The sequence below is a fragment of the Panthera pardus genome, unplaced genomic scaffold (assembly GCF_024362965.1).
Source record: "Panthera pardus isolate Hobbes unplaced genomic scaffold, ASM2436296v1 HiC_scaffold_3, whole genome shotgun sequence".
In the NCBI taxonomy this organism is placed as follows: Eukaryota; Metazoa; Chordata; class Mammalia; order Carnivora; family Felidae; genus Panthera; species Panthera pardus.
The window spans coordinates 19,343,481-19,413,643 of record NW_026526876.1 but is presented as its reverse complement, the minus strand read 5'-3'; the positions used below and the strand labels follow the sequence as shown (position 1 = coordinate 19,413,643).

At 46.4% G+C, this 70,163-nt stretch overlaps 4 protein-coding genes across 5 annotated transcripts; 3 read left to right on the top strand and 1 right to left on the bottom strand.

The window, feature by feature from the left end:
• Positions 1 to 2,498: 2,498 nt before the first annotated feature.
• Positions 2,499 to 9,675, top strand: LOC109276983 (CMRF35-like molecule 5). Of its 2 annotated transcripts, none has more exons than XM_019466335.2 (4): positions 2,499 to 2,822; positions 4,245 to 4,574; positions 6,029 to 6,140; positions 8,572 to 9,675. In XM_019466335.2, exons 1-4 carry the CDS (start codon positions 2,783 to 2,785, stop codon positions 8,723 to 8,725), a joined length of 636 nt encoding a protein of 211 aa, XP_019321880.1. In that variant the 5' UTR covers positions 2,499 to 2,782; the 3' UTR covers positions 8,726 to 9,675. The 2 variants fall into 2 exon arrangements, with proteins under 2 accessions (XP_019321880.1, XP_019321879.2); XM_019466334.2 differs by having other exon boundaries at positions 2,505 to 2,822; positions 6,014 to 6,140.
• Positions 9,676 to 35,569: 25,894 nt separating this feature from the next.
• On the top strand, positions 35,570 to 40,249 carry LOC109276984 (CMRF35-like molecule 5). Its single transcript, XM_019466338.2, has 3 exons — positions 35,570 to 35,886; positions 37,382 to 37,493; positions 39,850 to 40,249. The coding sequence occupies exons 1-3, from the start codon at positions 35,583 to 35,585 to the stop codon at positions 39,950 to 39,952; spliced, it is 519 nt and encodes a 172-aa protein (XP_019321883.2). The 5' UTR covers positions 35,570 to 35,582; the 3' UTR covers positions 39,953 to 40,249.
• A 3,719-nt stretch (positions 40,250 to 43,968) lies between these two features.
• Positions 43,969 to 50,505, bottom strand: LOC109276986 (CMRF35-like molecule 5). Its single transcript, XM_019466341.2, has 3 exons — positions 50,374 to 50,505; positions 45,965 to 46,297; positions 43,969 to 44,476 (listed from the first exon to the last, which is right to left on the bottom strand). The coding sequence occupies exons 1-3, from the start codon at positions 50,411 to 50,413 to the stop codon at positions 44,298 to 44,300; spliced, it is 552 nt and encodes a 183-aa protein (XP_019321886.2). The 5' UTR covers positions 50,414 to 50,505; the 3' UTR covers positions 43,969 to 44,297.
• Positions 50,506 to 61,277: 10,772 nt separating this feature from the next.
• LOC109277148 (CMRF35-like molecule 5) lies at positions 61,278 to 67,314 on the top strand. Its single transcript, XM_019466667.2, has 4 exons — positions 61,278 to 61,317; positions 62,669 to 62,998; positions 64,480 to 64,603; positions 66,976 to 67,314. Exons 1-4 carry the CDS (start codon positions 61,278 to 61,280, stop codon positions 67,076 to 67,078), a joined length of 597 nt encoding a protein of 198 aa, XP_019322212.2. The 3' UTR covers positions 67,079 to 67,314.
• Positions 67,315 to 70,163: the final 2,849 nt, after the last annotated feature.

Here is a 70,163-nt window from a genome sequence, read left to right as displayed (position 1 = left end):
TGTATTATCGGCCTTTGACCCTGTTTCCAGCATTTTACTCTTGAAAATCTATGCAGTAACCTTCCAGCTCAGGTAAAATGAAGTCAACAACACTCCATAGACCTCGTGCCCTGACTACAGCTAAGAACCCAGGCAGAATATGTGCAGCGACTGAGTATTCTGAAAAATGAGCCCTAGTTAAGAGATTGAGGAAGGAAACCAGACCAAGTATAAGACCAATCCAGCTGTGAGTTTTTCTGATTATTTTCTGATTATATTTCCTTTTATATCCTCCTACCTGAGCGGGAACCCTGCACTCTCAGCAGGACCTCAAGAGCTCCAGAGGAACAGAAAAACGAAGCACTAATGGAAGGGGGCGGGAGGAGTCCCATGTTTTCTTGGTGTTCGTGTTTTCTTTCGCTCCTACCAAGTCCCCAGCAAGCAAACCTCAGGACAGAAGCTGCAATTCCACCTGCAGCCGCTGGGGGCCGACAGCTGGAACTCTGAAGGGGGAAGGTCTTTGCTGCCCAGAAGAGCTTGGGCCCCAAGAGGGGGGAGAGAGGGAGGAATACCAGTGCATCTTCTCTCTCTTTGTTCTTCTGCTGCTTGGCCCTGGATGCAAACCCAATCACAGGAAGTACACAGCAGACTGGGGAGAGTAAAGCTTCAGCTCTCCAAGCTTCCTAGCCAAAGGACCAGGAAAGGAGGAGGTGGCGGTTCTGAAAGCTGGGAGGGAATGGGGGAGGATGGAGAAGAGAAAGCAGCTGAAGAAAGGGACGTTTGATCTCCCGGCATCGCGCCCCAGTGGGCTCCTGATCAGACCCTGGGGAGAATACTGGAGTTTGAGACTTGGTGAAGGCCATCGCCAGTCACAGACTGGCCACTAGATGGCGCACATGGGGCATCTGGGAGCGCCTGCAAGGCTCCAGAAGGCTGAACCAGCGCACGCAGGAACCACAGTCCACAGAAGCCACATCAGCACTTGAAGTCCTAATCTCACCAGCTGGACTGCCTGCCATTAAAGAAACGGAAGTCAGAGTGAAAGACCTGTCCCGCGAGGTGATAGCATTGCTTTGCATGTCTGTGGTGGTGGTTCTGTGAAATGATCCGTGTGTTAAACACATAGATCCGAACAGCACGACAAAGTTGTACTGTATGTAAGATTCGAGAAGTAGCAAAAAGAACAAGAAAAACGTTTGAGTCTTTTCACTCTAAGCGTATGTGGTTTATTTTATCCCAATTACACCTCAGTCGACCTTGAGAAAGGAAGGGAGGGAGGGAAAATTTGAGGAGAGGCCAATGTTCCCACTCACCACCCCTGCATAAATTCAGGGCTCACTGGGGTCCCAATCCCAGAAGAAGGCTCAGCCTCACACATGGACACAAACAGAAGTATAGGAACTTAAGGCAGGCCCCCAGGTAGGCCACCTTGATGTGAAGATTATTCGGAGGTAAAGGCAGTCAAGACCCTGTGGGCTCCAGAGAAACTTTTGCCCCTAACGACATAAAGAATCTCAATTAGAGGATCTTTGCAGAATAAGGGTTATTATGAAGGACAAGTGTTATCTGAGTAATGCAGCTGCATGGCAGGGCCAACATCTGTGTACCAAACACTTACTTACTGGTTTCATCTTCCTGTGAATTGTGTTTCTTCCCTTAGAAATCTCAGACTCCTACCCCCTTCTCCTTCATTCAGCATGACATTTTTACCTCTTTTTGCCTGACTGCCATGTCTGTGTGGACTCCCTGCACGTATGCTATTAGATGCGATTTTCTCTTGTTAATCTGTCTCATGTCAATTTGATTCTTAGTCCAACCAGAAGGACCTTGAAGGGGACAGGAATTCTTCTTTTTTTTATTTTCATTTTTTATGTTTATTTTTGAGAGAGAGAGAGAGAGACAGAGGTGAGTGGGAGAGGGGCAGAGAGAGACGGAGACACAGAATCCGAAGCAGGTTCCAGGCTCTGAGCTGTCAGCAGAGAGCCTGACGCGGGGCTCGAACCCACAAACTGTGAGATCATGACGTGAGCCAAAGTCGGGCGCCCAACCAACTGAGTCACCCAGGCGCCCCAGGGACAAGAATTCTTGTTCTGCATCCCCCCCACCCCCGCCCTGGGCTGGCCAGCCACACCCTCTCCTACTCCTCTGGCAAAGCCCTGGGCTGCACCAGAGCCCCCCAACCCCCGCCAAGCCCCCGACCCCTGCAAGGCAATCTGAGGGTGGCAGGTGGCAGGGAGAAGACCCCATCCTCTTTGTCTACGGAAGACTAGTGTGGTGGGGGCAGGTGGAGAGGAAGCCCCAGGCCCACGGACCACATGTTGGGACAGATTGACTTTAGGAGTGCAGATGACAAGAAATGGCATTTGGAGCACATCTGAGCTGCTAACAGGGTGGACAGCTGTACAAAGGGGGCAATAACCAATGGAGGTGGGGAGCGGGGCTGGGAGATGGGGTACAGGAAGTAGGTGTGCACAGACAGGAGGTGGTGCTAGGGAGGGGAGGGGCAGAGCTCTCCCCAGAGAGAAGGTCTTCAGGGTCACCCTCCAGGGGGTGCCGAGTTAAGCAGCCAGAGCAAGGAGAGGGGACACCACATCACTTCAGCCATAAGCTCCCAACGGACAGCACTACTTTGCAATTGATGAATGAAATTAGGAAGTAACTGAAGAAAAATTAAGAAAAGTAGATGAGAGAAACAAAAACGAATATTTTAGAGAAATAGAAGGCAGTTTGACTCTGAGCTCTGTTCCAGTCCCCAGAGGGCAGCTGGCGTTTGCTGAGCACCAGGGAGACAACCAAGCAGGACATGTGGCTGCTCCCGGTTCTGTTCCTTCTTGTCATCCAGGGTGAGTGAGGCGGGGCTCTAGGATCGAGCACCTGCAGGGTGAAGGAGGGGAACACAGACAGGGTCTGCATGGGAGGAAGTGGCAGAGCCTTTCATTCATCCAGACACTTATTCATTAAAATTTTTTTTTTAATGTTTTGTTACCTGACAGGTACTAAGTTAGGTGTTGGGGAAGGAAATAAAAATAAATAGCACAAATGGTGTCCGTTTTCTAGGGCACAGTTTGTCAACTTGTGGTAGATAGATCCTAAGACAGATGATGGATGGGTGGATGGATGGATGGATGGACAGATGGATAGATGATAGATAGTTGCACACACACACACATATATGCACACACACATAAATGCATGAATTCCTGAGGAACTCTGAAGAAGCCAGATGCTCGGGCTCCAGCAGAAAGCCACTCAGTTAAGGTGGAGATCGGGCATCTGGATCATTTAAGCCTGTACATTTGGTCTTGAACTATAGCTTGAGCCAGGATCCTTTTTTCCGAAGACCTCAGACAACAGAGAGGAAGGCAAGCAGCAAAACCAGGGTGACAGGCTCTCTGGAGAGTTGCTCATCCCCACACTCCAGCCTGCCTGGGTCTCTGCTCTGGATGATCTAAAGACAGATCATCATCTAGTGTCCTTAGCATGATACCTGAGACAGGGACTAAGTGGTCTGGTGGCGCCAGCAGCGACCAAGTTGGCTACAGAAAGGGAGAAACTGTTTGAGCTGAGCCTGGAAGGATGAATATAAGAGTTTGATTCCTTCAAGCAAAGAAGAAAGCACATTCCTGGTAGAGGGAGGAGCTTGTACAAAGGTATGAAGACACAGAAGAACAAGGTGTATACGTAAAAAAAAAAAAAGGAAAACAACAACAACAACAACAAAACAAGCAATCACCTGTTGTGTGTGTGTGTGTGTGAGAGAGAGAGAGAGAGAGAGAGAGAGAGAGAGTGTGTGTGTGTGTGTGTGTGTGTGTGTGTGTATTTAGTTCCATGCCAGTTCCGTGTGATTCAGAGGCTGAGGTTTTGTTGAGGGGCGCAGGTAGAGTATCAGAGGCATAGATGGGGAGGGGGCCACACTGTCTCACCAGCTCTGGGATTCAGAAATACACCTGTGGCTGCAGTGTGTGCTCTGTGCTGCTGGGAGAGGTGCTGCTTGAGGTCGGGCAGGGGACGGTGGTCAGTAGGATGGTGAGCGTGCAGAGAGCCCTGTATTGGTTAGGAGAGTTAGGAGCCTCAAGGGGGATTCACAAGAGGGGTGACAGAAAAGAAATCCTGCAGGGGATGAAGGGACAGACGGGATGTGGCAATTAGACAGAGGGCAGAGGCTCCTGGCTGGTCTTCAGGGCAGGGCCAGAAGCCCAAGTGTCACCCGGGTCAGCCCTGGGCTCACGGAAGGATAAGATGCATGTTGGGTTTCTGTTTTCTAGGCCACTTCTGCACCCGTGAGGGAAAAAAGGTGAGAGGCACATTGGGGGGCACACTGACTGTGCGCTGTGCATACGGTCCGGGATGGGAATCCTACAAGAAGTGGTTGTGTCGCGGGAATGACTGGGATTCCTGCAAAATCCTTGTGAAAACCACTGGGTCCGAGCAACTGGTGAAGAAGGGCCAAGTGTCCATCCAGGACAATCACAGCCGACGCACATTCACCATGACCTTGGAGGATCTCCAGCAGGACGACGCAGACACTTACTGGTGTGGGATCGAGCAATTTGGCACTGACGTGGGGATCGAATTTTCCGTGATTGTCAATCCAGGTAAGAACCACCCATCCTGTGCTCTGGGGTCCTGGGACCCACCCCAAGAGGAGTCAGGACTATTTCTCTGCCTTCCCCAATGGAGGGAGAGGAGTCTCGAAACTTGCCTGAGACTACACGTGTGCATGTGTTTGTGTGGGTGGGGGGCACCAAGATTCTGGGAAACACTGGAAGAAAGTGCGAGCCCCCACAACTCCGCATGTCTCCATCTGGTCTCCCCAGAGGGAGCAGAGAAGGGCAGACTCAGCCAGGACAGGCTTGCAGCTCCTCTTTTCCTGGTCACGTTCACGTCAGCACATCCCAGCCTGCATGGGGTGATGTCAGGCATACAGGGAGGGGTGGGGTGCTAGAAAGCCATGATCCTGATGGTCTCAGCTACAGAACAAGTGACCTTCTCCATGCCCCCTCCCTGCTCCCCTCTCTCCTCTGGCAACATCAGCACAAGGGAGCAGGTGAGGAACCGTGAGCCCATATTTAGAATGAAAAGCAGGTTCCACTATGGTGCAGACACCTTCTCTTCTGCCTCTATCCTTGGAGAGGCCCTGGGCTCCCCTGCAGCTGCCCCAGAAGCACTAGGCCCTCCCTGGAGACAAGCCTGGAAGGAGAGTCAGGCTGTAGCCCCCGTCCCACAGCTCTGCCTCTGGACCCCTAAGTCTTGTCTCCAACACACAGACACACAGACACTAAGGAGGTTTACATTTGCTACTGATTGCTCCATTTCTAAAGCAGAGAAAAATCTCTTCAAACTTAGAATATGCAAATATGGTGTGCAAATATGTGCAGTGGGGACGGATGCTGGTCTTAGAATGTTCTAGAAATTAACTGAAAAGAAATTAACACCACAAAGGTGGTGGATGTGTGCAAGGGTGGAGGAGGAGTTGGTGCCAGAGAATTGGAGTCTGGACCCTTGACCCAGACGACCTTCCCCGGGCAGGCCTGGAGAAGTAAGAAAGCAAGCCCTGGGGAGGCAGGAAGGACCGCAGGGGGAAGCAGGGGCTGTGGGCACTCGGCAGTCCCAGGAGACAGGGGACCCTGGGCCTGCCAGCTCGTGGGTCACATCGCTTCAGGGCAGCTGGCACAGAGCCTGCTTCAGGCCAGGCTGAGACTCAGAAAGGAGCCTGCCTGGCTGATTTAAGGCTCCAGGGATTGGGAACATGGTTCTGACATGCTCAGCTGTGCCCAGCAGGACACTGAGATGAAACTGAATGGGAATTGCCCACATAACCAGCAACCCCAATATCTCACATGGTGGTAAACTGGTGATTCTCTGCAAATCAGTAATTGTTTGTTTGGAACAATGCCAAAAAGATGCAAGAGAAAACCAACGTGGCTGAGCAGTGGCACTAAGACAGAAAGGTTCTGCACCCCTGGGGGTGGGGTGTGGAGACCATGGGAGCCACCTGTGACACTCACAACCATGCTCTGCTCTGTGTGTTTAGTCCCTAATCCAACAGACTCTCCCAAGCCTGTAGCGAGAACAACGCTGCCCAGTTGGACTTCCTCTCGTCCATTTCCCCAGGGCATCAACAGCAGCCAGCCCATGGATTTGAATAGCCCGCTAACCAGGTGAGCAGAGCTGGACCCACAGACCTTTCCCACTGTTGCCTTGGGACAGCTCTCCTCGGGACACTCTCACAGGGACCCCCATTGGCCCCCCTGATGTTTCCTCTACTGGGGAGAAACAGCGAGGTCTGCGCTGGGCCCCCTCTTTGTACCTCTGAGTCCTTAAAGAGCTCCCCCTCCCCACAAGAAACCTAGGCAAAGTTGTTCAGCTGGGCTGCAGGAGAGAAGCTTCTGGTCTCCTTCTGACCTGGCTCCCGACCCCCAAGCAGCCAAAACAGGTGCAGGTGCTTTCAGCCTCAAGTTGCCAGAAGGGAAGGGCTCTGGATTAGCTCCCTGTGGCTGCTGGAGCAAATCACCACCACCCTGGTGGCTGAAGGCAAAACGATGTTATGATCTTAAAGTTCTGGAGACAAGGTCTGGGATGAGGCTCACTGGGCTAAATTCAAGGTGCTGGCAGGGCTGGCTCTTCCTGGAGGCTCTAAGGGAGAAGTGCTTCCTTGTCTTTTCCAGCTTCTGGAGGATGCTGCACCCCTGGCTCATGGTCCCTCCATCTGCACAGCCAGCAGGGGTGGTCAAGTCTTTCTCACCCTCATTACTCTGACACTGGCTCTCCCGTGTGCTTTCATTTATAAAGACACTGGTGATTCTATAGGATCCACCCAGATATCCCAGGATCACCTCCCCATCTCAAGGTCAGCTGCTGGCAAACTTAAATCCATCTGTATCATTAATTCCCCCATGCCATGTAACATAACACATTCACAGGTCTGGGGATTAGGACATTTTTGAGGGGGGGCATTATTCTGCCCACAGACAGTCAAGCAGGTACCTGTTCCATGGATCCAGCCCTCCCCTCCCCAAGTGCTAGGGAAATGCTGGGAAGGAATGGGAAGCTGACATTTCTGCTTTCTCACATTCCCAACATGGTCAGTCGACAGGCTGGGCCATCAGTCTGAAACCCACCCCCTCCACAGGCATCCAAAGAACAATCAATTAACTCTTTCTTCAAAGGGCAAACACCCTGCCCCAGTTTCACCCCATCCGAGTTCAGGGTGAAGGTGCGTTTCCTCCCAGAAGCCCCCTTCACCGCCTCCCTTCTGGTACAGTCTCTCTTCCTTCCCTTCTCAAGGATCCTATTCCTTGGAGCTGCCCTGCTGGACGGTGTGTTCGGTTATGTGTGCAGCCAGGCACTTGGTTCATGCTTCACGATCGGCCTCTGTCCTGCTCGTGACTATTTAAAGACCAGTTGTTCTGTGGAGTCAGGAGGGGAGGATGTGGAACTTTTAGGGGACTGAGGGGCACAGGAGGAAGCCTGCAGGTGGAGAGATGGGGCGGCAGCTCCACAGGAAGTGGAGAGTGGGAAAAGAACGTAGTGGGTTCAAGGATAATCTAGGAAGTACAAAGCATTGTGTCTTCTCTCTCAAGAGAACCCCCTGTGAAATGAACATGACAAATCTTGCTCAAGCCAGGTAGAAGGAGAGAAAAAGGCCAGACTGCAGGAGGGTCCTGGCACTGCTTGTAGGGGAGGGGATGAGGCAGAGGTTGAGGGGGACAGATTCTGGATACTGATGGGGACTCCTAGGGGGACATATATGAGCAAGGGCCCAATGGTCCACTAGACCACGTGTCCACTGTCCAGGGTGTATCCGATAGTGCACCTGCTATGTGCTACCAGATGGGGTTCAGAGCCAGGAGAGACCCCTCCCAGGGGAAGCTAGAACGTAAATTGCCAGATTACCAGGAAGAGGTATCTTCCTCTGCTTCAAAGAGGTGATATGAGGTCTGAGCTGGAAGTACAGGCAGAATTTATACAAGGTGGGACAGACGTAGATTGAAATAGGCAAAGGCAAATCTTTGGTCCTGGCTGGCCTGCTGGTGAGGCAGAGGGGATTTGGGGGAGGCGGCAGACAAGCAGGATGAAATCAGGGTGCAGAGGTGCTGGAGCCCAGGCTAAGGCTGCTGGGAGGCCCCTGAATGCTTTGCCTTGGGCAGCATGGCCGTGCCCTCAGAGGGGCTTTTGGGCAGGGACCGGGGCTGGCCTGTCCTCCAGGTCTGGGGGCGGGAGTGAGGGTGGACAGGAAGGGCCTGGAGCGGCCCCTGAAGAGGGACCCCACTCCTGTCAGCACGATCCCTGCTCAGGGCCCTGCTACACAACCTTCACTTTGTGCTTTTGACCTTTGTGAAGTTGCCCCTGCTTGGGTCCTGCTGTGACTGTGATGTGGGGAGTCCGGGGGACTCCAGGGGAAGATACGTCAGTCTGAGCAGGAAAAACACAGCCCCCCCCCCCACCATGGACACCCCCACACCCTCTGAGCTCTGGTCAGGGAAAGGGCAATGATTACATTTCCGAGACAGATGGAGGTCCCTGTTAGGTGAGGACTCCCTGCATCCTGCCGTCAGGAATAAACTCTGGCTCCCTCCCTGCTCTGCACAGGTCGGGGACCATTGCCTCCACTGTGGAAGCAGAGAAAAGAAAGGGTGTACTCTCATTCCACCATCAGTCCTCAGCCGCACCTGTAATCTCTCCTGTGTGGATCCTCCTGGTACCTCCTTTCCTTGCCACCCTCGAGTTGCTCCGCCAAGGATAAATGACCCTTTCATCATTCAGGACTCTGGCCAACGATGGGTTTCCAATTCCAGTAAGCATAAAACCTGGGTTAAACCAAAAAGTTCCAGAGTGTGTCCACAGGGACAAAGACCCCCTGATGGGCCAGCTGCACAGAGTTCCGCCAATTCCACCTTCTGCTGCATCGGCGCCTCCAAGAAAGAATTCCTTGAATGTAAAAGATGGAAAGCAGGGTTGGACCTTCGCCCGACCCACATCTGACCTGTTTGCCTTTTACATTTCCTATGAAATCTGTGGCTTTCTTTGCTCTTTTGAGATTATTTGGGGGGACACCATTTCAATGTTTTATATGTGAGAGGACAACCCTTCCATTCTAGAGGGAGGGAAATGACTCTAAATCCAACGCTAGAATCCGAATGTGTCCGGGAAATGGGCAGTTGTGTGTGCAAATTTGTCCATAGTGGTTGAAGCTACTCTTTCCCCCTTTGTAAATAGTAAGTGTTTTGCAGCAGGGCTTTGTAACCATGTAAATATCCACCTGTCCCTGCATCTACATCGGTGGCCTCTAAGCACAGGGGACTCATGCAGTCATCACCAGAACAGCTCATTTCTGTCCCTCCAGTTGTCTCTTGGCCTCACTGGTCCTTAGGTGCAGGGGTTCCAGGGACCGTTTGGACTCTTCCATCAAGATGGAACAGATCTGCCCCCTCCTCACCCATGACACTGTCCATCCCCCAGACAGCTCAGACCCACCATCACCCACTCCTGGATTTGGCCTGACCTTTGGCCTTTATGTCCCGTCCCCATGAACACTCTCACCCCCACGCCCAGCTGAGCAACACAGCCCAGGATGCCCAGCCCTTCCTTTTTAACTTCCTCTACTCAGTCATCAAAAACTAATAACACAAGCCTTTTTCTTTTTTAATTTTCAAAGTTATACATGTTTCCTCTCAATAATGATTTGGGTTTTGGGTTTGTTTGTTTTTTTTTTTCTCTTCCACTTACATTCTTCCTGGGCTCTGTCTGCTCTTTTTTTGTGTCCTTATTTTATTTTATTTTATTTTGTTTTATTTTATTTTATTTTATTTTATTTTTAATCCCACAAATGCAAGGTCGGTTTTTTATTAACTTTTTATTTTTTTAATACGAAATTTATTGTCAAATTGGTTTCCATACAATACCTAGTGCTCAGATATTTTATTTTGAACGATTTTGGGGACCTCTATCTCTTTTCTGAGCTCCTTCTTTAGAGAGGTCATGTTGTCCATAATTTCTCCGAGACTGAGCTGAACTGGCCAGCTGGACTCTTCCTCTGTGTCCTGGGGCCCTGACGCTCACTAAGCAAGTTCTACAGCTGCATTTTGCTGGCACTGTGTTCCTCTCCTTGAGTCCATCAGTTAGGAAAGGTGCTGGTTCATTTTCGAGTAGAAGCTTCCTTTGAATGTGGTCGGGGCACTGCAGAGAGGGTGTGGGTGGGCAGCAGGGTGTTCTGCAGAGGCGGGTGGCTTCTTGTGGGGAACACCTCCCACCAGTGCTGACAGCTCCAGCCCACATGGTTCTGGTTCGCGCCTCTGAAAAGGGCAAGACCTCCAGGCCCAGCAGCCCGTGCACGTTACCGCATGAGGAGTCCGGCCCCAGGTTTCCGCCGCAGGGCTGAGTCTCCCAGGGGCCTCCCCCCAGCCCTCTGTGCATCCGGCAGAGGCAGCATGTTCCTTGAACCATCCTGCCTGGGGCTGGGACATCAAGTTCTCTCTGCTTAGATCTTCCGTGGGGCACAAAACAGCGATATTTCTGTCATGTCATAGATTCTGTGGTCAAGAATTCGGACGGAGTGCAGCAGGGATGGCCTGTCTCTGCTCTAAAAAGTCTGGGCCTTAGCTGGGAAGACATAATGGCGGTGGTGGGGGAGGGATCTAAATGGCTGGGTGCTGCTGTCATCTGGAAGCTTCTTTTCTGCGTGTCTAGAGCATGTGCCAGGTTGATCTCAATCTTGATAGCTGACCTGAGATCCTACAGGAGGCCTCTCTGTGTGGAGCTGTGTTCTGAGAAGGAGAGTCTCCAGAGCAAGTGTTTCAAGAGACGGAGGACAGAGTTACAGGGTTCCTTTGGGCCTGGCCTCAGAAGTCACACAGGGTCACCATACTCTATCCATGCATTGTGACAAGACAAGTATTGGTTCTTGGAAGGGAAAAAATGCTACTCTTTAATATACAAAACATAGATGATCAATTGACAGATGGATCGATTGATCGATATATAGAACATAGGCATATATAGGCATATATCTTTGGTATTAAAATTTCATACCCATGGTGGGGATTCTAGTAAAAGTATGTCTAAACAGGCTCCTTAGGAAGATACTTATAGGGAAAAGTTGGGAATCTGCTCTAGGCTACTGACCTCACAGCCCCAGCCCACCCAGACTCAAGGGGAGGAGACACACCCCCAACTCTAATAACAGGAGTGTCAAGAAATTTACAGTCCCTGTTTAGAGCTGCCACCTGGAAGAATCTTTTTTTTTTAATGTTTATTTATTATTTTTGAGGGACAGAGAGACACCATGAGCAGGGGAGGGGAGGAGCAGAGAGAGAGAGGGAGACACAGAATCTGAAGCAGGCTCCAGGCTCTAAGCTGTCAGCACAGAGCCTGACACGGGGCTCGAACTCACAAACCATGAGATCATGACCCAAGCCAAAGTCGGATGCTTAACCAACTGAGCCCCCCAGGAGTCCCAATTGCTTTTGGAAGACTCTTAACATAGTGCCTTCACATCACATTAAAGAATGAGGAGCCCAGAAGGGCTGAGGCCCCGGACCCCCAGTCGTAATGCCAGGGAGCAGACTTGGACCTGCCCCAAGGAGGTCCACACAGCAATCCTGCGAGTCCATCTGTGCACTGGACAGATCAGTTCCCAAGCCTGCTGGGGGCACCATGTGGCCCCAGTGTAAGTACTAGGCAGACACAACAATGCTCTGCACTTTCTCTGCTTTACTCACTGGTCACAGACCGCATCTGAGACTTGCATGAACTTACGAATAGGTTTTGCTTGGATCACAATATTTATTTAAGTGGAGGTTGTTGCCTACATGTAAACATGAGCCATTTCACTTCTGACTTCTTTTTTAAAAGCAGAAATGCCGGAACACAGTGGGTCCACGATGCTACATGCTCCACAGGGTCATCAGAGTGTTTAAGACCTTCCAGGGGCTCCAAGGGTTCCGGGACACCACTAAAGCACACAGATTAGGAAGGAAAAAATAAAACTGTGCCTTTGTACAGGCAACATGATTGTGTAGAAAATCCTAAGGAATCTATCAAAAAAAATTTACCAAACTGCTAGAACTGGTAAATTAATTTAACAAGTCACAGGAATAAAGATCGATACACACGCACATACACACATATACACGCATACATACACACACACACACATACACACACACACTTACACACATGCACACGGAGACACATGCATACACATGGACACTGACACACGCAGAGACACACACATGCATGCACACACATACACACATACATACACTCACACATACACACATACACTAACACATATACATACATACATAAACACATACACATAAACACACACATATACACACCTACACACACAATCTTACTTGTAAACTAGCAATGAGCATGTAGAAAATGAAACGAAAAGCACCGTGTTGTTCATGAGTGCTCAAAAAGAAGACAAAATACCCAGGTATAAATCTAACAGAACACATGCAACATCCAGATACTTAAATTTACAAAACACTGGTGATAGAAGCCAAGGAATATTTAACTAAATTGCAAGAGGTACCATGTTTATGGACTGGAAGACTCAACATAGTAAAGATGTCAATGTTCCCAGTATTGATCTATAAGTTTAATACGATTCCGATCAAAATACCAGGAAGATTGTTTTGGTAGATACACATAAACTTACCTGAAAATTTATCTGGAAAGGCAAAGAAACGAGAATGCTTGAAATAATTTTGAAATAGAATAGAGTGCATCATAAGCTTCTTTCTTGCCCGTCATTGTGTTTCCTATACCACCCCATCTGTGTTTTATTAATAAGGTCTGGATGTGCCTCCTTGGTTGAATTTCTCCTTCAGCCAAGTCCTGAGCCAGTCCCAGCTCTCCTTGAGGTGTCACAAATGGCCCTGCCCTTGTGGGAGCCATGCCAGCATTCAGGTTCTGAGTGTGGTGGCCCTGCCTGCAAACTCAGTGCTCCGGAGTTTGGAGTGTTTTCTGGAAACTGGCATCACTAGCCCAGGGAAGGCTTGGGCTTGGTGGAGACGAGAGGGCTGCTCCACACACAAGGAGTTGAGTGAAGATGGTGACACGTGCTTATAACAGACTGCGCGCCTCGCTGCAAACTTCAGGGAGGGAGCCGTTGACAAGCATTCAAACCCAACAGAGCCTTCTCCGGGTGTGGGGGTGGGGGTATGTGTTAGCACCTGGGACACTTAGACGGTTATATACAAGGAGGCTTATGTCATAAGTGATCATTGTATTATGAAAAAATTGATGAGCTTGGAAATAAGTCTTATAAGTAGAGCAATGACTTGGATATAGAAATATTTCTCTTTGAATCTTGGCTGACTTTTATGAACTGGTCTGGAGTAAAATATATGCATCTTTGCGTGTCTCGTTTCATAGGATTGCGGTAAGAATTGGGTTAGATTGTGTGGAAAACCATGTAATGCAGTGATTAGCCCAATTAGTATTATTTCTCTGCTCCCCTCCCCTTCACTGGACATAAAACAATATTCCTGATTTTCAGAATGTGGTCATCAGGATTAAAGTAGCCGATTTCTTTAGGGCTCGGTACGTGCTCACCTGTGGGAAGCATCTTACCATCAACTCCTCCTCTTCTTCAGCTGGGTGAGGTTTTTCCGAGCTCACCCCCTCCTCTCTTTGTTTGTGTCCTCATCTCTTCCCTTCCCCATCACCAGCCGTGCCCCACACCATTGTCACCCAGACCTGCCCAGTCCCACTCACCTGGGACAGAGAGCAGCAGCAGAGCCGATGGCAGCCATATGGCCCCGTCCCTCTGGTGTCTCTCCTGTTGCAGCTGGAACCCCTCACCCAGGGGCCGCTCACCCTGTCCCCCCTCTTCTGCAATTCTTGGCACTTCTCTGCTTCCTTCTTCAGCCTCTTGGTTCTGTTCTCAGGGCTGGTCAGAAAATGGGGGAAGCGAGAGGCTCAGAGCATCATGTGGCCAGTCGATTACTTGCTAAAGTTCATCCTCAGAAACATTTGAATGCACCGTTCTGCTTTCTGTTCCTGTGAAGATCATGCCCTTACTATGACTGCACCCGCAGCAGCCGACACACCCTCCTATCACACAGTAGGGTGGTCCCAGCTGACTTCCATCTAGATTTTCCCACCCCATCCTCCTATCTAGGAATAGCAAATGTCTTGTGGCTGGCATGTTTGAGAAATCACGTGGAGGCATGTGAAGCTGCTGAGGAGCATATGGAGGTCAGAGAACTGGAAGGCTGCTTAGTCTGCAAATGTTCAGTGCATCAATGGTGACAGGCATTCAGTTAAGAACAGTGGGCAGAACAGTGGGCAGGTGGAGGCATGGTTAGATTCTGGACATTGATATTTTGAAGAAAGAGCAGCAGGATAGCTTAAAACTTTTTTGATGTTTATGTTTTGAGAGAGAGAGAGAGAGAGGGACAGGGTGAGAGCAGGGGAGGGGCAGAGAGAGAAGGAGACACAGACCTGAAGCAGGCTCCAGGCTCCCAGCTGTCAGCACACAGACCAACGCGGGGCTCAAACTCAGGCAACATGAGATCATGACCTGAGCCAAAGTGAGATGCCCAACCAACTGAGCCATCCAGGCGCCCCAGAGCAGCAGGATATCTTAACAGATTAGATATGAGCAAGAGAGGAATCAGGGGCCACTCCTAAGTTCAAGGCTGAGCACCTGGGGGTTTGGGAACGCAGTGAACCAAAATGGGCAAAGCTGGGCTTGCAGGAAGAACAGATTCTGGTTTGGAATTGAAGGTGTCTGTTAGTCACCTGCCATGGACTGCGTGTCTGTGTCCTCCCCCAAATTCATATGTTGAAGCCCTAATCAGGGGTAATGCCAAGGACCCACCCATTGAGAAGTCTTTCCAAGTGTCTAGAATAACAGTGGAGGAGATTTTGGGGGGTCCTTACCTGCATGCCACAGATCAGAGAGTGCTGAGATGAAAAGCTGAGCCTAGCATGGTGTCTGACCCCGCCTCCACACCCATGTCCGCCCCCACCCCCACCACTCTGCCCCAGCTTCGCCCCATGTGGGATTTGAAATCCTACACCCAGCCACCACCCATGGAGATGCTCTTCTCACCCCTTTTGGGTTCTGCCACCCCAGCCTGGGCTGACCCTCAGTGGGGAGGGCTTCCTCAGCCGGCTTGGACCCTGACACCCACGCCGAGATGCCTCTCACTTGGATGCCCTCCGCACTTGCCCGGACTCCCAGCCCCCACAATACCATCTGATTTGGAACAACACATTAAAACTATCTCTGGACTCTGTGCCCTAAAAGACGAAGACTTCTGCATCTCACCCATGGCCCACCATCCTCTTCCCAGTGCTGATTTTCTCAGAATGGTGTTCTTTGCATCTAGGACACTTATACTCTCTTCTGTAATCATTCCCACCATTGCTTAGGGATTTTATGCTTAGGGTAAAACATTCATTGCTGACCACAGCTTCTCTTTTTTCACTATTTAACTTCACCCTTTGTTGGCAGACTTTGATCATGATGTATATTTTCTATTTTGAAAGGGCTCATGGGTGCTATATTTCATAAGGTCTTGCATTCAAAAGACAGTTGTCAGAGCATTCCGGAATATTCTGTCATTTGCTCAGAACATATAGATTCTCCTTCACTGTGTGTTGGGATGCAGTGTTGTTATGAAACAAGAGTATTTCTGTCACACACCATGTGATCCTTCTGGTACGACCTTCTGATGTGATCATCGTTTCTGATACCAGCCCAGATGATTCTGTTTATTTTATTTTATTATTTTTTATTTTTTTAATGTTTATTTTTGAAGGAGAGAGAGACAGTGTGAGTGGGGGAGGGGGCAGAGAGAGAGGGAGACACAGAATCGGAAGCAGGCTCTGGGCTCTGAGCTGTCAGCACAGAGCCGGACGTGGGGCTTGAACCCACAAACTGTGAGATCATGACCTGAGCCGAAGTCGAACGCTCAACCGACTGAGCTACCCAGTCGCCCCAGATGATTCTGTTTATCCACAAGGTTCGGTAACTTCATACCATTCTGGTTGTGGATCATCTGTATCAGTTCCTTTCCTGGGTCCCCGGGTGGGCTTTCAATGACAGCCTGAAAGATCTCTTTGTTTCCACATAGTTTTTAATTCAATTCAATTATGTTTACTTTTGGCTTCTCATTTCTCCTCCAAGGGAATAGCTGGGGTACATTTGTGGCATGACCTCTCTGTCTCCTGTACCAATGTCTGCCTCTCCACATGTTATACTATGTTCACGTAACTGTCACTTCAGGAAATGTCTACAAGGTACCACGTCTGTGCATTTTCAGGCACGTTTATCATTGGGTTTTGTGGTTGTTTCATTCTTTCTTTTGGGCAATATTGTCTTTCTTTTCTGCTCCTTTTCATTTTTTTAATGTTTATTTACTCTGATTGAGAGAGAGAGAGAGAGAGAGAGAGAGAGAATCCCAAGCCTGCTTGGCACAGAGCCTGATGTGGGACTCGATCCCACAAACCGCAAGATTGTGACCTGAGGTGAAATCAAGAGTTGGATGCTTAACCAATTGAACCACCCAAGCACCCCATTGTCTCTTTCTCTTCTGCTCCTTATCTTTCCTGAGATCTGCTGTCTCACTTTCCATCACTCTATCTTGCACTCCACTCTCTTTATGTTCTAGATTCATCCTGTTGTCTATCATTTCCTTTAGACTAAATACAGCTACTTATAGGTACTGATTTTCCTATGCTTCTTTGGACATTTCCTCTCATGAAGTCTGCTTTTTATTTGCTTTGTGCAAAAAAATGTTTGTTTTATTGTTTTTCACCTATCAGCTTTTGAAAGTGTTATTCCCCTTTTGAATTAAAGTTGGTGTTTGCCTAAGTCTAGTGTGGGGAGGGAGGTGGCTGGGAGGGTCTGCAAGCTAGAGCAGATGGTGGCCTGGAACCTTCCACTCATGCTGAAGGCAGGTGTCCTGTTGGTTCTCAGCTCACCCAGCATCACCCATCTGGTGGCTGTGTGCTTGGCTGCCTAGAACTACTCCTTCTCCCTTGTCTCATTCACCCCCCACCCCCCACATCATTCTCCACTGCCTGGGGGCCCAGGTCATGTGTAATCAATATGCCAAATCTGCCAATCAGAGTGTAAAGATAAAAAATTGACAACACCCAATGTTGGGGATGGGGGCTGGCCATTTATTAACAAATTCAGACAAGGGTAGAAATATTTACAACTTCTTTGGTTGTATCCATCAAATTTGGAAAAATGCACAGACCTGTGGCAGAGCTATATTTTCATAGGAATGTACTCTGCAGGTATATCCATAAATGTGTATCAATCCACATATGCAAGGAGTTTCATGGTACAATTGCATGTAGTTGCAAAAACTCAAACAACTGAAATGTCCATCATGAGAGAAAAAAAATTAAACAAGTCATGATATGTAGATATCATGGAATACTGTGAAGCCATTACAAACAAAAATCTACACATACTAGTATGGAATGATTTTTAAAATACACCCAGTGAAGAAGACAAGGTGTAGAACAAGACGTGCGATTTTTCTATGAGGGAGGGAAAGAATATATGCTGATAAATATGTTTTAGATGCATAGGATTTCTCCAACCCACACACATACACTGGCTATAGTCTTTATACCTTTGGGTAGGGGACTAGGGTAGAAGTCAGAACACACTTTTTTTTTATTCTTCACTTTTGTACTTTAAAAACATTTCTCTTCCTAAATATTCACAAATAAATATAAAAGTTGGCGTATCTGCCCAGTGTTTCACTAGCTCCCTCCTGCTAAAGAGATGCCACATGGTGCACAAAGGAAGAGTTCTCCTCTGGGTCAATGGCCATGTTAACTTTGACCCATAGTCATGATCCCAGGGTTGTGGGATTGAGCCCTGAGTCAGACTCCATGCTGGGCGTGGAACCTCCTTAAGATTCTCTCTCTTTGTCCCTCTGCCCTCTTCCTCCTCCTCCTCCTCTTTCTCCTCCTCCTCCTTCTTCTTCTTTTTCTTCTTCTCCTTCTCCTTCTTCTCCTTCTCCTTCTTCTCCTTCTCCTCCTCCTCTTCCTCCTCCTTCTCCCCCTCTTTCTTCTTCTTCTTCTTCTTCTTCTTCTTCTTCTTCTTCTTCTTCTTTCTCCTCCTTCTTCTTCCCCTCCCCTCCTCCTCTTCCTCCTCTTCCTCCTCCTTCTTCTTCTTTCTTCTTCTTCTTCTTCTTCTTCTTCTTGTTCTTCTTGTTCTTGTTCTTCTTCTTCTTCTTCTTCTTCTTCTTCTTCTTCTTCTTCTCTCTGTCTTTCTTGCCTCTTTCTCTTAAAAAAACAAAAGAATATGCAGATCACGACAAGCTAGATGAGGAGTCACAGTCACCCACATGGGTGGGCAGGTAGGTAGCTCCCTCAATAGCCACACTCCCACTTTGGGGACACGAATCACCCAGGACATTTTAATGAAATGCCCAGTTTCAATACACCCACACAGTGGAAGCAGAGTCACAAAATGTATTGCTTACAGATCCAAGGGAGAGGCATTCAGTGAGCCTGGGGAAAGGCAGTCCCACATCCCGACCACAGAGAGCAGGGGACTGACAGTGGGGTGATGGCCCCTGTGACTTACAAGGGGATTGAGGAAGAGGTCACTGATTTTCCACAGAATCAACTCCAAGTGGTTAATTTAAAGGATTCCCCAGGAAAAGTAAAACAGGAACTTATGGAGGAATTCTAAGCTTGGGTCCTGATCTAAATTTCCAGATTTTGGGTGTGAACAGGGTTGCCATTCTGTAAGATGCCTGGGAACAACTCAGAAAAACAACAGCTCATTTTTCTCAAAAGTTGTTTTACTCCCCACTTATGGCCATGGAGAATGTGCCCTTTCTCTGATTGATGGACACAAGGTGCTTCTTCAGCTCTGATCCAGCAGTCTGAACAACGATGGTGCAGCTACTCAAATCAGCATCTGGACACCAGGACCTCACATAGGTCTCCCACCCCGGGCCATAGTGACACTGCATGGTCACTTGCAGACGAAAGTAGAAGGAAGGAAATAATGAAGAAAAGAAAAATATTAATGAAATAGATAGGAAATATAAAATAGAGACCAAAAAGCCAACCGTTGTTTTCTTAAAGAAACAAAACCCTTAGCAAGATATTAGTGATAAAAGGAGAGGTCTGAATAATTGACACCAGGAATGAAAACAGGTACTTCACACAATATCCTGTGCATATTAAAAACAAGGTAAGATAATAAGGGATAAGATAATAAAGGAAATCTAAACAAGTTTATGCCAATAAGTTTGAAAATTTAGATGGAATAAACAAATTTCTAGCAAAAATAATGTGATATACTAAAATAGGTACAAAAACCAATAGAAAATCTGAATCATCTTACAACTATTTAAATGAATCAAATCCATTGTTATTAAAGACCACTCACAGGGAGCACCCTCCAGCTCAGTGGGTACAGCATGTGACCCTTGATCTCTGGTATGTAAATTCAAGCCCTATGTTGGGTGTAGAGCTTACTTAAAACCAACCACCACAACAAAAACATACCTTTCCTAAAGAAGCCTCCAGACCCATACAGCTTCAATGGAGATATCCCTTAAACATTTAAGGAAGAACGAATGCCTATCTTACGTGAAAAATTCCAGACCATATGGGTACCTGGGTGGCTCAGTTGGTTGAGCGTCCGACTTCAGCTCAGGTCATGATCTCGCGGTCTGTGAGTTTGAGCCCCACGTCGGGCTCACTTCTGTCAGCCTGTCAGTCAACGCAGAGCCCACTTCAGATTCTCCGTCCCCTTCTCTCTGCCCTTTTCCCGCTTGCACTCTCTCAAAAATAAATATTTTTTTTAAATTCCAGAACATAGAAAAAGAGGATGAAATACCAAATCCATTTATGAGACTAGCATACTCTTCATGGCAAAACCTGACAAGGACAGTGCAAAAAAGAAATATAGGCAAAAATCACTCATGAACACAAATACCAAAGTCTGCAATGAAAAAAGTCAGCAAGCTGAATCCAGGGGTATATAAGCCAGGAACACATCATGACCAAGTTGGGTTTATCCCAAGAATGCAAAATTGTTTAAACGTGAGGAAATCAGTAAGTATAATATGCCACATTGACAGACTAAAGGAGAAAATCATATGATCATCTCGTAGATATGGACAAAAGTATTTGATAGATTTAAGCAGCACTTTGACCATGGAGGCCATTCTGGACCTCAGGAATCCTCACAGCACCCCGACTGTGCTGGGCTCCTTCCCTCTGATACTCGATATGGAACAGAGGGTGGGAACAGCCGCTATGAAGTCCTGGCCCCAAACTCCAGAAAGAGCAGGACACAAGGTACCAGAGGTCCAGGAAAACATTGGAAGGAATTGGGGTCTCTGGTCCCATGGAAGGAGGTCCCTTTGGCCTATGTGCTGAAACTGGGACCATCACCTTGATCTCTGTGGGCAATAGACTCAGACAATGAGCTGTGCAGAGAAACACGTGCCCAGACAAGCTTGATCCCATCCTGGAGGAGAAGCCGGGAGCCATGAGAGCATCTAAGAGATGGAGAATCTTGGCTTTCTAGCACCCCACTCTCTCTCCACGCCCAACAGACCCCACTCAGGCTGGGATGTGCTGACGGTGGAGGTGACCGGGAAAAGAGGAGTTGCCTTCCCTGAACAAGCCTGTCTTGGCCGAGTCTATCCTTCTCTGCTCCCTCTGGGGAGAGCAGATGGAGACATGTGAAGCTGTGGGCGCTCACTCTTTCTTCTAGTCCTTTCTAGAATCTTGGTGCCCCCCATCCACGCTTGCACGTGCCATTCTGTAAAACACTCATATGTGCACACACACGCTCAAACAAGCACATGTATATGTGTAGTCTCAGGCAAGTTTCCAGACTCCTCTCCATCCATCAGGGAAGGTAGAGAAACAGTGCTGTCTCCTCTGGGGGTGGGTCCCAGGGGCCCAGAACACAGAAGGGGTAGTGCCTATCTGTGTCAACAATCACAGCAAATTCCAACCCCAGGTCAGTGCCAAATCGCTCAATCCCACACTAGTAGATGTCTGAGTCGTCCCACTGGAGATTCTCCAAGGTCATGGTGAATGTGCGTTGGCTGTGATTATCCTGGACAGACGCTCAGCCCTTCTTCACCAGTTGCTCCGACCCAGTGGGTTTAACAAGGGGATTTTGCAGGAACTCCTGTCATTCCCGCGACACCACCACTTCCTGTAGGATTCCCATCCCCGATCATATGTATAGTGTGCAGTCAGTGTGCCCCCCAGTGTGCCTCTCACCATTCTCTCCAGGCAGGTGGAGAAGTGGCCTAGAAAACAGAAACCCAACATGCAGCTCATCCTTCCTTGAGCCCAGAGCTGACCCCCGTGCTGCTGGGGCTTCTGGCCCTTCCCTGAAGACCAGCCAGGAGCCCCTGCCCTCTGTCTAATCTCCACATCCCGCCTGTCCCTTCAACCCCCCCAGAATCTTTTGTTGTCACCTCTCTCATGAAGTTCTCCTTGGGTCTCCTAACTGCCCAATACAGGGGCCCTCTGCTCACTCCATCCTACTGACCACCGTCCCCTGCCTGCCCTCAAGCAGCACCTCTTCCCAGCAGCACAGAGCACACACAGCAGCCACCGGTGTATTTCTGAATCCCAGAGCTGGTGAGACAGCATGGTCCCCTCCCCATCCCAGCTCCTGACATTCTAACCTCCACACACCTACAAACTCTCAGCCTCTGAATTAACACATGGCACAGAACTAAACACACACACACACACACACACACACACACACACACACACACAACAAATACACTCACTCGCACAGGTGATTGCTTGTTTTTGTTGTTGTTGTTGTTATTTTCTTTCTTTCTTTTTTTTTTTTTTACCTATACACCTTGTTCTTCTGTGTCTTCATACCTTTGTACAAGCTCTTCCCTCTACCAGAATGTGCTTTCTTCTCTCCTTGGTGGAATCAAACCCTGATATCCATTCCTCAAGGCTCAGCTCCAACATTGTGTTTTCTGGGGGATTCGCCGGTTCTGCAGCCAACTCGGTCACCCCCGAGCCACCAGAGCACTTTGTCCTTGACTCCATTACTGAGCTTCCAACACTGGATGGAGGTCTGGTCTGTGGCTCATCCAGAGCAGAGACTCAGGCAGCCTGATGAGGGTGGGGCGGGGGAGGGGGCGGTGAGCAACTCAGGGCAGAGAGCCTGTCACACCCTGGTTTTGCTGCCTGCCTTCCTCCCTGTTGTCTGAGCTCTTCAGAAGAGAGGATTCTGGCTCAAGCTTCAAATCAAGACCAGTTGTGCCGGCTTGAAAATGATGCTGATATCTGAACCCCAGCTGAACTGAGTGGGTCTCAGCTGGGGTTTAAGCTCCTTAAAAATCCCTCAGGAATTCATGCATTTATGTGTGTGTGTATACATGTGTGCATGTTTGCGTTTATCCATCAGCTATCTATTCATCCATCCAACCATCCATCCATCCATCTGTCCGTCCACCCACTTGTCCATCTACCATCTATTTACCGATCTATCTGCTGGGGTGACAAACAATGCCTGAAAACAGACACTGTTTGTGCAATTTTTGTTTTCTTTCCCTGACACCTAACTTAGTACCTGCCAGGCAACATAACTTTAAAAAAAATTCTTTTTTGACTGAAACAGTGTCCTGATGAATGAAAGACCCTGACATTTCCCTCGGGACGGACCCAGTCTGAGTCTCACCCAGGTCCTACAGGTACTCTGTCCAGAAGCCCCTGCCCATGCACTCATTTTGGAGGGCAGGGAGGAACAGAACCGGGAGCAGCCACATGTCCTGCCCACCTGGCTTGTCTCCTGATCCTCAGCTGATTGTAGCCGCCCTCTGGGGACTTGAGCTGAGCTCAGAGTCAAACTGCCTTCTATTGTTCTAAATCATTCTTTTTTAGTTTCTCTCATCTACTTCCGTTAATTTATTTTTTCTTCACTGACTTCCTAATTTTATTAATTAGAAGAAAATCAGTGCCTTCTTTGGGAGCATATGGCTGACGTCATCATGTGTCTTCCGTGATTTGTGGAAGCAAAGCATCCCACTGTCCAGGGTGCTATTGCAATTGTGTGTGAGGACTTGGGGAGCCAGCTGCCAGCAAACCAGGTGACCCAGTGCAGGAGGGAAGGGACACCAGAGCCTCAGAGTTGGGTCCAAGGGGAGGATGGGCACACGTTGGGTTTGCACGTGGGGAAGAATCAGTGCTCAGGGCTCACACCCAGCCTCGCTGGCCATACAGCTCCATCCTGAACCTCCTTCCAGGCAGCCCACCTCAGTGCACCCCAGACCACCCTCCCCCTCCCTTGGTCCTGGTCCAGCCCAGATCCTGACCCGCTGCCACTCTCTCTCAGGGTCCCCCTGAGGTCCTGAGTCCTTCTGAGGCAGAGGTACTATGGGGAGATTATACTTTCCTTTCAGCCCTATTGTGTCCTAGATGTTTCTTCCATCACTCTTGGGTGTATTTCCCCTGGGTGTGGGCTGTGGGCCACATCCCAGCCCCAAGCTGCTTATGCTAATGATTCCTACGTGATGTTCCCACAGGTGTCCCCTCCTCTGACTGTCCCCTGCTCCCTTTCCCTCTCCTCTCTGAATCAATTCTTTTGTCTCCTGTTTTTCTTTTACGTTTTCTGTGTTTGTGAGTTTGATTCTACTTCTTGGGAGTGTTTGGTTTGCTTTCGTGTGTTTACTTTCTCTTCCAATCTTTGCATGAAATATTTAGTTTAGAAATTTTATTCCCTGCTTGTGGATGTGTTCAAAACTCTCATTTGTGGTCATGTTTTGGTTTGGTCTGGTCCAGTTTGGTCCTTCCCTTTCATATTACACACCTGCCTCAAGTGTCTGATCATTATTGTTTGTTATCTGATTGTAAGTGAGATTGAGCCAAAACGTAGTTGATTGGGGTTCTTAGTATGTAGGTGCAAAACAGCATGTGAAACAGGTGTGTGGTATTGTGCCAAGGTCTTTGAGCCTTCCAACCCTTCTTGATATACAGGCTATGCTTTCACATGAGAGGCTGAGGGATCTTCTAAATCCAGAATGAAGATCTCTAGCTGCCTTAGTTTCCCCAAATATTTTATGCAGTTAAAGAGCATCCTGGGGGATGGGACTGTTTGTTTCTGGATTGGGGTACCGGTTGCATGGGTGTGTTTTATTTGTGCAAGCGTATTGATCTTTGCACTTCTGTTGTGTGCACTCTCTGTGTGGATTTTATACTCCAATAAAAAGCTTTTAAATTTTGCTGCGGAAATCTTTCCAAGCCATTACATCTGTACTTATGTAATCCTTAAATAGTTGCTTTAATGTTCCATTGTGATTGTAACATAATTACCTAGTCATGTAGGGATGGTGGCTGAGCCCATTTCCAGCTTTTTGTTCTTGAACATCTATGCTGCAGGCTTCCAGCTCAGGTAAGATGACGTCAACACACTCCACAGACCTCTCCCTAGACTACAGTAAAAGCCCAGACAGAATATGTAGAGCCACTATCTGAGAATTCCGCAGAATGAACCGTAACAGGAATTGGGGAAGGAAACCAGACCAAGTATAGGACCAATCCAGCAGTGAGTTTTCTGATTATATTTCCCACTATATCCTCCTGCCTGAGCGGGAACCTTGCAGCCCACATCCTGAAAGTGCATGCTCAGCAGGGACCCTAAGAGCCCAGGATGAGCAGAAAAATGAAACCCTAAGGGAAGAGGGGGTCAAATTGCCAGAGTTTTCTTGGTGTTCGTGTTTTCTTTCCCTCCCACGATGTCCCCAGGGAGCAAGCCTCAGGACAGAAGCTGCAATTCCACCTTCAGCCGCTAGGGGTCGACTGCTGGAACTCTGAAGGGGGAAGGTCTTTGCTGCCCAGAAGAGCTTGGGCCCCAAGAGTGGGGAGAGAGAGAGGAATACCAGTGCATCTTCTCTCTTTGTTCTTCTGCTGCTTGGCCCTGGATGCAAACCCAATCACAGGAAGTACACAGCAGACTGGGGAGAGAAAATCTTCAGCTCTCTAAGTTTCCTAGCCAAAGGACCAGGAAAGGAGGATGTGGCGGTTCTGAAAGCTGGGAGGGAATGGGGGGGGGGTGGATGGAGAAGAGAAAGCAGCTGAAGAAAGGGACGTTTGATCTCCCAGGATCGCGCCCCAGTGTGGGCTCCCGATCAGACCCTGGGGAGAATACTGGAGTTTGAGACTTGGTGAAGGCCATCGCCAGTCACAGACTGGCCACTAGATGGCGCACATGGGGCATCTGGGAGCGCCTGCAAGGCTCCAGAAAACACCTGCAAGGCTCCAGAAAGCTGAACCAGCGCACGCAGGAACCACAGTCCACAGAAGCCACATCAGCACTTGAAGTCCTAATCTCACCAGCTGGACTGCCTGCCATTAAAGAAACGGAAGTCAGAGTGAAAGACCTGTCCCGCGAGGTGATAGCATTGCTTTGCATGTTTGTGGTGGTGGTTCTGTGAAATGATCCGTGTGTTAAACACATAGAACCGAACAGCACCACAAAGTTGTACCGTATGTAAGATTTGAGAAGTAGCAAAAACAGCAAGAAAAACGTTTGAAACTCTTCACTTTAAGTGTATGTGGTTTATTTTATCTTAATTACACCTCAGTCGACCTTGAGAAAGGAAGGGAGGGAGGGAAAAGTTTGAGGAGAGGCCAATGTTCCCGCTCACCACCCCCACATAAATTCAGGGCTCACTGGGGCCCCAATCCCAGGAGAAGGCTCAGCCCAGCCCTCACACGTGAACACAAACAGAGCTACACAGGCTGAAGGCAGGCCGCCCCAAGATGGGCCACTTGGAGCATGAAGATTGTTCATAGGTAATGGCAGTCAAGACCCTGCTGTCTGCAGAAAAACTCTGCCCCTCCCTTTACTATATAGAAGAACCTAAATTGAGAGTCTTTGCAGAATAAGAGTTATTACCAGGAATAAATCTTATCTGAGTAACCCAACTACATAACAGGGCAAGCATTTGTGTAGCAAACACTTACTGGTTTTCATTTTCCCATGAAATCCTTTCTTTCCCTTTGAAGTCCCAGACTCCTGCCCCTTCTCCTTAATTCAGGATGACACACCCCATTATGCCTGATTGCCCTGTCTGTGTGGGTTCCCCACACATATACTATTCAGCTGGATTTTCTCCTGTTAATCTGTTTCATGTAAATTCGAATATTGGTCCAACCAGAGGAAACTTGAAGGGGCCAGGAACACTTCCTCCTCAAGAACGGGATGGGATATCCTTGCTCCTGGACAGCTGGCGTAGTCGGCAGGACTAGCTGGACACCGCTCACCCCGGACTCTGACACAGCTGAGACGTCCCTGGGACATCTGACAGATAGCTGGCAGAAGGTAAGATTTCTCATCATGTCAGCCTCCTGGAATCGCCATCTATAGAGGCTGAGAAAACGAGAGTGAAAAGTCTTTTTTCTCTCTCCATTCAGATGAACAGGAGAAAATATTTGTGGACCTAGTTCCTTGGGCTTAGTGGCTTTGTGGTTCAACCAGTTCAATTTGGCTGAGTGTCCTTTCATTACTGATCCATTTCATCCCAGAAATGCTCTTTGTTTTCCTCTGTCTATATGATTTCTGATGTTTGTCATCTGTTGCTAAGGGACATCTTGGAAGGCAGAGCTGCAAAATTGGTGGACACAAGTCGAGCACTTAAAAGCTGTTTGAGCTCTTGTCACCTGAAGAGGATTCCCATGATAGGATGAGCTGGTCATGGAATGGGGTAGACTGACACTAGGTCACCCACCAGCCTCAAGAAACCTCCATGCGAGCAGGTACACTGTAAACAACACACAGTCCCCAGCCCCATGACACATCCCTCTTAGGTGTTATTGTGGCTCCAGGAGGCCCAAGGCTTAGATAAAGCTCTTAGATTTTCCCTTTTGCTTTGTTCTATGTCCTAAGAGTTTGGCTTTATGGCCAGTGAGAATTTTCTCTTTGGTCTTTAAAAAACATTTTTTTGCGGTGGGGGGGGGGGGTTGCCTGAGTGGCTCAGTCGGTTGAGCATCCGACTTCAGCTCAGGTCATGATCTCGCACTTCACAAGTTCAAGCCCCGCGTTGGGCTCTGTTCTGACAGCTCAGAGCCTGGAGCCTACTTAGGATTCTCTCTCTCTCTCTCTCTCTCTCTCTCTCTGCCCCTCCCCCACTCATACTTTGTCTCTCTCTCTCTCAAAAATAAATAAAACATTAAACATTTTTTTTAAGTTCATTTACTTAGTTTTGACAGATAGCATGAGCAGGAGAGAAGGAGAGAGAAAGAGAGAGAGAGAGAGAGAGAGAGAGAGAGAGAGAGAGAATCCCAAGCAGGCTCCACACTGATAGTGCAGAGCCCGATGCAGGGCTTGAATTCATAAAACCACAAGATCGTGACCTGAGCCGAAACTGAGAGTCAGACGCTTAGCCAACTGAGATACCCAGGCACCCCTCTCTTTGGTCTCCACCATCCAGAGGGAGCACTTACTGGGGTACACCTGGTGACCAGTCAAATAGGCTGGGTGTCTGAATCTCTTTCTCTGTATCAGGCTGTGCCAGTCCTCAGGGGTCAATGTCATGAGAGGTTTCAGCCCATGAGAACCTTTATGTCCCAACCCACATTGCTTGTCAATGCTGGAAAGCCCCATTCCAGAAGCACTGATGTGATGTCACTCATTAGTGGGTCTGTGACCGGAGGCATCTCACGTTTTTGTGGGAGACTGGAGACACCATTTCCACTACCCCATCTTACCTCTTGTGCACTGAAGGCCTTGGCTTTCTTAGTTCAATGTCAGGAGTAAACTTTTGGATCATGGAGACTGCATCACCTCTGCCCTCTTTGGTCACCTCTTGTGACCTGAGTTAAGTTGCGAAAAGTCTTACTGGTTTGAGTTGCTAGTAATAGATACTGCCCATTAATGGCCGGATGATGGAGGTTCCTTTAGGATGCGCTCTATTCTGAAAAAAATATATAATTTATAAAGAACTTTCAATTGTCCTATTATTATCATGGCTAGCTTTAAGGACTCCCTTGACAAGACGGAAGAAGTTCTACTTTAAGACAAAATAAGTGTCCACATACAGTGTAAATTCCCTTTGTTTCTTCCTTTGTTTGTTTTAAGTTCATTGAATTGTTCACTGTCACTACAGTTATTTTTTTTTAATTCTGTACATTATTCAGTGCTCATAAGTGGACTCTAAATCCCCTTCATGTATTTTGCCCTGTCCCGCATCCACCTCCCCTCTGGGAACCATCCAATTGTTCTTTGTAGTTAAGAGTCTTTGTGATTTTCTGGTTTGTCTCTTTTTGTTGTTGTTGTTGTTTTTGTTGTTCATTGGTTTCATTTCATTTTCTTAAACTCTGGCCTCATGTGCCTGTTGTAACCTCCCTTTCCCTACTGGATTTATAGAGATTACTCTGGCCTGATCTCTAGGTCCAACGTATCCAGGATGCTCCTATAAATGCTAAAAGCCAGAACGTGAATTTAACAAAAGCATCCGAGACTGGTAATAAGACTCGCTTTGCTCCCCCCTTCCAGGGCTCTGTAACAAGACTCTGTCAGACTAAGGAATTCTTTTCTTTTTTTTACATTTACTTATTTTTGAGAGGCAGAGAGAGACAGCGTGAGCAGGGGAGGGTCAGAGAGAGAGAGAGGGAGACACAGAATCAGAAGCAGACCCCAGGCTCCGAGCTCACCACAGAGCCTGACGCGGGGCTCGAACCCACAAACTGTGAGATCATGACCTGAGCCGAAATCGGACGCTTAACCAACTGAGCCACCCAGGTGCCCTCAGACTAAGGAATTCTTATACAATATGTTTGCAGGTGTATCCTAGACATGCCACAAAAAATTCATATCCCCTGGACAGCAGCAGAGCTTTTAAATTATAAAGCCCCTTACCTCTACTCTCAGAAGCTCCCACATAACTTAGAGAGAATTTACAAAGTTATTTGACTATATTTATAACCTTCCCTTCACAGAGGAAACAAATGACCAAATTTCTCCTAAGCCCTCCTACAAATGGTCAGTTGAAGGCCAATCTTGAGGGGCTTATAGAAGCCCCACTTACATTTTGTATCTAGAATAAAAGGCTTTTGTTAAAATGCTTTTGACGGACTTAACAAAGGCATACAACTATTGGTTTCCATTTTAGCTAAAATTCTCCCTCATATAGAGAAGCAAATTTAGTTAAAAAGAAGGGGCAGTTGCTTGGTATTCAGGCTGTAATCCAGGTCTTGAGGAATTAGGAACAATGGTTCTTATTTTGCAAATCTCTACAAAACCAGAACTACAACTCCAGGGACAAATAAAAGCCCACTTAGCTCTATTGATCTCCAAACCTTGCCTGTTCCTTTCAGAATGTTTGTGAATATTATAAAATATCAAGATGTTGGAGGGAAAATGTTCTGTTATTTTTTTTTTTATTTTTTAACGTTTATTTATTTTTGAGACAAAGAGAGAGCATGAATGGGGGAGGGTCAGAGAGAGAGGGAGACACAGAATCTGAAACAGGCTCCAGGCTCTGAGCAGTCAGCACAGAGCCCGACACGGGGCTCGAACTCACGGACTGCGAGATCATGACCTGAGCCGAAGTCGGACGCCTAACCGACTGAGCCACCCAGGCCCCCCTCTGTTATTTTTTTTTAAGGTAAATTTTAAACAGCAATTACCCTGAAATTCTAGAAAAAAATTTATATTCTTTTTAAAATATTTATTTTTGGGAAAGTGCATGCAGAGGACGGGCAGAGAGATGGGGACAGAGGATCGGAAGCAGGCTCTGCACTGATAGTCTGACGGCAGAGAGCCCCATGCGGGGCTCGAACTCACAAACCAGGAGATCATGACCTGAGCTGAAGTTGGACACTCAGCTGACTGAGCCACCCAGGTGTCCCCCAAATTTTTATATTCTTCCTATCTCCCATGAAAGTATAAATCTTACCATGTCTTTGAAATGTAAACACAGCCCACAATCTCCTGAGAATGAAGAACAAGAAAAAATAAAGAGGGGAAGTGGCCCTTTTAAAATACAAACTGCTGGCAGGACTCATGTGCCCAGACTCCAGCCCCTCTGATGATAGGCAGAGAGGCTCCAAGGATCCTCCCTGGAGAAAAGTGAGACCCTTGCTCTGTGCTTTTGTGATATAAATTCTCTACCCCCATTTTCACTAAGATCTAAGGGCCATTTTTTGACATGTGAACTTTAGGGAAAAGTTTTTCACTAAAACAAAACAAAAAAATAGAGGGAAGTATTTAAAAATTGGGCCTGTCATGTCTTCTCCACAAGGATTAGTAGAAACAAAATTAAGATTTTGTTTGCATCTTGTCTGTGTAGTGTGTGTGTGTGTGTGTGTGTCCATGTATGTTGTAAATGTGAGATATTTTCTCTACCTCTGGGCGGTACTGTTAAAATTAATTTGCAAAAGAACTCTATTTAGGTAGTTTGAAGGCAAGCACTCGTAAGGATTGGGCATTCTAAAACTCAGAAAGGTAAAAACTCGCCCAAACGTGTTTCAAATTCACACGATCTGGGAACATATTTGGTAGTAAAGCTAATTTAAGGTTGATTTACTTAAAATAGATATGTCTGTAGATCTCTCAGTTTTAAATATAAAACTTCTATTCTGCTTGTATTTACTAAAAGTCAAGTGAGGTTGTGGTATGGCTATTGCAAACTTGATCAGGAGAAAAAGAAACCTTAGAATAATCGGTGTTTTTGCCATATGCCTCATGAAGCTTAGGTGCAGTCTGAGCATAATTGTTAAAAACAAGTTAAATTATATAGCCGTAAATATGGTAAAATAAAGAACATCAGTTTATCCACTTTTGTCTTATTATAGCAAAATTAAAGATGTATTTCAGCCTGTTAGTAAATAGATTTCATGTTTTATGAAAAAATGAAAAAAATCACTTGTTTCTAAAAATTATAAAATATATTCATAAATTTGCCAATCTAAAGGATTCTTGTGTAACCAAGTTACAGTTGCTTACTACTTAGTTTTCAATAGAAATTAAGAATTCTAATAAATTCTAATAAAGAATAAAGAATTCTAATAAATGTGGGATGCCTGGGTGGCTCAGTCTGTTAAGCATTCGACTCTTGATTTCAACTCAGGTCGTGATCTCCCAGTTTTGTGACTTTGAGCCCCGCATCAGTCTCTCTCTCTCTCTCTCTCTCTCTGCCCCCCCACCCCTTGTGCTGTCTCTGTCTCTCTTACAGTAAAAATAAAAATCTTAAAAAAAAAAGAATTCTAATAAATGTAATTAAGACTACTGGACATAATAAAGGAAACAACTCTGTATATGAAGGAAGTAAGATATGTGTTTTTGGTAAGAAAAAGTATGAAGAATGAAAAGACACATTTGTTGAGGGAAAAGAAAATAATTTTGTCTACAGAGAGACCAGCTATTTCAAGAGGAAACATTTAGGGCAAAATCTGAATGCAAAAAAAGAGAAAGTTCTAGAAGGTTAACGAAGACAGAATCTTTGGAAAGAACTTTTATATGCAGCCAATACTGGCTAAGATTATGATAAATTTAAAGAAGTAAATGAGTTTTAACACAAAAAGCACACAGGTGAAAAGTTTTTGTTTCCTCTTTTTAGAAGTACAGAGTTTTCTTCAGCTATTAGACCCTCTCCCTAAGAAATTGCAAGCAAAACTTTTTCTTCATATTTTAAATTATCTGCCTGAAAATCCATGATTGTGCTTACCAAAATAATCCCTATGTTTATCAGTTTTCGATTACATAAGAAAACTGAGTCTTAATATTCAAGGTGTTAAATTTTGCTCACAACTATGTAACCTTCTGTATTTGCCTTGAATATTTTTAAAAATACTTTTTAAGTTTATTTTTACTTCTTTTGAGAGAGAAAGAGAGAGAACAAGCAGCTTAGGAGCAGAGAAAGAGGGAGACAGAATCCAAGCAGGCTCCCCACTGTCAGCGCAGAGCTTGACAACGTGGGGCTTGAACTCGTGAACCATGACGTCATGACCTGAGCCAAAGTCGGACACTTAACTGACTGAGCCACCCAGGCACCCCTAGCAAAGCAGGTTTTAAGGAGTCAAATGCAATTTTTGTTGTACTTATGGAAATAGTCAGGCCAAGTTTTATGGGAAATGACTTATTTTGCAAACAAGTTAGTGTTAATTTCATTATCTTTGGTCAAAGAAGTGATTATAGAGAGAAAATATGTTTCAATAACACATCTTCGTACATTTTAGATTTTATTATTACTCATTATATACTGGATTAGGTCCTGATTTCTTCTAGTGTCTTCCACCACCAGGCTACAACATTCCAAACCGACATTCTGAGGTTTCTCCCACGTTTCTGACTTGGAATCCTTTGAGAACTAAAACTGCCCTTCTCCTGAGGTTCTGCTAAATGTAAACCACTTACCTAAACCTGGAGAAATCCACAAGAACTCATAACCTACACAATCTTTGTGCCTATCGCTCAGGGGATATCAGTCAAGCAGAGATCACCAGAGACATTTGAACGACAAACCCAGGGGACCTGTCTGACTGCACAGCCTGCCCTCACTCTATCTGAGATGCTTCTAGTCCAACATCTAGAAGTCTGCTCCACTGGCTGCCCTCACAACTCGGAAACTAGCTGAACGTTTGATCCAGTCATGAACCATTGGGTTCCTCTTGTTTCCATAGAAAAGCCTCTTGTTTCTTACCTGATTACTTGGACCACAGGCCTAACGTTGTAAATCCACCTGCATCACTGCCTTCTGGAATGAGTTTGCCTAAACTGACCTATCATCCGGATGAATAGACCAGTTCAGTTGGAAGAAACACGTAGCAGCTGAACTGTTAATGTGTGCAACTGCAGAGAAGCTTACATTTAAATTTGATCTGAGTAACCCATCTCTCTGGCAGGACTGACATTTGTGCACCAAACATTTACTGGTTCCTTCCCTTTGCAATCTCAGTCCCCTACCCCCTTCTGCTTAATTCGGGATGACATTTGTATCTCTTTTGCCTGACTGCCACGTCTGTGTGGACTCCTTGCACATATGCTATTAGATTTGATTTTCTCTTGTTAATGTGTCTCATGTCAGTTTGAGTCTTAGTCCAGCCAGAAGGACCTTGAGGGGGACAGGGATTCTTGCTCCCCTTCCCTCCTGGGGCTGGCCCGCCACGCCCTCTCCCACTCCTTTGGCAAAGCCCTGGGCTGCTCCACTTCCAAGCCCCCCACCCCTGCAAGGCCTTCTGAGGGTGCAGGTGGCAGGGAGAAGACCCCATGGTCTTTGTCTACGGAAGACTAGAGTGGTGGAGGCAGGTGGAGAGGGATCCCTGGGCTCAGGGACCATGTGTTGGGACAGATTGACTTTAGGGGTAAAGATGACAAGAAATGGCATTTGGAGCACATCTGAGCTGCTAACAGGGTGGACAGCTGTACAAAGGGGCCAATACCACTGAAGTGGAGAACTAGGCTGGGAGATGGGGGGGAGGGCAGGAAGTAGGTGTGCACAGAATGGATGTGGTGCTACAGAGTGGCAGGGGCAGGGACCCTCCCTGGAGAGAAGGTCTTCAGAGTCAGACTCCAGGGCATGCTGAGTTGAGGGGCTAGAGCAAGGGAGGGGACACCTCATCAGGTCAGCTATACGCTCCCAACCGACGGCACTGCTCTTTAACTACTTAACGAAATAAGGAAGTAACTGAAGAAAAAATTGAGGGGAAGTAGATGAGAGAAACTATAAAAGAATAATTTAGAAGAAGAGAAGGTAGGTTGCATCTGTGCTCAGTTCAACTTTCTGGAAGGCAGCTGGCATTTGCTGAGCACCAGGGAGACAAGCCAGGCAAGCAGGACATGTGGCTGCTCCCAGTTCTGTTCCTTCTCATCGTCCAAGGTGAGTGGGGCAGGGGCTTCAGGACCAAGTACTTGGAGGACCTGGGTGAGACTTAGACAGGGGCTTTCCTGGAGAAAATGGCAGGGCCTTTCATTCATCAAGATACTTTTTCATTGAAAAGATGAGAAAAAATTTTTTTTGAAATCTAACTTCTTTTTTTAACATTTATTTATTTTTGAGAAAGAGACAGAGAGAGACAGGGCATGAGCAGGGGAGGAAAAGAGAGAGAGGGAGACACAGAATCCAAAGCAGGCTCCAGGCTCTGAGCTGTCAGCACAAAGCCCCACATGGGGCTCTAACTCACGAACTGCGAGATCATGACCTGAGTCGAAGTCGGATGCTTAACCGACTGAGCCACCCAGGTGCCCCTAAAAAATTTGTTTTAAGTTTTGTTACCTGAGAGGTACTAAGTTAGGTGTTGGGGAATGAAAAGAAAAATAAATAACATAAATGGTGTCTGTTTCTAGGGCACTGTTTGTCAACCCTGGCAGATAGATTGATAGATGTTAGATGGATGGATGGATGGATGGATGGATGGATGGAAGGAAGGAAGGAAGCACGGATGGATGGACGCATGGATGGATAGATGACAGATACATACATGCACTCATATATGCACATATACATAAATAATTGCTGAGGAACTTTTAAGGAGCACAGATGATCAGGTTCCAGCTGAGACCCACTCAGTAAAGGTGGGATTCAGACATCAGGATCATTTAAAAGCCTAAACAACTGGTCTTAACTTGTAGCTCGAGCTGGGAACCTCTCTCCTGAAGAACTCAGACTACAGCTCGGAAGACAGGCAGCAAAACCAGGGTGTGACAGGCTCTCTGGAGAGTTCCTCAACCCCACACATCAGCCTGCCTGAGTCCCGGCTCTGGATGATCCAAAGACAAGACTGTTGGCCAGTGTCATTAGCTCAACAGGCAAGACACTCTGAGTGTGTCACCGGGGAGGGAAGATCAGAGATGAGAAGGTGACTATTTGTGGGCTGGATGTCAAATCCTTGGATGCAGCTGATGCTTGATGCTCAGAGAAGACAGTAGCTAGTGCAGGACCATTTGGCTGTCCCAGCTCTGTTCCTTCTCATCCTCCAGAACCACAGGGCTTGGAGTAGGATGCAGAGAGTGACTCTTCTAGGCAGGAGGTTATCATGAGAAATAAAATGACCCCATTTACTCATCCACTGATGTTATAGAAACATGGAAGTACAAGGTATGTAGGTAAAAAACAAGCAATCACCTGTGCGAGTGAGTGTGTTTGGTGTGTGTGTGTGTGTGTGTGTGTGTGTGTATGTGTGTGTGTGTGTGTGTGTATGTGTGTGTGTGTGTGTGTGTGTGTGTTTAGTTCATGTCATTTTGGAGGCTGAGGGTTTATAGGTGTGTGGGGGCTAGAGTGTCAGGGGCATGGATGCAGCTCTGGGATTCATAAATACACCCGTGGCTGCAGTGTGTGCTCTGAGCTACCTGGAAGAGGTGCTGCTTGAGGGAGGGCAGGGGACGGTGGTCAGTAGGATGGCAAGTGAGTGGAAGCCGCTATATTGGGCAGTTAGGAGACCCAAGGAGGATGCCCAAGAGGGGTGACAGCAAAAGAAATTCTGCGGGAGATGAATGGACAGGAGGGATGTGGTGATTAGACAGAGGGCAAAGGTTCCTGGCTGGTATTCAGGGCGGGGCCAGAAGCTGCAGCAGCCCCTGGGTCAACTCTGGGCCAAGGGAGGACAAGGTGCATGTTGGTTTCTGTTTTCCAGGCCACTTCACCTGCTTGGAGAGAATGGTGAGAGGCAGAGAGGGGGGCACTCTGACCACATCCTGTGAGTATAGCCCAGGATGGGAATCCTACAGGAAGTGGTTGTGTCGCGGGAAGAATTGGAATTCCTGCAAAATCCTTGTTAAGACCACTGGGTCAGAGAAACTGGTGAAGAAGGGCAGAGCGTCCATCCAGGAAAATCGTAGCCGACGCATATTCACCGTGACCTTGGAGGATCTCCGTCGGGAAGACGCAGACACCTACTGGTGTGGGATTGAGCGAACCGGCAATGACCTGGGGTACAAATTTTCTGTGGTTGTTGACCCAAGTAAGTACTACCCCTCCTGTGCTCTGGGGCCCTGGGGCCCACCCCCAGAGGAGTCAGGACTGTTTCTCTGACTTTCCAGGTAGATGGAGAGGAGTCTCAAAACTCTCCTGAGGCTATACGTGTGTGTGTGTGTGTGTGTGTGTGTGTGTGCTTATGTGAGCGTGTGTGTGCATATGCAAGGGTGTATGGGGGGCGCCAAGAGTCTGAGAAAGACTGGAAGAAAAGGTGAGCCCCCACAACTCCACATGTCTCCATCTGCTCTCTCCAGAGGGAGCAGAGAAGGACAGAGTTGGCCAGGACGAGCTTGTCCAGGGAAGACAGCTCCTCTTTTCCTGGTCACATCCCATCCTGCATGGGACATCATCAGGCATACAGAGAGGAGTGGGGAGCCAGAAAGACATGATCCTGAAGGTCTTAACTACAGGACAAGAGACCTTCTCCCTGTGCCCTCTTTTCCCCCCTCCCCCTTCTGGCAACGTCAGCACAAAGGAGTAAGCACGGGACTGTGCACCCAGTTCTGGGAGAAGGGAAGGTAGGTTCCACCATGGTGCGGGCACCCTCTCTTCTGGCTGCTTCTATCCTTGGAGGGAACCCTGGGCTCCCCTGCAGCTGCCCCAGAAGCACTATGTCCTCCCTGGAGACAGGTCTGGAAGGAGAGTCAGGCTATAGCCCCCGCCCTACTGTTCCACCTCTGGACCCCTGAATCTTGTCTCCAACACACAAACATACAGACACTAGGTAGGTAATACATCTGCTACTCAACACTCCATTTCTAAAGAGACAAAAGTCTCTTAAAACTTAGCATATGCACATATGGTATGCGAAAGTGTGGAGTGTGGAGGTATGCTTGTGTAGAATGTTCCAGAAATTAACTGAAAAAGACAAAAGTAGGGAGATGTGTGCATGAGTGGAGGAGGAGTTGGTGCCAGAGAATTGGAGTCTGGACCCTTGACCCAGATGACCTTCCCTGGGCAGGCCTGGAGAAGTAAGAAAGCAAGCCCTGGGGAGGCAGGAAGGACCGCAGGGGGAAGCAGGGGCTGTGGGCACTCGGCAGTCCCAGGAGACAGGGGACCCTGGGCCTGCCAGCTCGTGGGTCACATCGCTTCAGGGCAGCTGGCACAGAGCCTGCTTCAGGCCAGGCTGAGACTCAGAAAGGAGCCTGCCTGGCTGATTTAAGGCTCCAGGGATTGGGAACATGGTTCTGACATGCTCAGCTGTGCCCAGCAGGACACTGAGATGAAACTGAATGGGAATTGCCCACATAACCAGCAACCCCAATATCTCACATGGTGGTAAACTGGTGATTCTCTGCAAATCAGTAATCGTTTGTTTGGAATAATGCCAAAAAGATGCAAGAGAAAACCAACGTGGCTGAGCAGTGGCACTAAGACAGAAAGGTTCTGCACCCCTGGGGGTGGGGTGTGGAGACCATGGGAGCCACCTGTGACACTCACAACCATGCTCTTCTCTGTGTGTTTGGCCCCTAATCCAACAGACTCTCCCAAGCCTGTAACGAGAACAACGCTGCCCAGTTGGATTTCCTCTCGTCCATTTCCCCAGGGCATCAACAGCAGCCAGCCCATGGATTTGAATAGCCCGCTAACCAGGTGAGCAGAGCTGGACCCACAGACCTTTCCCACTGTTGCCTTGGGACAGCTCTCCTCGGGACACTCTCACAGGGACCCCCATTGGCCCCCCTGATGTTTCCTCTACTGGGGAGAAACAGCGAGGTCTGTGCTGGGTCCCCTCTTTTTCCTCTGAGTCCTTAAAGATCTCCCCTTCCCCACGAGAAACTTAAGCTAAGTTGTTCAGCTGGGCTGCAGGAGAGAAGCTTCTGGTCTCCTTCTGACCTGCCTCCCAACCCCCAAGCAGCCAAAACAGGTGCAGGTGCTTTCAGCCTCAAGTTGCCAGAAGGAAAGGGCTCTGGATTAGCTCCCTGTGGCTGCTGGAGCAAATCACCACCACCCTGGTGGCTGAAGACAAAACGATGTTATGATCTTAAAGTTCTGGAGACAAGGTCTGGGATGAGGCTCACTGGGCTAAACTCAAGGTGCTGGCAGGGCTGGCTCCTCCTGGAGGCTCTAAGGGAGAAGTGCTTCCTTGTCTTTTCCAGCTTCTGGAGGATGCTGCACCCCTGGCTCATGGTCCCTCCATCTGCACAGCCAGCAGGGGTGGTCAAGTCTTTCTCACCCTCATTACTCTGACACTGGCTCTCCCGTGTGCTTTCATTTATAAAGACACTGGTGATTCTATAGGATCCACCCAGATATCCCAGGATCACCTCCCCATCTCAAGGTCAGCTGCTGGCAAACTTAAATCCATCTGTATCATTAATTCCCCCATGCCATGTAACATAACACATTCACAGGTCTGGGGATTAGGACATTTTTGAGGGGGGGCATTATTCTGCCCACAGACAGTCAAGCAGGTACCTGTTCCATGGATCCAGCCCTCCCCTCCCCAAGTGCTAGGGAAATGCTGGGAAGGAATGGGAAGCTGACATTTCTGCTTTCTCACATTCCCAACATGGTCAGTCGACAGGCTGGGCCATCAGTCTGAAACCCACCCCCTCCACAGGCATCCAAAGAACAATCAATTAACTCTTTCTTCAAAGGGCAAACACCCTGCCCCAGTTTCACCCCATCCGAGTTCAGGGTGAAGGTGCGTTTCCTCCCAGAAGCCCCCTTCACCGCCTCCCTTCTGGTACAGTCTCTCTTCCTTCCCTTCTCAAGGATCCTACTCCTTGGAGCTGCCCTGCTGGACGGTGTGTTCGGTTATGTGTGCAGCCAGGCACTTGGTTCATGCTTCACGATCGGCCTCTGTCCTGCTCGTGACTATTTAAAGACCAGTTGTTCTGTGGAGTCAGGAGGGGAGGATGTGAAACTTTTAGGGGACTGAGGGGCACAGGAGGAAGCCTGCAGGTGGAGAGATGGGGTGGCACCTCCACAGGAAGTGGGGCTTGGGAAAAGAGCACAGTGGGTTCAAGGATAATTTAGGAAGTACAAAGCACCGTGTCTTCTCTCTCAAGAGAACCCCCTGTGAAATGAACATGACAAATCTTGCTCAAGGCAGGTAGAAGGAGAGAACAAGGCCAGCCTGCAGGGGGTCCTGGCACTGCTTGTAGGGGAGGGGATGAGGCAGAGGTTGAGGGGGACAGATTCTGGATACTGATGGGGGACTACCAGGGGGACATATGTGAGCAAGGGCCCAATGGTGCATAGACCATGTGTCCACGTACAGGGTGCATGTGATAGTGAACCTGCTGTGCTCTACCACGTGGGGGTCAGAGTGGGGAGAGATCCCTCCCAGGAGAAGCCAGAAGGTTAACAGTTAGGTTATATGGGTGGGGTATAGGTGAAAGTGGAGAGGTAAGGCCTAGGGCAGCCCCTGAAGAAGAGAGGTTCACTCCTGTCACCATATTCTCTGCTCAGGGCCCTGCGACGCAATCTTCATTTTGTGCTCTTTTTTTTTTTTTTTAATTTTTTAATGTTTATTTTTGAGAGAGAGAGAGAGAGGCATAGCATGAGTGGGGAGGGGCAAAAAGAGAGGGAGACACAGAACCCGAAGCAAACTCCAGCCTCTGAGCTGTCAGCACGGACCCTGATACAGGGCTCAAACCCACAGACTGTGAGATCATGACCTGAGCCGAAGTCGGATACTTAACCAACTGAGCCACCAAGGTGCTCCTTCACTTTGTGCTCTTGAATTTGGTGAAGTTTCCCCTGCTTGGAGACCTGCTGTTACTATGATGTGGTTGAGCAGGAGTCAGGGGGACTCAGGGGGAGATAAGTCACCCTGTGCAGGAGAACCACAGCTTTCGTCCCATGGACATCCCTACACCCTCTGGGATCTGATCAGGGAACGGACAGTGATTGCAGTTCCAAGAGAGATGAGGGTTCCTGTTAGGTGAGAACTCCTCTTGTCCTTAGGAATAAACTCTATTTCCCTCACTGCCCTGCACAGATCAGCGACCCTGGCCTTCAATGTAGCAGCAGAGAATCCTCCTGTGTGGATCCTCCTGGTACCTCCTCTTCTTGCCACCCTTGAGTGGCTCTGCCAAGGATAAATAACTATTACATCGTTCAGGACTCTGGCCAATGATGGGTTTTCCAATTCCAGACCAACAAGTAAGCATAAAACCTCAATTAAACCAAAAAGCTTGAGATTGTGTCCACGTGGACAAATACCCCTGATGGGCCAGCTGCACAGAGGTCTGCCAATTCCACCTTCTGCTGCATCCGTACCTCCCAGAGAAAGAATTGCCTGAGTGTAAAAGATTGAAGGCAGGGTTGGACCATCACCCAACCCACATCTCATCTGTTTGCACTATATATTTCCTATTAAAATCTATGGCTTGCTGCGCTCTTTTGAGTTTTTTTTTGTTGTTGGGAAATGATTTCAATGTTTTATATGTGAGAGGATGATCCTTTCATTCTAGGCAGTGTGAATTTAGATTACTCTAAATCCAATGTAGATTTAGATTGTTTCCAGCAACAGGGAGGTGGGAGATTAGAAAGTGAGAGGGCTGAATAAGCCCTTTTATCCCCTCAAAGAGGTCCCAACGTGGTTCCTTGTATGCAGATGCAAAATTTCACTGATGGCCAAGAGAGGTAAAGAAAAGTATAGGGATCTATGTCAGGAAATTATTTTCTGTAATTTTAAAAAGTGTATTGTGGTATATGTACACCTCAAACTTTACAAAGTCTTCACATGTTAAGTACACAGTCTAATCAGCTTTTTTAAAGCATGGAATACCTGGGTTACTGTCATCTCAAACGAGATCTTAATAGGGGTATGGATGTATGACTATAAATTTGACAAAACTCGTTGAAGTTTCTCTTTTTCCCTCTGTAAGTAATAAGTGTTTTGTGGGGAAGGGCTTTGTAACCATGTAAATACTCACCTGTCCCTTTATCTACATCAGTGGCCTCTGGGCCCAGGGGACTCGCCCAATGATCACAAGAAACAGTTCATTTCTGTCTCTTCATTTGTCCCTTGGCCCCACTGGTCTTTAGGTGCATGGGATCCAGGAGCCATTTGGACTTTTCCATATAGAGGGGACAGTCTAAGAGGCTCAGATCTGTCCCCATCACAGCTGTGATGCTGTCCATCCTCCAGGCACCTCAGACTCACCATCACCCACTCCTGGGTTTGGCCTGACCCTTGGCCTTTCCACCTCCCCACCCACCCCTGTCACTTACCCCTCCCCCAAGCTGAGTAATGGCAAGCCCAGAATGTGCAGCTCTTTGTGTGTAACTTCGTCTACCTCACTCATCAAAAACAACACAAGCTTTTTTCTTTGATAATTTTCGAAGGTATACATGTTTCCTCTCAATAGGGGTGCAGGGGTTTTTGGGTTTTCTCTTTTCTACTTACATTCTTCCTGGGCTCTGTCTACTCTTTTTTTGTATGTATCCATATTTAATAATGAACCATTTTTATTGGAACTATAATACCATGTTGCCCGCAAATTATATGTCGAAGTCCTAATCAGGGAAGATATCAAGGACCCACCAGTTGAGAAGTCTTTCCAAGTGTCTAGAGTAATGGCAGAGGAGATTTTAGAGGCTACTTACTTACCTGGATTCCTACAGATCAGAGAATGCTAAGATGAAATGTTTAGACTAGCATGGTGTCTGTGCCCATTCTTTATAAGGTAGTCTCATATGGAATAGGAACCATATGTAAAGTGGGTACCCCAAAACATAACTGTTTACTAGACAGAAGCAACCTTGCACATCCTGGGAGGTATAGAAACTACACCAGACTTGGGATCAAAGGCTTTGTTTCCAGTTCTGGCTCAGGTGCCACTGGTTCTGTGTCTTCTGTCTGGCCTCAGTTTCCTCATGGGTAAAGTGAAGTGTTTAATGACCCATATGGTTTCTTGAGCCCCATTTGTCTAGAATCAGGGAGATACTCAGAGGACTTGTGTGTCTGCCTCACATGCAATGGTTGTCAGTGAAAGTTTTGAAACAATGTAAATCACCAGTTCCTCATCAAATTTCAATTTAGTCCTTTATATGCTTATACCAATATACGCTAAAATGGCTTTTATTTTGCTCCGAGGGTTTACACTCCATTACTACCATTATGTGTTTTGATGTTCAAATTGTCCCAGATTTGGCCAGTGGGAGCCCCTTCGAGCGGCTTCCTGTCCTTTTGATGTGTCTCTCTGGCCCTTGACCTCTTCCTCTTTTGCGACACAAGATGTCCAAGGCTCAACTTGTCAGTTCTGTGTCCCAGCCCTGGAATCAGCCACTTCTCAAAGAACTCTACTTCCTTTTAGTGGAGAATGATTTTCAAGAAGCCAAAGGCCCGGGAGCTGGGTGCTCTCTAGTTATTAGGATGTCCCTTTTCCTAGGTCCTCTGCAGATACACCTACATATACAGGTAACTGATGGAAACATACTCCCTGTTGTATTCACATCTATGGGCTTTCAGGGACAGCCTGAAACTATCAGTTCCCTGCAATGCTCCCAATTCCCAGTCAGAAGCACAGGGCTCATTCTAGTTTTCTGGTTTTCTCTATTTGTGACTCCTCTCGCACTGTGAGAAACTTGACTTCTGGAAGCTTCCGTATATTTACTTATGGGTCAATACCACTACGTGTAACCAATCTCCCTTGGAAGGTGCATCAACACCCATGCCCAGCTCTTAGGCATTTCCTCTTGTGAAGTATGCTTCTTATTTGATTTGAACTTCTTTTCTTTTCTTTTCACCCATAAGCTTTTGAAGGTGCTACTCCCTCTACAAATAAAAGTTGATATTTGCCAAAGTCTAGTGTAAGGAGGGAGGCGGCTGGGAGGGTCTGCGAGCTGGAGCAGGTGGCAGCCTGGAACCTCTCTCTTTCGATGAGGGCACGTGTCCTATTGGTTCTCAGCTCACCCACCACCACCAACCTGGTAGCTCTCTGCTTGGCAGCCTTTTGCCACTCCTTCTCCCCTCTCATCCACTCCCATCTGCTACAGCATTCTCCACTGCCTGGGGGCCCAGGTCATGTGCATCAATATGCCAAGTCTGCCATTCAGAGCATAAAGATAAAGAATTGACCACATCCAATGGTGGGGATGTGGGGTGGTCGTTTATTAACACATTGAAAGAAGGGTAGAAATTTATAATCTTTTTGGTAATATGCACCAAATTGGAAAATGTACTGACCAGTAACACAGCTATTTTTTTAAATTGGAATGTACTTTACAAGTATATCCATAAATGTGTATCAAGTCATACATGCAAGGCGATTCATTACAGAGTTGCATGTAGTTGCAAAAAAAAAAAAAAACAAACAAAAAAAACAAAAACAAAAACCCAAAACAACGGAAATGTCCAACACAAGCAAAAACAAGTCATGATACATAAATATCATGGAATACTATGAAGCCATTAAAAACAAAAATCTATAGATATTGTTATAGAATGATTTTTAAAATACATTAAGTGAGAGAACAATATATGCTATTTTTTGGTGACGAGAGGAAAGATATACACACATATATATACTTCGGATGCATAGAGTTTTTTCAGTGGACACACACACATGCTCTTTATCTCTTACACACTCAGAGACACACACACACAGACACACACGCTGGTTACAGTCCTTACCTTTGGGTAGGGTTGTACTATAGAAGACAGAACATACTTTTCTACTTCACATTTTGTGTATTTTTAAAATTTCTCTTTCTAAAAATCCACATTAAATATAAAAATGGGCATATCTGCCCAATTTTTCACTAGCTCCCTCTTGCTGAGGAGATGCCAATGGTGCATGAGGGAAGAGTACTTCCCTGGGTCAATGGTCACCTGGACCCATGGTCATCTCCAACTCTCCTAATCCCACACCAGGCTGTGTCTGCATTGACTTGCCTGAGTTCCTCCATGTGTATTTAGAAGCCAGAGCTGGTTCACTGAATTAAGAAGATACAGATCACGACCTGCTGCATGAGGAGGCACAACCACCCACGTGGGTGGGCAGGTAGGTAGCTCCCTCCATAGCCACACTCCCACTTTAGGGACATGAACCACCCAGGGACAGGGACATTTTAATGAAGGGCGCAGTTTCAATACACCCACATGATGGAAGCAGAGTCACAACATTTATTGTTTACAGATCCAGGGGAGAGCCTGGGGAAGGGCAGTCCCCCATCCTGGACCACGAACAAGCAGGAGACTGAGAGCCCCTGTGACTTACAAGGGGGTCGGGGAAGAGGTCACTGATTTTTCACAGAATGAAATCCAAGTGGTTAATTTAAAAGGTGCCCCAGAAAAAGCAAAGAAGGAACTTATGGAAGAATTCTAAGCTTGGGTCCTTATCTAAATTTCCAGATTTCAGGAGTGAACAGGGATGTCATTTTGTAAAACGCCTGGGAGCAACTCAGAAAAACACCAGCTCATTTTTTTCAAAAGTTGTTTTACTTCCCCCATATGAGCATGGAGAATGTGCACTTTTTCTGATTGATGGACACATGGTTCTTCTTCAACTCTGATCCAGTGGTTTGAACAACGATGTTGCAGCTACTCAAATCAGCATCTTGACACCAGGACCTCACATAGGTCTCCCACTCTGGGCCATAGTGACATTGCATGGTCACTTGCAGAGGAAAGGAGAAGGAAGAAAATATATGAAGAAAAGAAAAACATTAATTTGAAGTAGGAAGGAAATATAAAACAGAGAAGACCAAAAAGCCAACAATTGCTTTTTTTTACAAAAACAAAACCTAGAAAGATATTCATGATAAAAGGAGAGATCTGAATAATTGATACCAGGGATGAAAAAGGGTATTCACACAATATCCTGTGCATAAATAAGAAGGTAAGATAATTAGGGTACAGGATAATAAAAGGATATCTAACCACGTTTAAGCCAATAAATTTGAAACTCAGGGCGAAATAAAAAATCTCTAGCAAAAATTATGTAATGTGCTAAAATAGGAACAAAGAGAAATAGAAAACCTGAATCATCTTACAACTATTTAAATGAATCATATTCATTATTAAAAAACTCTCCAACAGGCACCTGGCTTACTCAGTCCTTAGAAAATGCTACTCTTGATCTCAGCATCAGGAATTCAAGCCTCCTGCTGGGTGTAGAGCTTACATACAAATAAGTAAAACACCTCTCCAAAGGGAAACTCCAGACACATAGAGCTTGAATGGAGATTTCCACTGAACATTTAAGGAAGAAATAATGTCTATCTTACACAAAAAATTCCAGGACATAGGAAAAGAGGAGGTAATCCCAAATCCATTTATGAATCTAGCATAATCTTGATTTCAAAACCTGACAAGGACAGTGCAATAAGAAATATTATAGGCAAATCCACTCATGAACATAAATGCAAAAGTCTGCAACCAAAAATCAGCAAGCTGAATCCAGGGATATATAAGCAAGATAATACATCATCACCAAGTTGGGTTTATCCCAAGAATGCAAAATTGTTTGAACATGAGAATATTAATAAGTATAATATGCCACATTAACAGACTAAAGGAGACAAATCATATGATCATCTCATAGATACGGACAAAAAGTATTTGATAGATTTAAACAGCGCTTTGACTATGGAGGCCATTCTGGACCTCAGAAATCAACTACACCACCACAACTATGCTGGGGCCCTTTCCCTCTGACACTGGATATGGAGCAGAGGGTGGGAATAGCCACTATGAAGTCCCAGCCCCAAACTCCAGAAAGAGCAGGAACACAGGGCACCAGAGGTCCAGGAAAGCATTGGCAGGAATTGGAGTCTCTGGGTCCCATGGAAGGAGGTCCCTTTGGCCTATGGGCTGAAACTGGGACCATCACCTTGATCTCTGTGGGCAATAGACTCAGACACTGCATTGTGCAGAGAAACACATGCCCAAAAAGGCTTGATCCAGTCCTGGAGGAGGTACTGGGAGCCATGAGAGCATCTAAGAGAAGCCCCAAGGGATCAGTCAGGTTCTAGGAGAACTCAGGACTCAACCATCCTGTGTGACAGTTCACTCTGAGTGACACTGAAGTCACTGGAGAGGAGCCTCAGGGCCCAGGACAGAGCAGGCTCTAAAGACACACAGCCACACTTACACATACTCTTACCTGGGTCAATGGTCACTTTGACTTTGACCCCAAGGTCAGTTCCAGATTTCTCAATCCCACACCAATAGGTGTCTGCATCGTTCCACCTGAGCTCCTCCATGGTCACGGTGAACATGTGCATTTTCTGATTGTCCTGGATGGACACTTGGTTACCCTTTGCTTTCTCCCCTGATCCATTGGTTTTCACAAGGATACGGCAGTTCTCCCAATTAGCTCCTTGACACCACCACTTCTTGTAGGTCTCCCACCCAGGTTCATAGCGACACTGCACGGTCAGCGAGCCCCGCACGGGGCCACTCACTGCATTTGACACTGCCATGAGGGGATATGAGCCTGAAAAACACAAGTCCACGTGCCTGTCACCACCACACCCCATTGCCTGAGGAAGAGCCACAGCCTCCTGTATCACAAATGATTCCAATAAACCCAAGTACCTGATGAGTTGAATAACAGTCAAAGAAGGAATAGACGTTCCACAAGACAGACCTTTGTCCTTCAAAACTCCAGTGGGTCAAATCCACCCCAGAAATCACCTAAGAGCGCAACTACAGATCTCAAAGAATCAAAAACACCCATACTGAGCAATGGCAACATCCTATAACCCACTCCTCCCCCTCCCCGTGGCCAATGTCATCTGGAGAGCAAATGACCCAAGGAAAGGCAAGACCCCAGTACACTTTGGCCCACTGCTCTCATGCAAGATGTTGGCTCTGTGGTTTCAGATCTTTTCATTTTTCGAGAGTAACCAGGAATCTGGATTTTGTGTGGACCTCTCTATGTTAAAACACTGGTGGTCACTTAAAGTCCTCCTATAAGTGAAGTCATCTGATTTTTGTCTTTCTCTGACTAATTTCACTTAGCATAATACCCTCTAGTTCCATCCACATAGTTGCAAATGGCAAGATTTCATTCTTTTTGATTGCCAAGTAATACTCCATTTTGTTTGTGTGTGTGTGTGTGTGTGTGTGTGTGTGTGTATGAAGGGAAACAAAAATAATATAAAAACAGGGAGGGAAACAAAACAGAAGAGACTCATAAATAGGGAGAACAAACTGTGGATTACTGAGGGGTTGTGAGAGGGGAAATGGGCTAAATGGGTAAGGGGCACTAAGGAATCTACTCCTGAAACATCATTGCACTATATGCTAACTAATTTGGATGTAAATTTTAAAAAATAAAAAATAAAATTTAAAAAAACACTGGTGGTCAGCACATAAATAGAGCAAAGGAATTTCTGTGTCTTTAAGTATTAAGAAATTATCTTCAAAACTATGTGACAAATTCACTATTGGGGCAAATTCTTTGATTCCTGGAAATTGTTTTCCCAAGAATATTGAATATTCAAGTTCTTTCATGGTTCTTGAGTTGGTTCTATTCTTTTGGTTTGTTTTTCCAAGAAAGTTACCTATTTCATGGAGTATGTATTAGCATAAAGTCCTGTAATTACAAGGTACTTTTCATGGGGCACCTGGGTGGCTCAGTTGGTTGAGTGTCTGAGTCTTGATTTCAGCCCAGGTTATGATCTCACAGTCATGGGACTGAGTCCTGCATCAGGCTCTGCACTAACAGAGGAGAGCCTGCTTGGGATTCTCATTCTCCTTCCCTGTCCCCTGCCCCTGATCATGCTCTCTCTCTCAAAATGAATAAATACTAAAAAAAAAAAAAGAAACAAAGTCCTTTCATAACCAAAATGTTCATATCTTGGGGCACCTGGGTGTCTCAGTCAGGCTTTTGGTTTTTGCTCAGGTCATGATAAAACTGTTCCTGACATTGATCCCTATGCTGGGCTCTGTGCTGACAGAGCAGAGTCTGCTTGAGATTCTCTCCCACTCTCTGCCCCCCCCCTTTCTGTCTGTCTGTCTCTCTCTGTCAAAATAAAGCAACTTTAAAAAATAATTCAAACGTTCATATCTATTATAATTACACATTCTGACTACATGGCACTGCTTGATTTTTGTTGATTACACATGCTGCAAGATATCTTCCTTTCCGTTTCTCCTTCCCTCCTCTTTGTCTTTTGCACATTAACCCAGTTTGAGATTAGTTTGTAAATATTACTGTTTTTATTTCCTAAGTTGTTAATTTCTCATATATATAATTTGTTCCTCTTATTTCCTCAACATTACCATTGTGCTCTTTTTCCAGTTTGCTAAGTTAAAGACAGTGATAATTTTGTTTTTTTCTAAAATGAAAAAATATTGTTTAAGGCTAAGGATTTATTTTTTCCAATTTAAAAATTGAAGTATAATTCACATATCATAAATTTTAAAGTGGTTTTCAGATATTCATGAAGTTGTGCAACATCACCTCTAATTCCAGAACATTTTTGTCACCTCAGAAAGAAATCCTACACCCAATCTCTCCTCACTTCCCTCTTGCCTGAAGCTTTTGAAATCACTAATCTACATTCTGTCTATAACTTTCTCCCTTTTGGATATTTCATATGAACAGAATCTTACAATTAATGGCCCTTTTTTCTAGCTTCATTAATTTAACATAATAATTGTTCAGGTTTATCCACCAAGTAGGGTATGTGGGCACTTCAGTCCTTGGTAGGGATTGGCCACATTTAGTTTCTCATTCATCAGTTGACGATATATGGGTTGTTTTCACCTTTTGGCCAAGTGAATAATATTGCTGTGAGCAGTTATGTCTTAGTCTTTGCACTGACTCATGAGAAGGGAAGCTGATACTGTGCTCACAGTCAGAAGCTCCAGAATGGGTTTGTTCAAGAGCCCATAAGAAGCTGCTACGATTCTGAGAAGTCTCTGAGAAACTCCCACCAATGATCTCAGTCTCCACCAACAGAGTGAGGGTTCCCAAGCGCTTGACAAGAAGTCACTCTGAATCTCCCACCCACCCATGGGCCCTTCAGCTGCCTCCAGAGTGTAAGGCTGCTTTCCCACCTCCCAAATCTCTGGCAAGTACTTCCATTGACAAACTCCAACCCACAGAAGGAAGGCGATTGGGGGAAACAGGATTCCAGGATTTTGCTTAGTGAAGTGGAAGAAGGCTTAGATGGGTTGGTAGTGATGTCAATCTGACAACAGATGAGCTAGGCTTGCTTGCCCCTTGATCAATTCTGTCTCTATGTTGTCAAAGACTAATGTTTGTGTTGCCCCAGAATTCATATGTTGAAGTCCTAACCTCCCCTGTGATGTTGTTTAAAGATGATGCCTTTCTTTCTCTCTGTCTCTGTCTCTCTCTCTTTCTCTCCTTGCTTATGCACAAAAAGGAGGTCACCATGAGAATGTGGTGCCTGAAAACCAGAAGGAGAGCTTTTATCACAAACTGAATCAGCCCGCACCTTGGTCTTTGACTCCCCAGCCTTCAGAATGTGAGAAAATAAATTTCTATAGTTTAAGCCACTCAGTCTGTGGTATGTTGCTATTATGACTAATACATATTTGTAACCCTTTTATCCCCACATGAACTTCCACATTAAGAACATAATAATATGCAAGTTTTCCCAAAATTGTCTGCCTGGAGATCTCCTTATCAGAGTTTTTCTCTTCCACACATATGATGATGAAGTCAATGGATGAATAAATGAGGTTATTTTATTGCCCCTGATAACCTCCTTCCCAGAAGAAACACTATTTGCATCCAGCCCCAAACCCTGTGGTTCTTTCCAATGACAGGGAGCAGAGCTGGGGCAGCCAAATGGTCCGATGGTAGTTCCTATCCCTTCTGAGCATCAAGCACTAGCTACCTCCAAGGATGTAACATACAGTCCACAAATAAACTCCTTCTAATCCCTGGTCTTCCTCCCCCAGTGACACCACTCAAAGAGTCTCAGTTGTTGCGCTGGAAGACAGGTCTTTGGATCATCCAGAGCAGAGACTCAGGCTGACTGATACGTGGGGATGAGCAACTCTCCAGAGATCCTGTAACACCCAGGTTTTGCTGGCGTCTTCCTACCTATACTCTAGCTCTTCAGAAGAGAGGTTCCCTGCTTGAGGGACAAATCAAGACCAATTGTGCATACTTTCAAATGATCCAGATGTCTGAACCCCACCTTGACTGAGTGGGTCTCAGCTGGAGGTTGGACTCCTTAAATATCCCTCAGGAATTCATGCATTTAACTACCATCTATCCATCGTCCATCCATCCATCCATCCATCCATCCATCCATCCATTCATGTATCTGTCATCTGTCTATTGATTTATCTGCCGGGGACAATAAACAGTGCCCTAGAAAACAGGCATAGTTTGTGTTATTTATTTTTATTTTCCTTCCCCAACACCTAACTTAGTACCTGTCTGGTAACAAAGCTTTTAAAATAGTTTTTTAATGAATGAGTGTCTGGATCAATGAAAGGCTCTGTGATTTCCATGTGGGACAGATGCTGTCATCGTTCTGCCCCGATCCTTAAGGTGCTCAGTCCTGAAGGTCCCACGCTACTCACCTTGGACGATGGGAAGGAACAGAACCAGGAACAGCCACATGTCCTGCCTGCCTGGGTTGTCTCTCTGATGCTCAGCTAATGCCAGTTGCCCTCTGGGGACTTGAACTGAACTCAGAGGCAAAGTGCTTGCTTTTCTCTAAATCATTTTTTTTTTTTTTTTAGTTTCTCTCACCTACTTCCCTTATTTTTTTTTCTTCACTGACTTCCTAATTTCATTCATTAGAAGAAAAGTAGTGCCGTCCTTTGGGAGCCTATGACTGATGTTATCATGTGTCTTCAATGATTTGGGGAAGCAAAGCATCCCACTGGCCAGGGTGCTACTTGCAATTGTGTGTGGGGAGCCAGCTGCCAGCAAACCAGGTGACCCAGTGCAGCAGGACAGGGACACAGAACCTCAGAGTCGGGTCCAAGGGAGGGATGGGCACACGTTGGGTTTGTACCTGAGGAAGAATCAGTGCTCAGGGCTCACACCCAGCCTCGCTGCACATACAGCCCCATCCCGGACCCCCTTCCAGGCAGCCCATGTCAGTGCATACCAGACCACGTCTCCTACCCTGGGCCCTGGTGCAGCCCAGATCCTGAACCACTGCCCCTCCATCTCAGGCTTCTCGATGAGATCTTGAGTCCTTCTGAGGCAAAGGTGCCATGGGGGAGATTATAAGGAAGGAGAAGTCGCCTTTTCCCGTCAGTCTCATTGTACCCTAGATGCTTCCTCTGTCAACCCTTGGCAGATTTCCCCTGGGTGTGGGCTGTTGGCCACTTCCCAGCTCCAAACTGCTTCTGTTAATGATTCCTAAGTGACTTTCACACCGGTGTCCACTTTTCCTTCAGGTGTCCCCTCCTGACGGCCCCCTGTTCCCTTTCCCTCTCCTCTCTGAATCAATTCTTTTGTCTCCTTTTTCCATCTATGTTTACCATGTTTGTGAGTTTGGTTGTACTTTTTGAGGGTGGGTTTCTTGTGTTTTGTGCTTTTATTTGCTCTTCTAATCTTTAGATGAAATATTTAGTTTGGGAATCACATTATTTTGAAATCATTACTTATTTTGGGAGAGAGATAGATGCTTAACTAACTGAGCCATGCATAGGCCCAAGGAATTATATTATTATTTCAAAAGCTCCCAGTCTGTTCTCTCTTTGCAGATGTTTTAGAAAATTCTCCTCATTTGTGGTCATGTTTTGGTTTGGCTGGTCTTGTTTGGTCCTTCTCTTTCATATCACATGTTTGACTCAAATGTCTGATCATTGTTGGTTATCTGATTGTAACTGAGGTTGAGCCAAAACATAGCCTACTGGGGCTCTGAGCATGTGGGTGCAAAACACCATGTGAAATAGGTGTGTCGTATTGTGTCTAATTATTTACCCTTCCATCCCGTCTTGACCTACAGGCTATGCTTTCCCACAAGCCGCCGAGGAGTATTCTAAATACCACAGTGAAGAGGCTTAAAGGTGGCCTCTAGCAACCTCTTTAGTTCCCTTGGTTTCCACATATATTTTATTAAGTTAAAGAGTCTCCTGGGAGCTGGAAATGTTTCTCTCTTGATTTGGGAACTGGTTCCATGGAGTGTTTATTTCTGCAGATGTATTGAACTGTGCACTTCTGATGTGTGCACTTCCTATGTGTATTTTATACTCCAATAAAAAGGTTTTAAATTTTACCATGGAAATCTTTCCAAGCCATCACATATGTGCTTATCAACCCCTTAAATAGCAGCCTTAATGTTTCATTGTGTGACGGTAGCATAATTAACTATTCCTATATGGATGACAGTTGACCCTGTTTCTAGCTTTTTACTCTTGCAAACCTATGCTGCAGGCTTCTAGTTCAGGTAAGATGAAGTCAACACACTCCAAAGACCTCCCCACGCCGCCCCGACTACAGCTGAGAACTCAGGCAGAATACATGGAGCTGCTATCTGAGTATTTTGCAAACTGAACCCTAGTAAGAGATTGGGGAAGGAAACTGGACCAATCCAGCTGTGTGTTTTCTGGTTATGGTTCCTTCTATAGCCTCCCGCCTGAGTGTGAACCCTGTAGCCCACATCCTGAAAGTGCACTCTCAGCAGGGATCTTAAGTGCTCCAGAAGAGGGGGAAAGGGAAGCCCTAATGGGAGATGGGGTCAGATGCCCAGAGTGTTCTTGGTGTTTGTGTTTTCTTTCCCTCCCACCAGGTCCCCAGCAAGCCACAGCACAGAAGCTGCAACTCCATCTGAAGCCGCTGGGGGCCAACAGTTGGAACTCTGAAGGAGAAGAGTCCTCCCAGCCCAGAAGAGCTAGGGTCCCAAGACCTGGGGTTAGAAATACCAGTTCATCTTCTCCCTCTTTGTTCTCCTTCTGCTTGCACCTAAAAGCAAACCCAATGACAGGAAATACAAAGCAGATTGGGGAGAAAAAAGCGTCCGCTCTCCAAGCTTCCCAACCAAAGGACCAGAATGGGAAGGGGTGGAGGCTCTGAAAGCTGGGCGGGGAATTGGGGGATGGAGAAGAGGAAGCAGCTGAAAAAAGGGATCCTAGGCCTACCAGGCTCGCGCCCCAGCTGTGTGCGCTCCTGATCAGACGCTGGAGAAATACTCCACGTTGAGAACTTGGTAAAGACCTCCACTGGAGGGCGCCCAAGTGGCACATCTGAGGAGCACCTGCCAGGCTCCAGAGAGCTCCACCAGAGGACACGGAACCGCAGTCCACAGAAGCCACATCACCACTTGAGGCCCTAGCCTCACCAGCTGGACTGCCTGCCAAGAATGAAACCAAAGTCAGAGTTAAAGACCTTTCCAGCGAGGTGATTACCATTGTTTTGCAGTTCGTGGTGGTTAGTTCCGTGAAATGATGCATGCGTTAAACACATAGAACCAAACACCATCACATAGTTGTACTTTATGTAAGCTTTGAGAAGTAGCAAAAACAACAAGAAAAAAGTTTGAAACAGTGCACTTTGTGTATATGTGGTTTATTTATCCCAACTACACCTCAATCAAACTTGAGAAAAAAGGAAGGGAGGGAAAAGTTTGAGGGGAGGCCAATATTCCTGCCCACTATCCCTTCATAGTTCTCAGTTGTAGGCAGAAGCCCCAGGGTTTATTGGGACCCCACCCCAGGGTTTATTGGGACCCCACTCCCCACCCCAGGAGAAAGCGTGGCTATCACACACCAACACAAACAGAGGCAAAGGGCTGTGGGCAGGCTGTCCCAAGATGGGCCACTTTGGCAAGAAGATTATTTTGAGCTAAAGGCAGTCAAGACCCTGTGGGCTCCAGAGAAACCTTTGACCCTCCCTTAATTATATACAAGAATCTCAATTGGAGGGTTTTTGCAGATAAGGGTTATTATGAGGGATAAATGTTATCTGAGTAACTCAACTGCATGGCAGGGCAAACGTTTGTTTACACACATTTACTGGTTTTCATCTCCCTGTGAGTTGCTTTTTTTTCCCCTTTGAGTTCCCAGACCACTACCCCCTTTTCCTTAATTCAAATTGACATTTATACCCTTTATGCCTGACTGCCATGTCAGTGTGAGTTCTCCACATACATACTATTAAATTTTAATTTCTTCTGTTAATCTATCTCATATGAATTTGATTCTTAGTCCAGCTAGAAGGACCTTGAAGGACCCAGGAACTCTTTCTCCCTGAGAAGGGGATGGGACATTCTTGCTCCCCAACAGTTGGTGTAGTCAGCAGGACTAGCTGGACACCACTCACTGAGACTCTGCCACAGAGACAGACATGTCTAGGATATCTGAGAGATAGCCAGAAGAAGATAAAATTTCTCTCCATGTCAGCTTCCTGGAATGGCTATTTGCTGAGGCCAAGGAAACGAGTATGATGAGAGTCCCTATCTCTATTTCACCATTTTGATGAGCAGGAGAAAATATTTGTGGACCTAGTTCCTTGGGCTTAGTGGCTTTGTGGTTCAACCAGTTCAATTTGGCTGAGTGTCCTTTCATTACTGATCCATTTCATCCCAGAAATGTTCTTTGTTTTCCTTTGTCTATATGATTTCTGATGTTTGTCATCTGTTGCTAAGGGACATCTTGGAAGCCAGAGCTGCAAAATTGGTGGACACAAGTCGAGCACTTAAAAGCTGTTTGAGCTCTTGTCACCTGAAGAGGATTCCCATGATAGGATGAGCTGGTCATGGAATGGGGTAGACTGACACTAGGTCACCCACCAGCCTCAAGAAACCTCCATGCGAGCAGGTACACTGTAAACAACACACAGTCCCCAACCCCATGACACATCCCTCCTAGGTGTTATTGTGGCTCCCACAGAACCAAGGCTTTGATAAAGCTGTTAGATTTATTCTTTTGTTTAGTTTTATTTCCTGAGAGTTTGGCTTTATGACCAGTGAGAGTTTTTCCTTTTGGTCTCCACCATCTGGAGGGTGGACTTACTGGGGTACACCTTGGTGGTGAAATAGACTGGGAATCCAAGTCTCTTTCACTCTGTCATGTTGTGCCAGCTCTCCGGGGTATTTGTCCTGAGAGTTTCCAGACATTGGAAACCTTTGTATCTCAACCCTCATTGCTTGTCAGTGTTGGAAAGTATGATTCCAGAAGTACTGATATGATGTCACTCATTAGTGGGTCTGTGACCGGAGGTGTCTCACATTTCTGTGGGAGACTAGAGACATCATTTCCACAATACCACCTTACCACCTGTGCACTTGCTTTCTTAGTCCAATGTCAGGAGTAAACTTTTGGATCATGGAAGCTGCATCTCCTCTGCCCTCTCTGGTCACCTCTTGTGACCTGAGTTAAGTCACAAAAAGTCTTACTGGTTTGAGTTGCTAGTGATATGATACCCATCAACGGCCAGAAGATGGATCCTTTAAATATTTTTAAATAGATATATTTCATAAAGAGCTCTCAATTATCTTATTAGCATAAAGGCTAGGCTTAAGGACTCCCTTTGCAAAATGGAAGAAGGTCGAATTTAAGACAAAAATAAGTTTCCACATCCAGTGTAAATCCCCCTTTGTTTCTTCCTTTCTTTACGTTTCTTTGAGTTTTTCACTGACATTATATAGTTGTTTTCTAGTTGTATACGTTACTCAGTGTTCATCACATAAATGGACTCTTAAACTTCTTCCCCTGTTTCAACGAATCCCCACCAACCTCCGTCCGGGGAACCATCCCTTTGTTCTCTACAGGTGTGAGCCTATTTTCTGGTTTGTCTCCCTTTTTTGCTGTAGTTGTTCGTTTATTTTGTTTTGTCTTCTTAAACTCTGGCCACATATGCCTAGTTTAACCTCCCTTTGCCTACAAGATTTACAGAGATCACTCTGGCTTGATCCTAGGTCCAATGTATCCAGGATGCTCCTATAAATGCTAAAAGCAAGAATGTGAATTTAGCAAAAGCACCTGACACTGGCAATAAGGCTCGTTTTGCTCCCACCTTCCAGGACTCTGTAACCAGGTTCTGCCAGACTAAGGAATTCTTACACAATGTGTTTGCAGGTGTATCCTAGACCTCTCACCACCACAAAAAATTCATGTCCCCTGGACAGCAGCAGAGTTTTTAAATTATAAAGACCTTACCTCTAGTTTCAGAAGCTCTTGCCAAATTTAGAGATTTACAAAGATTATTTGACTACATATGCAACCTTCCCTTTACAGAGGAAACAAAAGACCAAAATTTCTTCTAAGCCCTCCTACAAATGACCAGTTGAAGGCCAATATTTAGGGGCTTATAGAAGCCAAACTTACATTTTGTATCTAGAAAAAAGGGTTTTTGTTAAAATGCTTTATATAGACTTTACAAAGGCATTAAACTATTGGTTTCCATTTTAGTTAAAAGTCTCCCTTATGTAAAGAAGCAATTTTTGTTTAAAAGATGGGGCAATAGTTGATATTCAGGCTATAATCCAGGTCTTCAGGAATTAGGAACAACGGTTCTTATTTTGCAAACCTCTACAAAACCAGAACCACAACTCCAGAGACCAGTAGAAGCCCACTTAGCTCTATTGATCTCCAAACCTTGCCTGTTCCTCTCAAAATGTTTGTGTAATATTAGAAAAGTTCAGGACATTGGAAGAAAATATTTCTGTTCTTTTAAAAAAGGTGAATTTTAAATAGCAATTACCCTGAAAACCTTAGAAAAAAATTGTTTATATTCTTCCCGTGTCCCTTAAAACTAAATCTTACCACGTCTTTGAAATGTAAACACAGCCCACGATCTCCTGAGAATGAAGAACAAGAAAAAATAAAGACGGAAAGAGGGCTTTTTAAAATACAAACCATTGGCAGAACTCATGTGCCCAAACTCCAGCCCTCTGAGGACAGGCAGAGAAGATCCAAGGATTCCCCCCTGGAGAAAAGTGAGACCCTTCCTCTGTGCTTTTGTGATATAAATTCTCTACCCCCCATCTTCACTAAGACCTAAGGGCCTTTTTACAACATGTAAACTCTAGGGGAAAGCTTTTTGTTAAAACAAATAAATAAACAAAACAATAGAGGGAAGTATTTAAAAATTGGGCCTGTCATGTCCTCTCCACAAATGGTAGTACAAACAAAATTAAGATTTTGTTTGTGTCTTGTCTGTGTAGTGTGTGTGTGTGTGTGTGTGTGTGTGTGTGTGTGTGTGTGTTTGTGTCCATGTTGTACATGTGAGATATTTTCCCTATCTCTGGGCAGTACTGCTAAAACTAATTTGCAAAAGAGTTCTATTGAGTTAGTTTGAAGGCAAGTACTCGTAAGGACTGGACATTCTAAAACTCGGAAAGGTAAAAACTCACCCAAACGTGTTTCAGGTTCACACGATCTGGGAACATATTCAGTAGTAAAGCAAATTTCAGGTTGCTGGTTTACTTATAAGGGGTATGGCTGAAGAGTTACCAGCTTTAAATAGAAAACCTTTATTCTGCTTGCGTTTACTAAAAACCACATAAGGTCATGGTATCAACTGTTGCACTTGACCAGGAGAAAAATAAACCTTAGAATAATTGTTAATTTTACCTAATGCCTCATGAAGTTTTAGGGGTAGTCTGAGTATAATTAAAACAAGTTAAAAACAAGTAAATTAAATTGATGTAACTATGATAAAATAATAAGCAGAGATTTATCTGGTTTTGTCTTATTACAGAGACACTAAAGATATATTTGGGCCTGTTAATAAACAGATTTCATGCTTGTATTATGATGGTGTTATGAAAAAAGCACATATTTCTAAAAATTCCAAAATATATTTATTAATTTGCAAATATAAAGAATTCTGGTGTAACAGAGCTCAAAGTTGCTTACTTCTTAGTTTTTACTGAAAATTAGGGTTTCTAGCATTAAGAATTCTAATAATTGCAATTAAGACTACTGGAAATAACAAGGGAAACTCCATATATGAAGAAAATAACACATTTGTTTTTGGTAAAAGAAAATATGAAGAATAAAAAGACATATTTGTTGAGGGAACAGAAATTAATTCTGTCCTAAAGTGAAACCATTTATTTCAAGAGGAAACATTTAAGACAAAAATTGAAGGTAAAAAAGAAAGTTCCGACAGTTTATGAAGAAAGAATATTTGGAAAGAGATGTTATGTGTGGCCAATCTGGCTAAGATTATGATAAATTCAAAGAAATAAATGAGTTTTAACATCAAAAGTGCACTGGTGCAAGTTTTTGTTTCATCTTTATAAAAAGTACAAAGTTGGCTTGAACTAATGGTCTGCTCTCCATAAGAAATTGTAAGCAAAACTTTATCTTTTTAAATTATCTGCCTGAAACCCATGATTCTGGCAACCAAAATAATTTCCTATATTTATCATATCTTGGATACCTAAGAAAACCGAGTGAGTCTGAATATCCAAGGAGTTACATTTTGCTCTCACAGCTATGTAACCTTCTATATTTGCCTTGGATATCTTCTATTGCCACGTTAGTTGAAAGGATAATTAAATACTGTTTCTTAATAATTTGTTATCCTATTCAAACATTCAAACCTTTTCAAATTTCTTGACATTTGAACATCTCAGAGATTTTGTGAGCAATTGAACTAATGAGGCTACTTGGTACATTTACTTACATGGGAAGCATTGCCAAATAAGTGATATGAAACCCTCTTAGATTATGTTTATATAGATATGTTATTAAGATACATGTTCTAAAAGTTATATGAAACTCCTACAAATCTGAGGTCCTGGTATGATATTATCTGGAAGTGTTGTGTGTCACAGATCCAGATTTCCACGTAGGCTGCAGTGGCAGGAGCTCCAAGCAGATCTCAAAGAATGCACATTTTTAAGTCTTTCCTTATTTACAGACAGTTGTATGTGTATTAGATGCCTCATTACACGAGCAAATGTGACAATTTTCAAGGAGATTCAGGGGAAAACTGCGAGGACAGGTTTCTAATACCTCAAGACCCTAAATCTGAATGAAGTAAAAATTTCCGGAACAAGTGGAAAAACTGGATTCAAGCAGAACCAAAATTAATAACGACTTGCAAAAGATCATTATACTCTTTATGGCTTTTTGTATGAAACATTAGTGCTTTTTTTTAAATGTTGTGTTTTTGAAGATTTAAGGAAACTTTGTCTCTTAAGCTAACTGACTTACAACGATTTGATAAAATATACCTTTGTGAACAAATTCGAGTATTTATCTTTTCTCCTTACCTGAACCCTCGAGAATCAGAAACTCTCAGGGAGTATTTTCTTTTTTTCTGGAAACTGTTTATTTGCTTCAGTTCAATAAGAATCTGTTCCACCTATGACAGGACACAATGGGAAACACTGCGTATATTACCACGCTTGGACTGGAAGGTCATATTTGGGGGAGACATGCAGAGGCTCAGGTGTTACCCGACAGCTTGAAGGAACTTAGGTTGATTTCATGGAGCCAATAAAGCCCCTTGGAAATACCAGACTGATACCTTGCTTCCAGAGTTCCCAGCAGCCTTACCAGGTGAGTAAAGAAGGTCACTTCCTCACAGGTGCAGGAACCCCGGGATGTTTGGGGGGCCTTGAGAAGAGAGGAATTCACCCAAATCTATACGTATTACAGGCAAAGTCTGATGGCAAGTTATTGGCTTGGCTCCTGGCCTCAAGAGGCTGTTAAACTTCATCTGGAGACTTTTTATGAAAACTTCTAGCAAAGCAGGTTGAAAGAGCCAAATGCAATTCTTGTTGTACTTATGGAAAAGTCAGGCCAAGTTTTATGGGAGATGACTTATTTTGCAAACAAATTAGTGTTAATTTCATTATCTTTGGTCAAAGAAGTGATTATAGAGAGAAAATATGTTTCAATAACACATCTTCGTACATTTTAGATTTTATTACTATTTATTATTACTATTTAGATTTATTACTATTTATATACTATTATAAAATGGATTAGGTCCTGATTTCTTCTAGTGTCTTCCACCACCAGCTACAACATTCCAAATTGACATTCTGAGGTTTCTCCCACCTTTCTGACTCGGAATCCTTTGAGAACTAAAACTGCCCTTCTCCTGAAGTTCTGCTAAATGTAAACCACTTACCTAAATCTAGAGAAATCCACAAGAACTCAACCTACACAATCTTTGTGCCTATTGCTCAGCAGGCCAAGCAGAGATCACCAGAGACATTTGAACGACAAACCCAGGGGACCTGTCTGACTGCACAGCCTGCCCTCACTCTATCTGAGATGCTTCGAGTCCAACATCTAGAAGTCTGCTCCACTGGCTGCCCTCACAACTCAGAAACTAGCTTAACATTAGATCCAGTCATGAACCACTGGGTTCCTCTTGTTTCCATAGAAAAGCCTCTTGTTTCTTACCTGATTACTTGGACCACAGGCCTAACGTTGTGAATCCACCTGCATCACTGCCTTCTGGAATGTGTTTGCCTAAACTGACCTATCATCCAGATGAATAGACCAGTTCAGTTGGAAGAAAACACGTAGCAGCTGAACTGTTAATGTGTGCAACTGCAGAGAAGCTTACATTTAAATTTGATCTGGGTAACCCATCTCTCTGGCAGGACTGACATTTGTGCACCAAACATTTACTGGTTCCTTCCCTTTGAAATCTCAGTCCCCTACCCCCTTCTGCTTAATTCGGGATGACAATTGTATCTCTTTTGCCTGACTGCCATGTCTGTGTGGACTCCTTGCACATATGCTATTAGATTTGATTTTCTCTTGTTAATCTATCTCATGTCAATTTGAGTCTTAGTCCAGCCAGAAGGACCTTGAGGGGGACAGGGATTCTTGCTCCCCTTCCCTCCTGGGGCTGGCCCGCCACGCCCTCTCCTACTCCTCTGGCAAAGCCCTGGACTGCTCCACCTCCAAGCCCCCCACCCCTGCCAGGCCTTTTGAGGGTGGCAGGTGGCAGGTGGCAGGGAGAAGACCCCATGGCCTTTGTCTACAGAAGACTAGAGTGGTGGAGGCAGGTGGAGAGGGAGCCTTGGGCCCAGGGACCAGGTGTTGGGACAGATTGATTTTAGGGATGAAGATGACAAGAAATGGCATTTGGAGCACATCTGAGCTGCTAACAAGGTGGACAGCTGTACAAGGCTCCAACAGCCATTAAAGTGGAGAACTGGTCTGGAAGATGGGGGGGGGGGGGCAGGAAGTAGGTGCGCACAGACTGGAAGTGGTGCTAGAGTGGGGGGTGGGGGGAACAAGCAGGGACCCTCCCCGGAAAGCAGATCATCAGAGTCAGACTCTAGGGGATGCTGAGTTGAGGGGCCAGAGCAAGGAGTGGGGCCACCTTATCACGTCAACCATAAGCTCCGAACCATTGCCGCTGCTTTGCACCAAATTAATGAAATTAAGAAGTAACTGAAGAAAAAATTGAGGGGAAGTAGATGAGAGAAACTATAAAAGAATAATTTAGAAGAAAGAGAAGGTAGGTTGCCTCTATTCTCAGTTCAGTCCCTGGAGGGCAGCTGGCATTTGCTGAGCACCAGGGAGACAAGCCAAGCAGGCAGGACATGTGGCTGCTCCCGGTTCTGTTCCTTCTCGTCGTTCAAGGTGAGTAAGGTGGGGGTTTCAGGACGGCACACCTGCAGGGCTGGGGCAGGACATGGACGGGTCTGTCCTGGGGGAAATGGCAGGGACTTCATTCAGCCAGATGCTTATTTATTTATTTATTTATTTAAAAACATTTGTTTTAAGTACTGTTACCTGATAAGTACTAAGTTAGGTGTTGGACAAGGAAATAGAATAAATAATACAAACAGTGTCTGTGTCTAGGACAGTTTGTCAACCCTGGCAGAGAGAAGGATAGACAGATGATGGATGGATGGATGGTAGATGCATGGATAAATAGATAGAGGGTACGGAGAGGCATACACACACACATATATACACTCATACATAAATGCATGAATTCCTGAGGAAGTTTTAAAGAGCACAGATACTCAGCCTCCAGCTAAGACCCATTCAGCCAAGGTGGGGTTCAGACATCTGGATCATTTAAAAGCCTGAACAACTGGTCTTAACTTGTAGCTTGAGCCGGGAAACTCTTTTCTGAAGAGCTCATACAACAGGGAGGAAGGCAGGCAGCAAAACCAGGGTGACAGGCTCTCTGGAGAGTTGCTCGTCCCCACACATTAGCCTGCCTGGGTCTCTGCTCTGGATGATCCAAAGACCAGATGCAATCCAATGTCCTAGACACAATACCCGAGATGGGGGCAAAGTGCCCTGGAGGCACCAGAGTGACCAAGTTGTTGCAGAACCGGGGAAACCAGAGAAGAGACACTGTTGGAGCTGAAACTTGAGGGATGAATTAAGGGTTTTTTTCCCTCAAACGGAGAATAAAGCACATTCCTGGTAGAGGGAACAACTTGTACAAAGGTATGGAAACACAGAAGAGCACAATGTGTAGGTAAAAATACAAGCAATCATGTGTCTGAGTGAGTGAGTGTGTTTGGTGTGTGTGTGTGTGTGTGTGTGTGTGTGTGTGTGTGTAGTTCATGTAAGTTTGGAGGCTGAGGGTTTGTAGGTGTGTGGGGGTTAGATTGTCAGGGGCTGGGATGAGGACGGACCATGCTGTCTCACCAGTCTGGGATTCAGAAATACACCTGTGGCTGCAGTGTGCCCTCTGTGCTGCCGGGAAAAGGTGCTGCTTGAGGGCAGGCAGGGGAGGGTGGTCAGTAGGATGAAGTGAGCAGAGGCCCCTGTATTGGGCAGTTAGGAGACCCAAGGAGGGTTCACAACATGGGTGACAGCAAAAGAAATCCTGCGGGGGATGAAGGGACAGGTGGAATGTGGCGATTAGACAGAGGACAGAGGCTCCTGGTTGGTCTCAGTGCAGGGTCAGAAGCCCGAGTGGCACCTGGGTCAGCCCTGGGCTCAAGGATGTTGGGTTTCTGTTTTCTAGGCCACTTCTCCACCTGCCAGGAGAGTATGGTGAGAGGCACAGCAATTGGTACATTGACCATGTCCTGTGACTATAGCCCAGGATGGGAATTCTACAAGAAATGGTTGTGTCGCGGGAAGAACTGGAGTTCCTGCAAAATCCTTATTAAAACCACCGGGTCAGAGCAACTGGTGAAGAAGGGCCGAGTGTCCATCCAGGACAATCACAGCCGACACATGTTCACTGTGACCTTGGAGGATCTCTGGTATGACGACGCAGACACCTACTGGTGTGGGATTGAGCAGACCGGCACTGACATAGGGTTCAAATTTTCCGTGATTGTCGACCCAGGTAGGCACTACTCTCCTGTGTTCTGGGCCCCTGGGACCCACCCCCAGAGGAGTCAGGACTGTTTCTCTGTCTTCCCCCGATGGATGGAGAGGAGTCTGGAATCTTGCCTGAGACCACACGTGTGCATGTGCTTGTGTGAGTGGGTATGTGCATGTGAGAGCATGGATGGGGGGCACTAAGATTCTGGAAAGGACTGGAAGAAAGAGTGAGCCCCCACAATGCCACATGAGTCCATCTGGTCTCCCCAGAGGGTTAGAGAAGGACACACTCGGTCAGGACAGGCTTGTCCAGGGGAGGCAGCTCCTTTTTTCCCGGTCATGTTCACCCTCAGCACATCCCAGCCTGTGTGGGGTGATGTCAGGCCTGCATGGAGGAGTGGGGTGCCATAAGGCCATGATCCTGATGGTCTCAGCTATAGGACAAGACACCCTCTCCCTGCCTCCTCCTTCTTCTTCCTCCCCCCCACCCTTGGCAACATTAGCACAAAGGAGCAGGTGAGGGACTATGAACCCATTTTTAGGAGAAGGAAAGACAGACTCCACTGTGGTGCAGGCACCTTCTCTTCTGGCTGCCTCTATCCTTGGAGGGGACCCTGGTCTCCCCTGAAGCTGCCCCAGAAGCACTAAGTCCTCCTAAGAGAAGAGCCTGGAAAGAGAGTCAGGTTATAGCCCCCACCCAACAGCTCCATGTCTGGACCTCTGCGTCTTGTCTCCAACACACAGACACACAGACACTAGGTAGGTAATGCACCTGCTACTCAACACTCCATTTCTAGAGCAGAGAAAAATCTCTTCAAACTTAGAATATGCACATGTGTGCAAATGTGTGCAGTGGGAAGGATGCTGGTCTTAGAATGTTCTAGAAATTAACTGAAAAGGACATCAAATGTGGTAGATGTGTGCAAGAGTAGAGGAGGAGTTGGTGCAAGAGAATTGGAGTCTGGACCCTTAACCCAGACGACCTTCCCTTGGCAGACCTGGAGAAGTAAGAAAGCAAGCCCCAGGTAGGCAGAAAGGGACCCAAGGGGAAGCAGAAGCTGCGGGCACTTGGCAGCCCCAGAATACAGGGAACCCTGGACTTGCCAGCTCATGGGTCACATTGCTTCAGGGCAGGTGGCACAGAGCCTGCTTCAAGCCAGGCTGAGACTCAGAAAGGAGCCTGCCTGGCTGATTTAAGGCTCCAGGGATTGGGAACATGGTTCTGACATACTGAGCTGTGTCTAATAGGACACCAAGATGAAACTGAATGTGAATTCCTACATAACCAGTAACCCTAAATCCCTCACAAGGTAGTAAACTGGTATTTATCCGCAAATAAGAAATCGTATGTTTTGAATAAGAAAGCAAAAAGATGCAAGAGAAAGCCAACATGGCTGAGCAGTGGCACTAACACAGAAAGGTTCTGCATCCCTGGGGGTGGGGTGTGGAGACCATGGGAGCCACCTGTGACACTCACAACCATGCTTTGCTCTGTGTGTTTAGCCCCTGATCCAACAGACTCTCCCAAGCCTGTAGCAAGAACACCAGCCGGTCGAGCTTCCTCTCCTCCTTTTACCCAGGGCATCAACAGCAGCCAGCCTATTGTTCTGATCAACCCCCACAGCAGGTGAGCACAGCTGAACCCACAGACTTTCCCACTGCTGCCCTGGGACAGCTCTCCCCTGGGGCACTCTGACAGGGGCCCCCATTGGCCCTTCTGATGTCTCCTCTGCTGGGGAGAAACAGCAAGGTCTACACTGGGCCCCCTCTTTGTACCTCTGAGTCCTTAAAGTGCTCCCCCTCCCCACAAGAAACCTAAGCTAAGTTGTTCAGCTGGGCTGTAGGAGAGAAGCTTCTGGTCTCCTTCTGACCTGCCTCCCGACCCCCAAGCAGCCAAAACAGGCGCAGGTGCTTTCAGCCTCAAGTTGCCAGAAGGGAAGGGTTCTGGATTAGCTCCCTGTGGCTGCTGGAGCAAATCACCACCACCCTGGTGGCTGAAGGCAAAACGATGTTATGATCTTAAAGTTCTGGAGACAAGGTCTGGGATGAGGCTCACTGGGCTAAAACTCAAGGTGCTGGCAGGGCTGGCTCCTCCTGGAGGCTCTGAGGGAGAAGGGCTTCCTTGTCTTTTCCAGCTTCTGGAGGCCGCTGCACCCCTGGCTCGTGGTCTCTTCCATCAACCAGCAGGGGTGGTTGAGTCTTTCTCACCCTCATTACTCTGACACTGGCTCTCCTGTGTGCTTTCATTTATAAAGACACTGGCGATTCCATAGGGTCCACCCAGATATCCCAGGATCACCTCCCCATCTCAGGGTCAGCTGGTTGGCAATCTTAAATCCATCTGCATCATTAATTCTCTTGCGCCAAGGAATCTAATATATTCAAAGGTCTGGAGATTAGGACATCTTTGAGGGGGAGTCATTCTGCCCACTGTCAAGGGCAGGTACTTGTCCCATGGATCCAGCTCTCTCCTCCCAAATGCTTGGGAAATGCTGGGAAGGAGTGGGAAGCTGGCATTCCTGCTATCTCACATTCCCAACACGGTAGAGAGGTTGGGCCATCAACCTAAAGCCCAATCCCCTCAACAGGCATCCAAAGAACAATTAACTCCTTCATCAAAGGGCACACACCCTGCCCTGCTTCACTCCATCCCAGGCCATGGTGATGGTGCATTTCCTGCCACAAGTGCCCTCCACCACCTCCCCTCGAGCTCCAGTCTGTCTTTCTTCCCTTCTGAAGGTCCCTATTCCTTGGAGCTGGCCCGCTGGATAGTGTGTTCACTCGTGTGCAAATGAGGCCAGGCACTTGGCTTATGCATCACAACCAGCTTCTGTCCTACTCATGACTATTTGGAGACTAGTTGTTCTGTTGAGTGGGAAGGGAGGATGCAGAACTTTTAGGGGACTGAAGGGCAGAAAAGGAAGCCTGTGGGAGGGCAGAAGGGCAGCAACCCCACGGGGAGTGGAACATGGGAAAAGAGCACAGTGGGTTCAAGGATAATTTTGGGAAATGCAAGGCAGCATGTCCTCTCCCTCAAGAAAAGTCCTTTGTGAAATGGACATGACAAATCCTCCTCGAGGCAGGTAAAAGGAAAGAACAGAATGGCCTCCAGGGGGGTCCTGGCACTGCTTGTGGGGGAGGGGATGAGGCAGAAGGTGAGGACATCAGACTCTTGGATACTGATGGGGACTGCCAGGGGGACATACGTGAGCAGGGGCCCAACTGTCCAATAGACCACGTGCCACTGTCCAGGGTGCATGAGATAGTGCACCTTCTATGTGCTACCAGGTGGGGGTCACAGCTAGAAGAGACTCCTCCCAGGAGAAGCTGAAAGGTAAGCATCCAGATTGAAAGGGGAGTGGAAATTTTCCTCTATTGTATTAGGTAATATTATATCCTAGCTTGAAAGATGGACAGAATTTTGGATCTGCACTTCAGATTTTGTCTCCATCTCTCTCTGCCCCTCCCCTGCTCAGGCTCTCTCTCTCTCTCTCTCTCTCTCTCTCTCTCTCTCTCTCTCAAATATAAAAATAAATGAAAGAAAGAAAGAAAGAAAGAAAGAAAGAGGAAGGAAGAGAGGAAGGAAGGAAGGAAGGAAGGAAGGAAGGAAGGAAGGAAGGAAGGAAGATGGGCAGAATTTACATAAGGTGGGACAGACGTAGAACCAAAAGAGTCAAGCAAGGGGAAATCCTTGATCTTGGGTGGCCTGCTGGTGACGTGGAGAGGATGTGGAGGGATGCAGCCACAAAAGGTGCCCCTGCTTGGGGACCTGCTGTTACTGTGCTGTGGGGAGTCAGGGGGGCTCCAGCAGGAGAATAAGTCAGCCTGAGCAGGAAAAACCACAGCCCCTGTGTCACCAACTCTCCCGCATCCTCTGACCTCTGATCAGGGAATGGGCAGTGACTGCAGTTCCAAGGGAGAAGAGGGTCCCTGTTAGGTGAGGACTCCCCTCATCCTGATCTTAGTATTAAACTCTGGCTCCCTCACTGCTCTGCACAGGTCAGGGACCCTGGCCATCAGTGGAGCAGCAGAGAATCTTCCTGTGTGGATCTTCCTGGTACCTCCTCTCCTTGCAACCCTGGAGTGGCTCTGCCAAGGATAAATGACTATTACATCGTTCAAGACTCTGGCCAATGATGGGTTTTCAAGTTCCATACCAACCAGTAAGTAGAAAACCTCAACTAAACCAAAAAGTTTCAGAATGTGTCCACGTGGACAAAGATCCCTGATGGGCCAGCTGTACAGAGGTCCACGGATTCCACCTTCTGCTGCATCAGTGCCTCCTGGGAAAGAATTGTCTGAGCAGGGTTGGACCATCACCTGACCCACATCCTATCTGTTTGCACCATACATTTCTTATTAAAATCTATTTCCTAGTAAATACATTTGCATCCTATAAAATACATTTCCTATTAAAATCTTTCCTGCACTCTTTGGAGATTTTTTTTTTGGAGGGGACACTGTTTCAATGTTTTATATGTAAGAGTATGAGCCATCCATTCTAGAGGTTGTGAAGTGACTCTAAGTCCAATTGTAGATTTAGATTGTTTCCAGCAACAGGGAGGTGGGAGAGTAGAAGGGAGAGGCCTGGATAAGCCTTTTAATCCCCTCAGAGAGGTCCTGACAAGGGTTCCCTCTATGTAAATGCAAAATTTCACTGATGGTCAAGAGAGTTAAAGGAAAGTATAGGGATCTACGTCTGCAATTATTTTCTGTATTTAAAAAAATGTATCATGGTATATATATACCTCAAATATTATAATCTTCTCATGCTAAGTGCACAGTCTAATCACCTTTGTTAAGCCTGGAATACCTGGGTTACTTTCATCTCAAACAAGATCTTAATACAGGTATACAGATATATCACTATAAATTTGACAAAGCTCATTGAAGGTACTCTTTTTTCCTCTGTGAAGTATAAGTGTTTTGTGGGGAGGGGCTTTGAAACAATGCAAATATCCACCTATCCCTGTATCTACATCAGTAGCCTCCAAACACGGTGGACTTACCCAGTGGTCACAAGAAACAATTCATTTCTGCTCCTCCATTTGTACCTTGACCCCACTGGCCCTTAGGTGCAGGGGCTCCAGGGACCATTTGGACTTTTACATCTAGATGGGACAGTCTAAGAGGCTCAGATCTCCCCGTAACAGCTGTGATACTGTCCATGTTCCAGGCAGCTCACACCAACAATCATCCATTCCTGGGTTTGGCCTGGCCTTTGGCCTTTCCACCATCCCTCCTTCCTACCCACCCCCTCCCTCAGGTGAGCAACTGCAAGCCCAGAATACTGGGTTCTTCATGTTCAACATCTTCTTACTCACTCATCAAAAAATAACAAATAAGCAATTTTCTTTTTTAATTTTCAAGAGAATACATGTTTCCTCTCAATAAAGATTTGGGGGTTTGGGGGGGTTCTCCTCCACTTACATTCTTCCTGGGCTGTCTATTCTTTTTTTGCATCCATATTTTATTTCGAACCATTTTATTAGAACTATAAGCCCATGTTGCCCCCAAATTCATATGTTGAAGCCCTAATCAGGGAAAATACCAAGGACTCATTAGTTAAGAAGTCTTTCCAAGTGTCTAGAATAATGGTGGAGGAGATTTTGGGGGGTCCTTTCCTACATTCCATAGATCAGAGAGTGCTAAGGTGAAAAGCTTAGACTAGCATGGTGTCTGTGCCCTATTTTTATGCTGAATCTTTGTATGGTGGTCTCATTTGGAATAGGAACCAACATAGAGTGCGCACACCAAAACAGAAGTAACCTTGTACATCCTGGGGGTTGAGGGTAGAAATTACGCCAGGCTTGTGATCAAAGGCTTTGTTTCCAGTTTTGGCACAGGTGTCATTGGCTCTGTGGCACTGGGCAAGTGTCTTCTGTCTGGCTTGAGTTTCCTCACGTGTAAAGTGAAGTGATTAATGTCCCCTATACTGCCTAGAGCCCAGTTTGTCTAGACTCAGGAGATGCTCAGAGGAGATGTGACTGTGCCTGCCTCAGACACAGTGGCAGTCAATGAAAGTTTCATGTTACTTATAGAGACAATGATCAATGGCAGGGAGCATTGGATACTCATGGAATTGCTCAGTAATACCTGCTTTATCATCAGAGTGGGAGGTGACTCCCAGGGAACTAAGACCCTGTCCCTTGCATGTGTAAGGAGAAGGATATCAGTCTGGGTTTTCTAGGCTCCCTGCTTCTGAGGGGTCAAAAGAAGGTATAGACACCATGGTGGGGGGACTCTGAGCATGTCATTTCCATCTTAGGAGAAATGAAAGATGAACACTAATTTCTGGTGCCACAAACAGTACCTTCTTGCCTATAAGAGACTTGTGGAAGCCACCACATTGGTGACAGAGTGGAGGAGAGGCCCTGTGTCCCTCATAGACCATCTGGAGACCCTCATTTTCACGGTCACCATGAGGGAACCTCCGTACACATGATGCACAGCTCACTGGTGCGGGACTGAGATGGACTGGGCGATGGAAGGTCTAGGTGGGCTCAATCCTGATCCTGTGGTCCAGGTGGTGGTGTCTGTCTCCTCAAGAGATACCCTCTCACTCAGGCTCTGGGGCTGAGGTCTCAGAACCCGAAGTTTTCTACCCAGAAGCCCTCAGGGAAAAACAGCAAGTCCGGCTATGCATCCAGGTGACTAGAGAGTCTGTGGGGGTGTATTTACTTGTCTACATGTGTCTCTTTGTTGAATTGGGTCTCAGATAACACAGAGAGCTGGGGCCGGAGGGGTCCTGGCAGGAACAAGAGGGAGGCAGCTGAGTCTTGGGATCTGTGACATGGAGTCCCCTTCCACAAACTCAGGGTCCCCAAAGGACTGATATGGCTTGCCAGCACCACTGTTGTCTCTGGTGGGCATGAGGACAGCCTGAGAAGCCAAGTGGCCCCCTTGGCCACACAGCCCTGGCCCTTCTTTTTCCTGAGGCCTCTAACATAGTAGAAAATGCCTTCCCATGGGGCCCCGATTCCCTGGAAAACATATTTCATCTCAAGTTTGTGAGCCACCTGCAACCATCATGGACTTTCTTCTGTGTCCCATGGACGTTAGGGCTCCAGCCAAAAAGGGGTTTCAAAATTCTAGACCCCATCACGATCGAAAGCAGAACCAAGCCTTGAGTATGTGCCAACCATGAGGGAAGACCTGAACCCACAAGTGAACAGAAGACTCTGGGG

Bases quoted from the DNA above. Each gene is read 5' to 3' on its own strand.
- LOC109276983 (XM_019466334.2), top strand. From the start codon at position 2,783: ATGTGGCTGCTCCCGGTTCTGTTCCTTCTTGTCATCCAGG. The intron at 2,823-4,244 runs GTGAGTGAGGCG...TCTGTTTTCTAG, and splicing joins GTTCCTTCTTGTCATCCAGG to GCCACTTCTGCACCCGTGAG. The intron at 6,141-8,571 runs GTGAGCAGAGCT...TGCTCTGCACAG, and splicing joins TTGAATAGCCCGCTAACCAG to GTCGGGGACCATTGCCTCCA.
- LOC109276984 (XM_019466338.2), top strand. From the start codon at position 35,583: ATGGTGAGAGGCAGAGAGGGGGGCACTCTGACCACATCCTGTGAGTAT. The intron at 35,887-37,381 runs GTAAGTACTACC...CTAATCCAACAG, and splicing joins TTCTGTGGTTGTTGACCCAA to ACTCTCCCAAGCCTGTAACG. The intron at 37,494-39,849 runs GTGAGCAGAGCT...TGCCCTGCACAG, and splicing joins TTGAATAGCCCGCTAACCAG to ATCAGCGACCCTGGCCTTCA.
- LOC109276986 (XM_019466341.2), bottom strand. From the start codon at position 50,413: ATGTGGCTGTTCCTGGTTCTGTTCCTTCCCATCGTCCAAG. The intron at 46,298-50,373 runs GTGAGTAGCGTG...TGTGTTTTTCAG, and splicing joins GTTCCTTCCCATCGTCCAAG to GCTCATATCCCCTCATGGCA. The intron at 44,477-45,964 runs GTAAGAGTATGT...TTCCTCTGCAAG, and splicing joins CAAAGTGACCATTGACCCAG to TGACCATGCAATGTCACTAT.
- LOC109277148 (XM_019466667.2), top strand. From the start codon at position 61,278: ATGTGGCTGCTCCCGGTTCTGTTCCTTCTCGTCGTTCAAG. The intron at 62,999-64,479 runs GTAGGCACTACT...CTGTGTGTTTAG, and splicing joins TTCCGTGATTGTCGACCCAG to CCCCTGATCCAACAGACTCT. The intron at 64,604-66,975 runs GTGAGCACAGCT...TGCTCTGCACAG, and splicing joins CTGATCAACCCCCACAGCAG to GTCAGGGACCCTGGCCATCA.